The sequence below is a fragment of the Tyto alba genome, unplaced genomic scaffold (assembly GCF_018691265.1).
Source record: "Tyto alba isolate M040663 unplaced genomic scaffold, T.alba_DEE_v4.0 Super-Scaffold_13, whole genome shotgun sequence".
NCBI lineage: Eukaryota > Metazoa > Chordata > Aves > Strigiformes > Tytonidae > Tyto > Tyto alba.
In genome coordinates, this window is record NW_024881275.1 from 28,386,195 (window position 1) to 28,458,283 (window position 72,089).

The following is a 72,089-nucleotide window of genomic DNA, read 5'->3' on the forward strand; positions in this document are numbered from 1 at the left end:
CCTCCCAAATCTAACAATCGTGTGATTTTGTCACCTATTTTTGAAACTTTAACTATACAGACTGCACAGCTTTAATACTGAATGGAATTCTTTTGCAGTGGTGTCTCTAACATACTAGCAAGTTTCCTTCTGTATAGATTTTTTTCAGGGATTTTTTAAAAGCCCAAATGGAGAGACTTGATATATTCTCTTTCTAGATGAACATTCACAGCAGTGTTCGCTGTCAAGAGGCAAAGTCAGTAGCAACTAAAACTGTGACACAAGAGAATTATATAATCCCAACCCCAAAAAGGCACTTTTTTTATGCTGCTGAAACTTTTTTTTTTTTTTGGTGACAGATCACAGAACCACAGAGTGGTCAAGGTTGACAGGGACCTCTGGAAGTCCTCTGGTCTAACTGTGTGCTCAAGCACCATCTACAGCCAAGTGCCCCAGATCATATCCAGGTGGCTTTTGAATATATACAAGGATGGAGACTCCACAACCTCTCTGGGCAACCTGCCCCAGTGTTTGGTCACCCTCACAGTGAAAGTGTTTCCTGACGTTCTGACAGAACCTCCTGTGTTTCAGTTTGTGTCTATTACCTCTGGTCCTGTCACTGGGTACCACTAAAAAAAGCCCAGCCCTGTCTTCTCTGCATCCTTCCTTCAGGTATTTATAGATATCAGTGAGATCCCCCTACCCCTGAGCCTGCTCTTCTCCAGGCTCAACAGTCCCAGCTCTCTCAGCCTGTCTTCGTAGGAGTGATGTTCTGTCCCCTCACTACTGTAGTGACCCTTTGCTGGATTCTCCTTTTCTCTCTTGTTCTGGGAAGAACTGGACACAGTACTCCAGGTGTGATCTCACCAGTGCTGAGTAGAAGTGATCTGAGGATGAAGACAGTGAAGCAGAATGAGGGGTGTGCCTTTTCATCTGCCACATGAATGTTATAAATAGATTAAATTCACTGCTAAAAAAAGGGGACATCATGGTTAGCATATCATTTAAGAGAGAAATTTTGCAGATTTACCTGTTCCTGCTCTGTATATGCAGAATCTGCTTTACTTCATAAATCATTACTAACTGCCTGCCAGTAGAGGTTATGTATTTGACGATGGAACAAATGTTTTTGTTCAAACTGGGAACCGAGCAGAAAGACAACAGAAGAGACTTCCCAGTTCTAGAAAACACTGAAACTAGTGTTTCTGAAAAGAAATTAAGTAATTAGTTTTTCTCTATTCATCTACTCATTAGTTCCAAGGGTAGAAAACAATCTGTGGAACTTACTATGTGAAAAATGAATGACTGTGGCAAGGGATTTGTCACATTAGCTATGAATATGTTTACAGCCCAAAAAACATGAAGTTGGCACTCAAAACAGGTAAAGTTTAGTTAGAAGTAAGAGATTATGGCATTGAGATAAAAACATGAGATGCCTTGAGTTTTCACATTGGGGCATATTCATTAGTCAGTTTAACAAATGTTGGGAATAACTGTAGGAATTTATTGTAGGATACCAGTTTAACCCCTTTGCAATCACTAACCAAGTAAAGAAACCTGCGCACATTTAAATGTATTTCACAGCAGAGTAAATGACTTCCCAGTGATGAAAATGGTACAGAAGTAAAGATAGAAGATCCATTACTAATGTCTTAATAAAGGTAATCATTCAAGAAAATGTCTCCCTCACCATATATTCAAAACATGGAAAAAGTTAATGTTGTTTATTTGGGCCTATACTGGTGGTAGAATTAGACGCAGGGCAGATTAAGAGCTACATTACCTTAATTAACACAAATACAAGACTCTTAAACAAGCAGAGATGTTAATGCTGTGTTGGAAAAAGCACATGATTGCCCTGAGGCAAAATGTAGTTTAGAGATACCTTGAGCTAGTTCAGATCATACAGCAGAGGAGTACATACCTGTAGGTTTGCTTTGTTCATTTTCAAAAGAATAAAGGTGTTCAAAATGAAACAAGATCAGATCATGTTTGCATAAATAACTAGAAAACTACATGCAGACAATCAAAATGCTGATTTTACATTGTTTCCAAAACAAACATATCATCAGGACTTAAATGGAGTTATGATTTTACTAGAAATATGAAACAATGAAGATAGTAAAGAGAAAAGATAACTAATTAAATTCCCAGTCCTGCAAGCCAAGCAGGCAGGCTAATTTCTACTTTATTATGACTCTCTCTAAGATATCCTAATCCACATGTCTCGTCAAAACTGGAAAATATATTTGGTAGAGGTGTTAATTGCATCTAAATATCATAAAGTAGATAAAAATTCAAGACCCAAGGCTTTTCCTCACTGGAAAAAAATAGCAGACAAAGGAAAATTCTCTATTTTACAAATTCCTTTAAGTGAATTCTGACCTAGGCCAAATAACAGAAAATGACATGGGGAGAGCTACCACAGTAGAGATAAAATAATCCACAGAGGAGAAGGATTTTATTCAGAGTGCCAAAGTACCAGAAATAAAGTTGTGGAAGAATTTGGCATCTAAAACATTCAGCAAACACTGAAAAGCTGCCTGGAAAATGTGTTGTAAGGATCGCAGGTACTTTGCATTTTACTTTATAGCTGGTAGAGTCAATGGAAGCGTTGTACTGACAAAATGTTGTGCCATGTTATAGGGAGATAATCCTTTTACAAGGTGAGAGTGGGTCTGTGCACCACATGGCCTTTAAATGAGAGGGGATGTATTTGAGATACCTGAAAATAAAATGTTTTAAATATGCATTTTTTGCCTTATCTGACGGGAAAAACTTATTCACTTTTGCAATTCACAGAATGGCTGTTCTCAGACTTTTAAAAATGCAACTCTATTTCTTAAACACACACGTCTTATGGTGGGTTTATGTCTGATCAAAAATGTGACACACTATGATACCATGCAACAGAACTCCTAGGACTTGTGAGACTGCTGAAGCTGTAGCTGATAAAATACAATACCAGGAAGTTAGAAGAAAGCTATATTTAATAATTCTTTCACAAATTTAGCAATATTTTCTTTAAAATACTTGTCTCTCTGCAAGGTATTCCAATAAGAATTTTATTATTTTCTTCTGAGTTAACCATCAATTTTTGCCTAGAACATGGTTTCCCATGCCCACCTCACAGGAACTTTGGATCAGAAAAAGACTTCCTAGTTAATCAGTTCTCATGTCCTTATCCTAGTCCTAATTTGATCAAGCTCCATCTAAAGTTTTATAATTCACGAAATCCATTAGAAGTTTTTTCCAAACCTATCCTCTACTGAAGATTAAAAGCCTTCTAACTTTAAGAGAAAATGAGTCAGTCTGCTCATGTTTTAAAATTTTCTGTTGCATTTTGTCCTTCTTACAGTTGCTTATTTTTTCATGGAGCACTCTGTTAGAAAGAACAAGACTGTTCTTTTCAATTCTCTGCTGGACAGTAAACTTCCCTAGTAATCTTTCTGTACATTTTCTCCTTTAAAAGTAATTTCTGGGAATTTGAGGATCCAAGCAGTACACAGTATTGTGTATAACAGCTTGTAGGACAACTTTAGCAGTTCTCTATTAGCTCTGGTAGCAATACACACATAAATTGTAGGTCATCTTTGCCTTTTCCATAAGCAACCTTCATATAGTTCAACAGATTATTCGCCTCACAGTCTATTACCATTTTTGTCTGAGGACTCTAGGTACTTTCCTGGAAACCAGTTGCATTTTGACATTTTCAGGTAGATTGTGTATCCAGTATTGAATGTCAGGAATTTAAACTTCTTTAATAGCTTTAAGTAATGTCTTATATTAATGTAGTTTATAAAACCTGGTTGGATCTACTGCATTTCTCTGTAAATTGCTTGTTGAGGAACAACAGTATCACTCAGGCAACATAACCAGTGCAAAAATACATTGTATTTTATTCCCTCTCTTTCTCCTCATCCCTATGGCTTTCTCCTAAAATCTGTATTTTACTAGCATGGAATAAATTCTTGAGAGTTCACTCCTATTTAATTCCCTGGATTATTCAATTCCCTATTTAATTCCCAGACTAGGCCTAAACTGGACACCACAATGCTATGCTCCCCTATTTTCTTAAAAATGTTGTCTTCAGCTGAACACACTATTTTTCATAGCAAGCTCCAGTCACTTCTCTTTTTCCCTTCCCTTCTGTCACCCTCCTGTGATGATAAAATCAAAACCATCAGTTGGGAGGGTGACAACTAGACGAAGATAACAACAAACCTAGCTGACCTAGCAGATCAAGGGAGGGTTTTATCTCTCATTAGTGTAAAATAATTTAGCGATTTTGTGGATTTTTCTTACCAGCCTAGCATGTAGGCACTCTAGCGAAGATCTGGATATTGTTTCAAATTACATGTTCTATTTTTATTTTAATTAGGGGGAAGAAAAAATAAATAATTGCAGTGCAAACACAGGAAAAGAAGACTTCACTAATATGCTATTCCTGAAACAGGTTAGTGTGCCAGCTGGTTTAGGCACATACTTAGACCTCTCAAAAGGCTGTTAACTGGAATGTATCTTCATAACCAGTTGAGAAAAAGCCATTCCAGACTATAGCCTGAAATGATAATAAGCTAATTTCAGGGTTTGGGGGCTGTCAGTGACCAGAAGAGGAACACTACACCAGGAAGCAGCTATTTGAGCTCCTGGGGGCTTGGTAAGGTCACTGCTGGCTATGAGGCTGAGGCAGCACCTGGGAGGGACCCTGAGGTGGCCGAGGTGGGGTGTAGGGAAGGCCCAACTGCCAGGGAAGCCCATGGCCCTCTAGCTCCAGCCACCTCCCACTGAAGGAGCAGTCAATTTCTCATTTGCAATGTATCTATACAAATATATAGAAACATATTCTCTAACCTACTGCTTTTCTTTTTGCAGGAGGTCATCTCCATGTAGTTTCTGTGCTGCTAATGAATACCTGAAAATCCATGCTTCTATTTGAAGACCTGTGACATCAGGGAAAGAGAGGATGGTTGGGAATTCAGGAGGATGCCCTGCCTTTCACTGTTAAATTAAAACCACTGCTGATATCTCCAGTTTCAGTCTTATTTCACCTGCCTCTATAACATTTGAGGTCTTGACAGGAGAAGGGCTCTTTAGGACAAACCTGTACTTCCCCAAGATAAACACCAGTGGTGACAGTTAACTGATCCCTGGACTCCTACTCAGTTGTTCTTGTGCAGATGAGTAAAATAATTCCCACTATATGCAAACAAACTTGGTACTTCCTTGTACACGTCACAAATTCTAATGGTTGATGTCTGCAACCGAATTAACTTGTTAAATGACTGGAAGCTGCTGCAGGTGGAAAAATTCTGTGGTACTGTAGGGGAATAATATTTCCAGCTGATGACATTTGGAAATGTCCAGGGTTTTTTTGTTGGAGATGGGTTTCCACACTCAAGCAGGTCATGTGCCAGCTCACTTGCCCAAAGTGGGAAAGTAGCATATCTGGAAAAAACCTTCCTTTCACTTTTTCCAACACTTAAAGAGAACATTTTGAATTTTTTTGTTTCTTGGAAGAAGGATTAATGAGGACTTTTTTTCAGGTGCTTTTTTATTCTTGCAGAGGTTATCTTGCTAGGAAAAAAAAAAAAAAAAAAATCAGCTTGCCAGTTTTGCTGCTGCTGGGTATGTGCCCTTCGTACCTCCTGATCTCCACCGCGTTACCTCCCCACGCCTGCCGTGGGTGCTTCTGCCTCTGGGGCCGCGGGCGCCACACCACGGTCCCACCAGCCGCTAACTGGAAGTTTAAAGCTGAACTCGCTCTGGACGCATGAAGGTGAAACAAAACACAGCGCTGCCTTCACGGCACCCCGGGCTAGTCCGCCCGGCGTTAATGATAAGCGCTGCTATGAATGCTACGTTGCTGCTGGTGCGGGGGGGATTTTCCTTCAGGAAGAGCGAGGCGCCAATGCGGACGGCCCCTGCTGTCGCAGAGACCCAGGGCCGCAGCCCACCGAGGCTGGAGGCCGTTTCACCGAGCGGCAGGTGCGGCGGGTGGGCGGCGAGGCCCCGACCGCGGCCACTGCAACCCCTTCCGCGGCGGGGGCTCCGAGGAGGCACCACCAACGCCGGGGTCTCTGCCGGCGCCGGGAACCGCGGGCCACCGCCCACCGCTGACCGGGCGGGGCCGGGCCGCCTTTCTCGGAAGGAGGGGAAAAGCGCCGCCACCTGCCCCCGTCGGGGGCCGGCCCCGCACTCGGGGTATTTAGAGGAGCGTTGCGCCCGGGCGTAGGCTGCAGCCGGTGTCGGGTAGCGGCCTGTTACCGACATGAACGGTGGCGGTATCGAGAATCCAGTGTTTGAGCCACCCAGCCCCGACCTTGGCCGCCAGCGCCAGGCGAACGCCGCTGGGACAGATGTCGGCGTCCCTGCGGTGGCGGCTGAGGCTGAGGAGGGGCCCTGCGGGTGGGGCCCCTGCGCCCCTAAGGCTCTGCAGCTGTGCAACAACCCAGAGGGCTACCTGGCTGCCTACAGCCTTCTGGCTATATTCCAAGGTAACCCGTCCCAGGCACCTTGTTCAGAGCCGCAGGCCTGCTCCCCTCCTCTCCCCTTCCCCTGTGGGAGCTGGCCCCTTCAGGCCTTCTGCTGCCCTGGGCCTATTTTGCTTCCCCATCCTGAAGCTGTGGGGCAAGCCATGTGGGAGCCTGGGCTGGGGAAGGCCTGGGAAGAGTGGCGGTGATTTGGTTGGTGGGTACGGGGAGGCAGGGTTCCTCCAGCTGCTTGACTCTGGTGCTGTTGATGAAAATTGACAGCAGTGGCTTCACTGGGGGAAGAATGTACCCTAGTGCCCTGGGTAGGGAAGTTACTCATACAGTGGTGCTGTCTGTACTTTGCTCTGTGCCTCCTTTTCTTTTTTCTCATCTACCTTTTTTCTGACCACTGCTGAGTCCATGGCTCCGTAGCTCTGTGATTCATGCTCTTGTCTGTACTGCGGGCCCGTTGCTCACAGGGAAATAGGGCTCCATGTATGCCTCACAGGTTGAGATGTGAGCCACGGAACAGAACATATGATATAAATCAATAGACAAAACAGTAGTCCCTTAGCATGTATTTTGTTACCTGCCCACCAGTTAAAAAGGTACCTTGGTGAAGTTGGGTGGGACTTTAGGTAATTAAGATGTCTTTAAAAAAAATCTGGTTTTATTACGTGGATCCCAGTGCAGCCATCTTTCTAACAACTAATGGCCAAATTTAACCCTGGGGGGAACCTGAAGTTTAGTTCACTCTTAATTTCTGTTGTTGAGCTTCAAATATTCTTGTCCACATTTTTGGTTTTCTGTAATAAGATTTATTAGGACCCTGGCAAGCCTTAGGCTTAGAAAGTAGTACTAATGATTGAGAGGCAGGGGAAGCGTTAGTGCACCAAATGCACAAACTTGAGGTTTGTAAACTTAGATATATGTCCTTCAAATGGAGCTATTGGATTAATGTTCAGAAACCTTCAACTTTATTGGACTAGCTAGAAAAGAAAACTCTGTTTCCTGAAAAATTATGAGGCTTTAAAGCTCATCTTTGTTGCTCATAAAGAATGAGACTGCCGTAGAGCAGTGGGGGGAAGATGTGGAAGAAGAGGTTCAGTGCTAGAAGACCAGGCAGCCTATGCTGAAGACACACAGGGTATGGATGGCTGTGTTTCAGCCTGGAACCACATTGAGGAAACTGGGATGGTCTGAGGAGAACTGAACAGGAGGTTCTGCTTAAAACCTAGAAGGATCTGACTGCTACTTGTGTTGCTTGGAAAATCCTTAGAAGAACCACTGTCTCTCAGTATGTGTTTCTGTGAACTCTTTCAGATTTCAACCTGTTTAGAATCTGATCTTTTCTTAGCATTACACGTGTTGTGTTATCAGGTAAGTATCTAGAGAGTTTTGGCCGCAGCCTGTGGTTCATTGCTTGTTTCTGAAGGGCCATGCTACAGCTGGATAGGCCAGGAGGTGATAACCGTTGCAGCTGTCCTTCTGTTAGCTCAAATTTATTTTCTCTAACATAGTAAAAAGAAATGAATGGGGGATGGAAGAACTTCTTACCTGGCAGATTTCAATGGCAGGTGAATAGTAGAAGACTTCTAGATCATGCATGTATATTTTCGTGTTAAGAATATGAGTAGACAACCAAAAATGCCCCGAGTGTGATACCGAAAGGTTTCAGATTATACTACCCTAGACAAAGTGTCTTGAGTATTTCCAACACTTATAAATTTGCTATAGCAATCTTTCTTAAAATCCAGTTTGCTGTGCTGATCTGACTGTCTGCTCAGATGAATAATAAATTCTGTATCATTTAAATTTTATCTCTTATTAGTAGAGTGGATAGGTTCCCAGTCATAAAAAGGTCTTGTGTCATAAGAATTTCTGTCCCCTTAGGATGCTGTGGGTGTTGGTTATGCCACTTACCCAGTTTTGGCCCTGTTATCTATCAGTAGATGTATGCTGGACTTCAGAGAGGTACCTATCTAATCTAGTTCAGATTTAGGGCCTTAATATAAGGAAACTTCTGATGCTTGTTTTGAAAGCTGCTGTAGGCATGGCTATTATAGACCTTGTGGCATTCTTAATGATGTGTTACCTGGATTTTTGGAACAAGCACCTTTCCTTTGGCTAGATTGTAGAAAGGAAATTGGCCACTGAGGACTGAAGTTGCAACTCTTTTTGAGAAGCAGAAAAAACAAGAATCCCTTTCAGTCAAGAAATTCACAGCTGCTGCATGTAAAACTTTATGGAAAATATTCAGGTCTTCCAGCTTCAGAGTTTAGATAAAAGCACACAGCACAACTGGAATTTTGAAGTTATGTGAGCTCCTACTGTACTCTAGCTTTAGGTCTAATCATTTAATTTACTCTCCAAATTACAGAAACCATCACTGATGAAAATAAAATATATCTATAAAAAATTCGAGTGTACCTCTAGGAGGGTTAATTTTCTAATGTGCTGAAGAATAATGAAGTAATCCTTGACACACTTTTGATGTATGTAAGTTTTTTTTCACACGATGACTGAACTGAGTAAGTAGTTATTTGCAGTGACCTGGTACATGTGTGTCGATTTTTGTATGTGTGTGTTTAACTGAAGGCATGTATTTATTAATTTATTATCTAGCTGTCCTAGAAAAGAGGTTATTGTTATCATTAGGACCTGAGATGCTGTATTTCAGCTTCTCAGAAGATTCCAGGTGAAACTTAACTCTTCATTTCTGTCTGTTTCTGTTTCAAGTACACGTGAAACCTGTATTTCCAGAATAGAAAACATATCTTTGTGTAGAACTTGTTTACATGACTAATACCTACTTTCTCTATGACACTGAGAGTTGCATAAATATATGATTTTATTTTGTAATAAATAACCGGATATGCTGCACTTCATAGCTGTAGTAGCAAACAAAGTAGAAGTTATCTCACTATTTTGAGTATGAGAAGGGCTGTTTATTCCTTGTGTCAGTAATAATATTATTAAACAAAACAACAGAACCATTGTTTGAGACTGATCTAGTCTAATGTGTCTGAAAATTTTGACTAGCACTGGTATTTTATATCCTGATAAGTTTTGTTACTTGAATAACTTTTTCATTATTCTTTTTTCTTTGTTAATTGGGTGTCTGCAAACCACTGCTTTAAAGCCACCATACTTATAACTGCAGAGAGTGTATTTTGTTAAATGGATGAAGAAAAAATACTCTTGTTTTTCATTAGAGCAAATAAAGTTGGTTTATGATTAATCTGGATTTTGTGGGTCAGTACACACTGTACCTAAACTTCTGACAGATGTGGCAGGACAATAACGTTTTGGATGAGAATAGTTAAAAAATAATTTATTTACTACTGTTTAAGTGTTGAGATGTCCTTGTAGGATTTATTTTTCAGATCAAGTTAGTATCAGCCAGGTTCCATCTTTCCTGAGGAAGCTTTAGTGATTGAACACTAGATGATAGCATTGGAGAAATTATGCTGCCATTTACCACATCTACATTTTCACTGATGAAATCTAATTTTCCAGTAAGATTAACTGCAAGGTTTTATCTACTCTAGGATGCAAATAAAAGGTGGCAACTTAAACTACAGGTACTGTCTTCTAGTTCTGTAATCAACTTGCTATATGTAGCACACCTACTTCATGTGAAAATCTAAGGCTTTAGTAAATGTTTGAAGTTCTGGCAAATGAGAAACTTGTTTGTTCATTCCTTCATGCTAATATTGTTCTTTGGTCAACGTTCCTTAAGAAGAAAAGAAGAAAGCTGCCAAATATAAAATAATGGCAGTTTAGGAACACCTGAATACTACTTTTAATCCCATATGAATTTAAGTGTGGTAGTCAGACTGACAGGTGAAATTGCCATCCTTTATAAAGAGGCTCTAGCAGGGTATTAGGAAATTCAGATTGCACCAAGAGCTGCCTCTTTATAGAAAGCTGAAGTGTTTAGTTATGGTGGGGATTGCACTGATAAGAAAACAGTGGGTTGGTCACTTATTTGGAGTAATTTTTTTTCTGGTATGTAGGGCATTCTAGGGAGATCAGTTGAAGTTCAGCCTGTGTAGTTGCACTTCTGGATGGTGCAACTCTTACTAAAAACTAACTTAAATCTTGGGGTGACAGAGAATCATGTTTGAATTTTGGAAAGAAGGATACATGTGGAGCATGTGTCATGGGAGATGCTCATTAGTAATCTGTGCGGTTACAGAACTCTTAATCTCACTTGTAAATGTGACTCTAAGAGTTCTTAACTTTTTTGCAGGGTATATATTTTACTACAGGCAGTTTAACTATCATAAAGTTATCTGACACTGTTATGAAATACAGCTATTCATCCCACTGCTAACAGTCCCAAAATAGGATTCTGTTACAAGTAAACTCCTGTAAATTTAACCATTTGGTGTTTTACATACAGACAGAATGTGAAGCAGGATGGGACATTCACATTAGTATCTACAAACAACACTTTTGTAAAAAATGGACAATGTGTATAAGTATGCACTGGCGATTGCATCTTACTTGCTTCTCCTTTTTGGATCAGTTTTTTTAGAGTTTGTCTGTGCCTAAGTAAAGCAGCTTGTGCAAGGCCTTTTCTCCAGGTTGCCTGATACTTCTACTTCAGGGAACCTCAAGATTCAGAGGGCAAACTTTTTTCTCAGTTAAACACCTTAGTTGTTCTGAAACAGTTGCAAAGTACTTTTAGATGGCTTTACACTCCTTTATTATAGGGAAAGGATGTCTGTTCAAAAGCCTTCTTGTATTTTGCCTTCATGATGGCAGGGAAGAAATTATACTTGTGGGACAATCATTTGAAAGCTATGTCCTGAGGTTTCAGTTGTAGCTTGTATACTAATGCAAGTCATAACCTTGACTAGTTTCCTTCTAATTTGTACAGTATCTTATGACACTGTAATGCGTTCTAGTTTAAATCTATCTGTGATTCAGACTGAATTTGGAACCTTAATACATGAACAGAGTTTGAGTCATAGATTTCACTGGTGTAATACTTGAGTGTTGAATTCTTAATCCCCATAGGAGAGAACAAAATTGAATAGGTCCTGTGCATTTGACTGGTTTAAATTGGCACTGTATCAATCCACTATGTACCTGGATTTTAAAGCTAATGAATACCTTAAAATGTAGCTTTGTAAATATATTCATTTTAACACTTCCATAGCTCAATGGTAAGTTTAAACAACTGTCTCAAATTAAAGCATCTTTAACTAATTATCTCATTTTTTTTTTTTAGGTATTGTGGTAAATGGCCTGATTAACATTAGTATTTCAACAATTGAGAAGCGTTATCTGTTGAACAGTTCCCTCACTGGATTAATCTCTGCAAGCTATGATATTGCTTTTTGTATATTGTCACCATTTATATCTTTCTTCGGAGAAAGAGGGCACAAACCACGATGGCTTGCTTTCTCAGCATTTATGCTAGGATTAGGCTCACTTGTGTTTTCCTTACCACACTTCAGTAGTGGAAAATACCACTTTGGAGCTAAAGTTGAAGGTAAGTTTGTCCTTATTTTTTTTAATCATTTTCAAAACATATAAATCTCTGTGGCAACTTAATGCAACTGTTAATTTGGTACAACATAGTTAATTTCTGTCAAAGTCCTAAAAACAGGGTATTATTTCTAACACTGAAAATAAAATCATTCTGTGAAATCTGTAAGTTCAAGAGCTGTCTCTCTGTGCAGTGAACATTCTTTTCAGAAGATCTGAGTGTTAATATCAGTTCTTGCTCATAAGCAACATTTGAGTAAAATGCTTCTTTGACTTGTAGTGATGAATGGAATTAAAGTTTACTTTGAGTAAAAATTTATCTGATATGCCTTTGAATAGGAATGCAAATTAAGTCAGCAATGTAGAATAAATGTTAAAGGAAAGCTGTTACACTGTCATCTTGTTGAAAGGTGACTGTATGTTGCAGTTTTTTGGGGTTTTGAACTATTAAAAGCATATAGAGTAATTCGTTAACAAGTTTCACTAAGTTCTTCTAAAATGTTGATTTAAAACTTGTGGGTTTCTTTGAAATAAAGAGGAAACAAACAGTTCTGAAATCCTGAGAGTAGTCAGCTCTCAGATCTTGCACATCTGTTCTCATAAAACAAGACTTTAAGTGCAGTGTGCTTAATGCCAACTATTTGCGTGTTGATTTAGTGGCACACCTGTAACTAATGAAACATTCAGATATGTTCAAAGCAGGATGACTTAATCTTTCAGGATTGTTTTAATTGTTATTGCAGTGTTTAATCAGATTTATGCATTCAATGACTAAGCATGTTAGAGTGCTCACTAAAAAAAATCACTAACTGTTAAGCAATCTGATGGAAGGTTCTCAGTCTTCTGGTTGTTGATTTGCAAATTAATTTTAAGTGTTAATCCCATCATGCACTTCCATGAGCTGTCCAAACATTGACCATTAGTTAAATAACTTTGGTAATCTATTGTTCCCCATCTAATAAATGAGGATCTGAGGCTGAAGTTGACTGAACTTTTAACTGAACAAGGCCAAAAGAAAAAAACCCTGCAGTATTTGGAGGCTATGATCAGATAGTTACTTGTTACCCCTTAGCAGAGGGGCAACAGCTTACTTGCTCCTGGCTCGATTAGTCTTATTTTTCTAGTTTCAGTATTCCCCTCTGTACTTGACTACTATGGAAGGAAAGCTGAATTTAGTAATAAGAGTTTTAAAAAAAGTTCCAACCTGACTATAGCTGTTTTAACTTGAAACAAGATACTGACAGGGTGGGAGTGTGAAGGGAGATGGCCAACTATTGCAATTGATCTCTCCCCCTCCTACCAGTTTGGGTTGAAATATCAAAGAATCTGTTACTGTTTCATCAAACATCTGCCACTAAAGATGCTGTAGGTGTTGGTATCTTGTTAGAGATGTGGTCTACATGGACTTTAGAAATCTAAAAGCTGTAGCAACAATTTTAAATGGAACGTGTGCTTTCTTCCCCCTGGCACTGTAAGCTGACTGAATTCATCCTGTTTTGACTGCTATAATATCTAAATATCTAATATATAAATATCTATGCTGGAACTGTGGTGAGCAGATTTAAGGACTTAAACAAAACACTGTCATAGATAAATGACTACAGAGTGCAGGGCGTATCTGCACCATGACAGACTTGATGTAAATCTGCATGTGCTTTGCAACGGCATCCTTTAACAGTTAAGTAAACCACAGTACATGATTTTATAGGATGTCTGGTTTAGCTAGTTCTGAGGTTGATGAAGCATCTTAACTATACATTTAATTTCAGAATTTTAAACCACACCCCAGAATCTTTTCTTGTTGCTTATTTGTTTGGATCAATAGTTTACAGAGATTGTAGTGTGTTGGGAATAAACTCTTTTATTTGATGCTTCATATTAAAATCTACTACCTAATTTATTTTTGAACTGTTCCTAGTTGGTTACTTGATTCTTTATGTTCATCTGTTATATGTAAGTACAGTGAGTTTCACTTGCAGGGCAACTTCAAAGTATAGTTCAGGGCAATATTTAATATGGCTGCCAGGATAATAAATAGATCTAGTCAGGAATACAAAATACATCTAGCCTTCAGTAGAAAGCTTACAGACTTCCTAGAACTTAGTTATACATTGAGATATTAATTAACTTTTATTCTAAGTACATATCCTACTCTACAAAACTATTCAGTAGGTAATACTTATCATAGTAATTAATGATCTTTATAAATAGTTTAATCCATTTCATATTGAAAGAGTAGATAACCAATGGCCTATCTATTTACAAAAAGTTTTAGCCACAGAAAACATGCCTTATCTAATCTTCAGAAAGGCTTCAGTCTCAAATTTCTAACCTGGATGTGACCAGCTATTTGTTCTGGTAATTTGTTTAGGTTATGTAGGGTTGTCAAGTGTCACAGCTGGCTCTAATAGTTAGGAGCTCCATCTAGTGGTTTGTCTGTAATAAAACCATTCTGTATTTGTTATCCGTAGACAGTACAAAAGACTGTAAAAATTGCAGATGTTATAAGCAATGTACTTCTAAACTTCTGTCTCAGATCTTATTGAAACAAGCTTGAATTTTTAAAAGATGTCCGTCATAGCAGATGTGAAATGTAGATCCCCTGACACAAGGAAGGTAACTGTTGTGAAGACAGTCAAGCACTGGAACAGATTACCCAGAAAGACTGCATTCTGTATCTCTGGGGAGTTTCAAGACTCTGAGTGAAGTCCTGAGTAACATGGTCTGCATTCAGTTCTGACATTGTTTGGATTAGGAGGTTGGACTACATGACTCCCTGATGGCCTCTGCCAACCTGAATTAATCCATGAGTTTCTTCAGTAATAGGAGGTGACTGATACCCTTGGAAAAAAGAAATAGCTTTGTTAATAACAAGTTTTAGCCATTTGAGTTGAAATGTGTGTGTAATTTGAGAAGTGGGAGAATGACTTAAACACCTTTCTTCAGTTTTTTGTTCTACTGGAAAGTCGGGTGGTATATAAGGCATTTAGGGTCTGAGAGTTAGTAGATCTTTTCAGAAGGACATTAATTGATCTTTCTTCCTAGAACATGCCAAGGACAATTAATGAACAAGAGTGTGGCATTTGGGTACTAATGGTGACAGAATATGTGTGATGCCAAACTCTAATTTGTCTGTTCTGTCTTGCTACATAAGTATTTCTGTGGGGTTTTTATTTGTTGGTTTTGGTTTCTGAAGAGACTATCTGATTAGTTCAAATAATGGATAGTGCTGCTGTTCTCTTAACTGCTTGGTCTATATACCACTTAGATGATCTGTAACATGGTAACACCTGCCTTTAGAAACTAGAGAACTTAAAGATTCAATGAACATGCTGAATGAAGACTGACTTTCCCATTCAAGACTTAGTGAGACACATTTTTAAGTTTAAAAAAAAAAAAATAGAAACCAAGCTGATCTTTATTTCTCACTGTTCACAACTCTCTTTTAAACTATTCCCTATCCCCCAAAAGACAAAAACACCCTACACCTACTGGCTGCAGTTTAAGATGTGAGTAAAACTACTTGACCTGTATTCTAATTAATGTAATTGCTGAAGCATCTCATGGTTGGTTCTGCCTTCTTGACAAGTATGTTGCATTAGATATTTGGGAATATTTTGGCCTTTACATAACTTGTATTCAGGTAGACTTATCAGATTAAAGCATGCAAGAGGGTTTACAGTTACTAACTGTTGGATGGTGTTGCCTTTAATGCAGTTCTTCTCTTTAAAATGCAAGTCTAATCCACTGACTTTTACAAGGGAAAACAACTTCAGTGAAAGAAAGTAGTTAAAAATGGTCAGCCACCTATTTTAAACTTCTCCCAGAGCTTGGTTTATTACAGGTTAGACTTTCCTGATCACCTAAAAGACAGTGCCTTTTCTTTCCACCATTCTTATGACAGCAGCAAACAGGCTTGTGGATCTAATCCAGGTTAGATTTAACCCGTGTCACTTTACCAATCAGTTTAAATCTTGCACTGGTAAAAGATGGGGATGACATGAATGGCTGAGGTAGAGAGAATAGACTGTTGTTTGATGGCAGTTTTGACTTGTGCTGGTTTAAACTAATACCACAGTTTTGTGGTAAATCATTTTTGCTTTTAAAATATTTCTTGGAAACATGGAATATGGTCCATCACTTCACTCAGCAAGTATACATGTACTTGCTGACTTTATCAGACATCTTTCTTTTCTTTAATAAAATTTTAAAAGTATTATAATTATATTAAAGTGTGTATTGATGGTTCTCTTGATTTTGTAGTTAGACACGATTACATGGTTCTGAAAAAAAAAACTAATATGATAAGCTTTGGTCATCTCAATGTCAGGATAAATTTCCTAGGGCATATAAATTGAAGAGCTAGAAAACTGAAGAAGAGAAACTAATCAGTTAGTTACACAATGGTACAGGCTTTTAGACTAACATGAACTGAGACATTGGGATGGGGATTCATGAAGAGCCACAGTCTGTCAGAGTTTGACTGCCATTACCATATGCAACATGCTTATTTCATTAAGCTATTTATGCATCTCAAATTAGGCTGCACTTTTGCCATTTAACATAATTCATGGCATTTTCTTTCTCCGCATTACTTATTTCCTGATGTGTGTATTTTAATAAGATACTATTATTTGTGTGCTGCAATAGAATAACTAGCTAAATGCTGTTTTAGGCTTGCCCAATGGGTATGAGAGGCTAACTTCTAACTGCAGATATATTCTGTGTAGGTGCTGTACATGAATATGTGTATATTAACAAAATACTGTAAGACATGCCATCCTTCTATAGTCAGTTTTAGATGCTGTCCATGTAAATAGTACAAAGTTAACCTTATTTAAGACTTTGTTTCCTGCAGAAGACTATTGCTAAAGATTGACAATAAATGGAAAATATACACTGAAAACTTTAATTTTCAGCGTAGTGATTCATAATAAAATGTTCCCCATGTGGCTGCAGTATAGCATTAAACTGAGGATTGTTCCTAAGTGTAAAGGAGGGAAAATATTAATGATTCCTCTTGAAGTGAGGTATTTCCAATCACTCTACACTGATCAATTTCTGTGCAACAGCACTGAATCACCTGTTGTCTGCTACATGATTCCACCACCACTGTGGTGCTGTTCCTTCTGGGGAAAGGCATGATAAAGCCCATGGATGCATTTATAACATCAGTGTAGACATTTCTCTTTAAACATCTGCTGTGTGGCAAGTGCTTCCCTGTGTTCTATGTCCTGTGCACCCAAAGTGAGGACAAACTTGCCCTTTGTTTACTTAAGTAAAAATGGTTCTCAAATATAAAAGGACCTGAGAAAAATGATGTAATAATTTTGTAGCAAAGTATTGAGAATTAATCCATCTACTCATCTGATCTAAAGGATGTTTTCATATATTTGCCCAGTATGGCTTGTTTCCACCAAACTGATGTGTTTATCCTCTTCCTTTGGTTTGTATCTTCTGTGGAAAAACCTAGAAAGAACCATGTTCCTCTCTTTGATCTTGTCACTTGGGACTGTCTGCTACTAAAAATGCAATGATAACAAGAGGAAGGAGAAGAGAAAACATACTCCCTGTCTTCACTTCCTCTTTTTTCTCTTCTTCTCACAGTGCCAAACATTACAGGAGCAGGGGCAACTTTAGGCTGTTCTACCTCTGCTTTGCTTTGTGTGTGGACAAGTACAGAGGTTTTTACATTGAATTATCATTCTTAAGATATGGCAGTGTGTGCCTATGAGAGATAGTGGTGTGGATTTTTGATTATTTTTTTTTAGGGAAACACTTCTCAAAACACTGTATGAGAAGTGAGGTTTATCTTTGCTTGTGACTGGCAGCTGCAGTTTCCTCTCCAGCAGTCTAACTTTCCCTAGGTTGTTCAGGCTGCTCCATCACTTAAGAGTGGAAATTTTTGTTAGTGCTACTAGAATCATTATAAGGTACAAGAATAAAATGAAGTTTCTGTTACCTAAGAGTATCCACTAACCTGTTGAATGACCATTTGACAGCGGTTTTTTTTTTTTTTTTTTTTTGCATACATCTGGTCAATAATGCTTTCAAAAAGCCAGAATATTTTAATAAAGCTATTTCATCCGTCGTTCCTGGTAAGGAAACAAAAACCAAGTCATGATAGTGTTTATTCTGGGGGGTATGACATCATAGAAGGTAAGGGCACTGTCATATAGGAATATATTAGTAAGCCTGAAAATTTAAATGGGACCCTGTCAGTAACAGTACTTTCTGTGTAGTTTAGCTTTCAGTACAGGTTTTTTTTTCAGTTGGACTGTGTTAAGCTGGGTAACAGAATTGTAAAGTCTTGCTGTCTCTGTCTTTCAGACACATGTCAAATTCCAGGAACAAGCTCTGCTAACTTCACTTGCAGTGCCAGCACAAAGTCTTCACTTCCCAACTATCTGTATGTGTTCATCCTGGGACAGCTGCTGCTGGGAGTTGGAGGAACTCCACTATATACTTTGGGGACAGCTTTTATTGATGATAGTGTCCCAAAACACAAGTCTTCTCTTTATATAGGTAACTTTTAAAACTGTTTATAACACGTTGTCTGGATAGATCATAGATTACAATGCCTCCCAAATGCTTTTGTGAATTCCTCTAATTAAATCAATCTTGTAATTTTTGACTTACATGCATAAGGTGTTTCTATATCAATTACTGAGCAAATTGGGTATTAGTCTGCTATAAGTATCAAGTCTTTTCAACAGTTATTTTTCAGAGCGTGGTGGGGCTACTTTGTGCACATCTGCTGTTTTTCAAGTCAGTAACTGAAAGTGATTAAGTGATTAATGTAGCCTGCCTGTTAACAACAGAATAAACTGTAGCAAAAACCTGCTTTTTAGTGTCACAGGTGTTGAAAACTGCTGTATATCAGGTCAGTAGCCAGACCTTACTGTATGCTATAACAGTTTTATTTGTTTACCTTCTAACAGAAGACTGTCCCCTCAGTGCAGGGACACTCCTGTGCATTGTATAATCAATGCAGTTCTCTAGCCACATACAAATGTGGCAGTTGAGGAGGAAATACTTGAAAGTATCTTTCTTTAATTGAAAGTAAAGGGATTGCCTAGAAATACGGAGAATGTGTTTGTTTTACTGTGGGGCTGTTTGAGAGCTAAGGAATAGTAATTCTTAGCTGTGGTTTATAATCTTTACAGTCAGTATTCTCTGGGTAATGTGCATTTTCACTGCCAAGTTCATTGTAATCTCAGTGTTTTCTATGAAGATTTTTACTACTTTCCCCATTTTAGGTGTAAGCTGCTAAAAGCATGTTAGCTGTACTGGTAACTTTCAGGAGGAATTCAAAGCATCTTTGATTCCCAGACTTTGTCCAGACTAAATCAATATTTTAGGGGACAAAATTGAAATCCTCATTTACTTGCATACAATTCTTGCTTAATTTTTCCAGGCAAGCCACTTCATTTGATGCCAACAAATAGAATAGTTGCATGTGTTAAAACTTGAATAACAAAGACAGCTTTTATTTTTGCTGTTTCTTTATATTGGGAGAGAAGATTTCGTGCTTATAACAGACCAATGCAATAAATTAATGCTTGTGCAATCTTCAGACAACTGCTGAGTTCGGAACAACAATGTGTTCTGCCTAGTATAACAAGACTAGAATGCAAGACAGGTAACTACATTAAGCCTTAGTTATTTTTCTTGGGTTTATTCAATGTATTGAGGATTTAAAATATATTGTGTTGCTTTGCCTAATGCAAGAAGGCTTGTGGAAGGCAGCAAAAAAACTCCTAAAACTTCCTGCTCATGTTTATACACAGCTGCTAGCATCTCAGAATATAAGCTTGTAACTCATGAGTTGGTAGTTTCTTTCTCTGTTGAAACTGGGTGCATTTTCATGAGGACTGTTCTCTTGCTGAACTGAGGCATCCACATCTAAAGTCAATTAAAAATTAAGCAATTCCAAATGGTAATTTAAACTGAATGGTCTGTTGGAGGAAATAGGCACCTTCTAAGCTAGGTTTGAGGTTCTGCAGGATGAATGTTGACTTAACTCAGAGTTTCTATGAGCATGTCATTATTTCCAAAATACAGGAAAACCAGGAATATGTCAACTCAATATTTATTTTGATGTACTGATACTTGTGTCCCCTTCTGCATACCTTCTACGTCTTGCACCGTTCCCAACTCCCACCTCTCCTATCATTCTTGCTGTCTAACGAGAGTGAAATCATACTAGATACTCAGCATCCAGGGGCTTTGGAAACAAATGTGAAATCCATATTTTTCAACCTGAGGAAAAGCATTGAATATCAGTAGTAAGGATGCATGTCTTACCAATTATTTAGACAAATTTAGTTACTATTAGTTGCAAGCTTTTATCTGCAGAGACAGTGGTCCTACCAGCAGTGGTAAAGTGCCACAGAACTCTGGCTGCTAGGCCAGAGAAACTATTATGACATCAAGAAAATTTTGTCCTAAGGCCAAAAAAGTGGATAGACCTAAGAGTGCTGTTTAGTAGGATATGGTTACACTTGCAACTTAATTTTGTTTGGTCTTGTATTTTTGGAACTGTCAGGAGCTGTTAAGAGCCCTCGTTTTGTATTTTAAGGCTCATCAATAAATTGAAGTGAATATGATTGAGTTCGCAGTGAACTTAAGTGGCAGATATTACTCCACTCAAAAGTTTTAATAGAACCCTGGCTTCTGGTCTTGGCATATCTGATGGCCAACTTAAGACTCAAAATAAAAAAATAAATAGGTTCTTAAACATTGTGGGCATGTACTGTTAACAACTGATGGTTGTGACAACCTCACTTAAACTTTTTCACAAGCTAGCTTGTGATTGTAGGCATGAGATGTACAAAAGGCAATTTAATAATACATAAAGATGCTGTCAGTGAACAGTTTGCTGAACTTCTGAGTTGCAGCTTTTAATGAGAATGCAAATTTTTTTGTTGAGGGACAATTATGAATTTTGTCATTTTCATACTGTAGTTGAAGTAATGACAGTGAAATAACAGGCTGAATTACAGATACCATTTGACCTGAAGTTGATTTAGGAATTTTTTAAAAAGAAATCTTTAAAAATATATGGTGAACTTGATATATTTTCTCTTCTAGGAATTGGCTATGCCATGTCACTGCTGGGTCCTGCTATTGGCTATGTCTTAGGAGGGCAGCTACTTAATGTTTATATTGATATCCAGATTCCAGAAAGGCAAGATACGACTTAGTCTTTTACTTTCTATTTTCTTTTTCTAATAATTCTCATTAAAATCTCCAGCTTTTCTCCATATAAGGAGGAGAAAGAGTTTTTGTTTGGAAAATACTGCATTTTCAAGAGCTTCTTAATTCAGTTAACAATTGCATTCGCAAGGGCTTCTAGCAAGGTAGTTATTTTCCACAGTCAGTAGTCACTCCACTGTGTGTGGAAGTTTCTCTGTAGTATAAATACTGAGTTCTAGCTTTTTGAGATATTAGCTACTTTAAAGCTGATTAACAAGAAATGATTTGTATTTTGATTAGTTCATTTAGGGTTAAATTGCAACTACTGATTTCTTGTGCAGAAAGCTTCCCTGAGCTGGGATATAAGGAGTAGGATACTGCTACTTATGTTCTGGGGAAGAGCAAAAAATACTGTTATAAATTGTACTACTGTCCAAACCAACAACTTCATTTACACTTCTATTTCTTGTGTTTTAGCGACTTTGGATCAAGGCAATGGCATTCTGAACTTCTATATCAGCTTTCACAGAACTTATTGATTATGAAGATTATAAAACCAGCTTTTTCAGTGTCTTAATATTACAGGATTTTGAAATCAAAGCCAAATAGTGACCTTTAAATCAGAATGAATTTGACTAATGAGTTGAAAGCTATATTTGGTAGAATGCAATATTATAGTAATAGAGATGATGAATGTGCTTTAAACAAGCAAACCAATTTAATACATGTAGAAAACAAGAAAATGATGATATGGATTTGACAGAAAGCCTTTGAATATTAAAAAACAAACAAACAAACCCAACCAACCAACCCAGCTCACTGACCTCTGAAATTGCCAATTTGAGTTTATGAATAGTAAACCTGCTTTTTCCAAATTATTTTTCTAGTACAAAGATGGATCACGATGACCCACGTTGGCTCGGGGCATGGTGGATAGCATTTCTTGCATGTTTTTTTTCAATTTGGCTTCTTATAATACCTTTTTCATGCTTTCCGAAACACCTACCAGGTAAATGTTTAATAATAATGGACAACTTTTGAAGAGAGAGATGTTTATACTTGTGGTTTATAGACTGCTGGACTGAGTTACTGATTCCTCTGATTTTGTTTCTCAGTTAAATGTCTTTGGCTAAAACCTGAGATTAAATACCTTGTTTCTAATATGCAACCTTTGAAACAAGGCAGATGGGCTAAAGGGAGGATCTTGTGTACATAACGATGTATGCTGGGACAGGAAACAGGTAGAGCATAGAAACTGACAGTTTTGGAAGATGCTTTCAGCTAAGCACCCAGGACTGTATTTAAAGTTGCTGTGTTACTGACCAAGAATCATAAGGAAATTCTATTGACTTAACTCATCATTTTTGGCTTTGACTCTATTGCCTTATTGTTTTGGGGAAGATAATAATGCATGAATCAAAGTGTCCCAGAGCAGTCTTCTAAAAATAATAATTTTAATATAATTTCTGGTAAGGTGAATATTATCTAGGAGTCATCTGAAAGAGCATCTAAAGGAACTTACATATCTAGAAAGAGAAATGATGAAGGAAAAGAAACAATGAAGTGGGGAGCTAGGGAGAATGTGAAGATGATTTAAAAAAAATATTTACAAACTGAATGGGCTTCAGGATAGTCTGAAATTCTTAAGATGTCCCTGATAACTTCTTACAGCCAAGGCCTTCCAATGGAAGCATGCTGCTTTCAGCCAAATACTTTCTGCAGCGATACATTATTGATTTTGTTTTATGGATCTGTACCAATAAAATATTCAAGATGACTTACAATGTCTGAGCTAGTTTTCCCAAGGAAAGGAAACACCTATTTCAATGCTTTTTCTGGATTTAACAACGTAGGTATTCAGTGTTTCCACTGTCAATAAATATGCCCATTTATAGGAACAGCAAAAATACAGGCTGAAAAAATCTCTGAAACTCATAATGATGGAAGTGAGATGCTTGTTGAGACCAAGAATATTGGAAAAAGTTTTAAAGACTTTCCCGTGGCTCTCCTGGTAAGGAAATCTTGAATTTATTCTTGATATAGTCTGAGAAATGAAATTATTTTTCAGCTGCTATATAAGTGTTTATAAAGATAATTGCTTCTTTGTGTTGTGATAGGGGAGTCTCCAGTGCTACTGATAATTTAATGCATATTTATTTTGTTGATGCTTAAGACTGTTAAAGCAAGAAAAGCATATTACTGAAGTTCCACATGAGAGTATCTGCTTTAAAATATAGTGACCTCTAGTTTACATGGTACTACAATGAAATACTTTCCTCAGTGTTATGCTAATTCCCCCCCATAGATACTGTTGAAGAACCCTGTGCTTATGAGTCTAATAATAGCCAGTTCTTCAGAAGCTTTAGTTGCCACTGGCTTTGCCACATTTCTCCCAAAGTTTATAGAAAATCAGTTTGGAAAGTCATCAAGTTTTTCAGCAACTCTTGGAGGTAATGTGGCTTTTCATTTTTGTACCTTAAATATGTTGTGTTGAATACCTCATTAACATTACAGGTGGAAGCTTATATAAGCATCTTGTTTGTCTGAGATATTTGTGAATAAACTTATATGAAATGCAGTTTTCACAGCAGAAACAGTATTTTTATATTCTTGCCTGCCCTATGAAAACCCTGGTATCTAATTCATCAAGGGTTCAAATGTACTTATTGTCTGTAGGTTCAAAGAACTTGAAACTCATATTCAAAGTAGAATGAGAATTTTCTGTGCCGCTGAAACTGCAATTTAATTCTTTCTTATTCTTGGTGAAAACCACTTAGTTTTCCTCATTTAAAGTCAGGTGAAGGAGCATTAAGCTTTAGTTCCTACTACAGGAAGCAAGATGAAGGGCAGCTGGAAAAAGAGCAGTGCTTACTGCAAGTAAGGGCTTGGCTTGGCCTTTCCCTTCAATTCCACCATAATGTCACAGTGAGATAGCTTGCAATAAAATGATTGATCAGGATATATTATAAAAATATTGTGTAACTGCTTCTATAATTGACTTACTGTCACTTATTCCTGTTATCTGATATGCAAACATAATGGATAGAACAGGGGAAGGCTAGGAAAAGTTGTATATTGGAGACATAAATAGAAAAATCTGATGGAAGAGCTGCACTAGGTAGGGTCGCATGATTAACTCTGACACAATTACTTCTGAAGAACAGCAACCAGATCAAGGTAGATAGGCCAACGGATGCTTGCAGTAAGGCAGACTTAATATTTCTGGAACATGTCTTGCTAGATTACTTCAGCAGTATCATGCTGCATTTATAAGCATGTGCTAGCTGAATTGCTCTTTCTCCAACAGAAATATTTTTGGGACAGACTTTGAATGACTTACTCTCATGGATAATACTAGATAGTACTACATTCAGACATCATTGCTTTAAAACAAAGTATCTGCAAGCTTTATATAGAAATATATTGGGATACATGCTCAATTGTTAAACAGTAATCAGCAGTGAAGTGCAAAACTGCATGTTCCTTTTTTGTCTGTAGACCTTGTCTGAATTTCTTTTAATTTGCATTGAAAATATTGACAGTGTTAATCAAATGTACAGCCTTAAAGAAATGACTAAACTCATGTTGAAAGCCAGCTGTACCAGAACTAATATTGAGCTAGCTAGTCTTAAGTGTTAACAATGACTATGTTAACTATTGCCCTTTGACTATGGTCATCTGCGGCCTATGCAGTTCTGCCATAGTACCTGAACTCTCTTTAAAATTGTCTCAGGTCAGTGCAAGTTACCGTGAGTTTTGTGTTGTATTATAGATTAGCTTTATAAAAATGCTTAGTTATGTATCTGGAGTCCTATTAGTGCAAAGAGGGTAAATCATTATGGACTATATGAACTATGACAGCAAAAATCAATTGATCTAGAATTTTTAAAATCTTTCTGTAGATGCCTTGTATCTTGTGCTGTCTCTTGTATAATAGTGATTATGCTCATATTAAAAAGTTCATAACACTAATGTGTAACAAAGAACATGGACATATGAAAAAAACAGTGAAGCAATGAAAGGGCATTTTCTATTTTCATGAAATGGACTAGTGGTGGTCAGATATTCCTGACCAGTATGTAGTATATTAAGTAATCTAGTTTTGATGTGTTGAACTTGGATTTTGGACAAAGCTAAATTATGCTGTCAAGTTGAACTTCTGGAAAGGCTAAAGATAAAGTAAGGGTAGAATTACTCATGCTGACAGATTCTGGTAGGACAGTTTGAAAATTACATTACATGAACTGCATCTTGAGATACAAGTAACTTGTGATGCTTTTTCTTAACATAAAATTGTACTCTATAAATTGCTTCACTAACTATATCTTGCATTTTAATGTAATTGCTGGTGTCTTGTTTTCCTCTAGGGCTTGTATTAATTCCAGCAGCAGCACTAGGCCAAATCATAAGTGGCATCTTGGCTTCCAAGTGCAAAATGGATTGCAAAAGCATAATCAAGTTCATGATAGGCACTTGTTCAGTGGCCCTACTATTAAACACAGTGTTTTTATTTGCTAAATGTGGGAATGAACCTTTCGCAGGTGTCTCTGAAACATATAATGGGTAAATATACTTTAATGCACTCTTTGGTTTGGTGTTCGTGTTTAAAATAAATAAGCTACATCACAGAATACAAAACCCTTAAGAATGTCGTATTTTACCTTGATGTATGAAACTGAAATGTTTTATGGAACTCTAAAACCTTGTTCTTGGAATCTTTATGTAATTGATGATTAAGAAAATGTAATGATACATTGCCTGCAAAATGTTCTGAGCAGACTGGTTGTGCTCAACAAAAAGAATCCCAGCTTCTGTAACCATCCTAGGCATAGTAGCCATAGTATTGACTACAGCTAATTTTGTATCTCTGTAGAAGTAGCATGTATTTTGTATCATGTTTTATCAACCAGCTCTTAACAATCCGGGCAGTTTGTTCCAGGGAGTCTTTCATGTGCAACATTTTCAGGAAAGCGCGCACTGAGGTGCACTGCAACTTAAACTGACTGAAAATTTTTTCCTAGAAAAATTAAGACGTTATTGTAGCATCAGGTTCTAACACATCTAGTCTCTGTTTACAAAGAAAGCTTTATTTTTTCCTGCTAAAATGGCTGATAGAGGTAGAAATTTAGTGCAAAGAGAGCATAGCTCAGTGACTCAAGTTGAAGAATAAAATGGATGGAGTACCAAGGTTAACTGAAATGTAACTCAAAATATTTTTGGCTAACTTGTATAGGAAATACTTCTCTAAACAATATGTACTTTTCTTTCCCTTAAACAGCACAGTTCTCATCCCTAAAGAGAATGCAATCTATCACTCATTTTTAGATATTTATAGTAACTAATAAAAAATCTTGGATGAATGTTGTTTCTGTTGCTGTGAACAAAGCATACTCTGGAAACAGTATGGCAGTGGGGAAAAAGTCAGAAAAGTGAAAGTCAAAATGAAGCAAGAATAAAAAAAAAATCTGTAAGGATAAGCATTCTTTAGAGAATGGATTTAAAACTTTGACAACCTTGAGTAATGTCATTAAATCACAACAATAAGCACTATATTGTATAAAAAGCCCAATCATCTCTTATTAAGGAATTAACTGTAAGATTATAATGTTTCAATTCTCGTAGTTTAAATAGTACACATTTCTGTAGTATGAACAGTGTTCAGAAGCAGGAGGAAGGCAGCTAGCAGTGTCAAGACAGTGCTTTCAAGTGGTTGGTTTCTCTGTCATGAATTGACAGAGCCAGAGGCAACTCTAGCTCTTTGAGGGTCTGCCGAAGAGCCAGATGCTGCTGTGCAAAATAACAGTAGTAGTCTGGTAGCTAGGGACTGCTAGCTGCCATCTGAAAAAATTGTAAGCATGAGCAGCGTGCTGTGCAACTGGGTGAATAACTTACCAATACTTTTTTTATTGTTTTATCCAAATAGCCCATTTTAGAAGTGGGATAGGTACCACTATTTTGTACAAAAGCAGAACCTGTAAGTTATACTCCAATGTATAAAAAGGCATTTGAACCTAAATAGGATGAGAAGGAGGATGTTTGCACTTTAACACAATAGCATGAAGTGCACCATGAAAATACAGAAGATTGGTTGGGGTGGAGATTGGTTTTGCAGCCCTTAATGCACATGCAAGCTGGTAATACTTCTAGGTAAAAATTATAAATATCTAATTAACAGTTAGGCTTATGGTTTCTTCAGTTGATATTTATCATGCTTTTTGACCTACTTAAAATGAACATATAACAAATAGAAGAACACGGGAAAATATTATCTTACTCATGGAGGCAACTGAGTGCATAAATATTACAGAATATGAAGGCTACCACTTTTCTTAGGTCCTTTATGGGAATCATAATGCAGAGTGACATGAAAGACTAACCAGATATTTTTTAGGTCTCTAATTTAGGTAAATGTGAAAAACAGTAAAACAGATAACCTTAGGTTAACAGGACAGAAATTCAGAGAGCTTGGGGCCAGTAGTGATTGAAGGCAGTCAGGCTTCCAGTTCTCTAACAGAGTAGAAATTTAATGCCATGATACCTTAACCATTCACTTGTATTTCCTTTTCCAGAAGGCATACAAAATGAATAAACCAAATTTCATACACTGGTGATTGGGGAAAAAGAATAAAATCCTTAAACTCCAAGTTAATACTCTTTCTGATTCCATCTTTACGACTTGATGTATCAACTGGCAGCATATTCAAAGGCCAATGTTGACATTTGACACTTAAAACATGGCTCTGCTCTAGTGTCTGAAAAAATGCTAGCTGTAAGATAACTGCGGACACTTCAAAACTGTGAGAACTACAATATAAGACTTGGGTTATAGAAAGTTTATAGTTAAGTATTGAGCAAAAGAATCTGAATGTAGCAGTTGAATACTGAAGAATTTGCATGGAAAATAGCATAAGAAACTATCCATATTTCTATACCAGGTCCTATGATAATCAGCAGCTGACAAAAGGTACAACTGAATTGATTTTCATCCTAAGTTAAATACCATTAACTTATTCAATAGTTTAATATATAGTTTATATTAGTATATATATACTAATTAGTATACTATATACTAATTAGTATACTATATATAGTATATATATAGTTTAATAGTTATATAGTTTAACTGTTGCTGAAGACCTTTTGTCTACAGTAATTTGGAGTTAACCAATCCCGAAATAACTCTCTTCACTCAGTATCCATTATAAAAAAATGGGTTGGTTTTGTCTAATTCACTGTTACATGTTGGGCTATAGTTTGTTGGACATGTGACCTGCATCCGCATAGTTAGTGGCACTAAGTACCAGTTCTGAAACTGCTTTCCATGAAGGAAGAAGCAACTAAAGTATGTAGTAGTAGCTTTAACAAATTTATAAGTGTGGAAGAATAGCTAAGTGTCTGACTTCTGCTTATGCTATTGAACAAATGCTTCTGAAAGAATAAATTATGAGAATGCTCAGAGAGTTGACTTGGAAATTGATGCAGATACGTTTTTGTAGAGACCTAGAAGAAATCTCTCCTGATGAGCATTCTCTTGCTATTAAAAAATAGCCTGGAAGTGAGGGGTGGGGGGAGGCTTTTGTAAGTTTATTGCCAGAACCACATGAGTACAGGATCGCTTTTGAGTTCATATGTTAATGAACAAAGTGTATTGTTTGTAGTAACTCTGCTTATTACTAAATTAGGGTATAAGCAGAACTAATGTGGTTTACTTTGTCTAGTAAACGCTTCGAAGAACTGTTTTTGCCAAATTCTTTTGCCTAATATTTCCTTGAAAACCTGAAGGAACAGAAATACAGTTATTATTTCTGTAGTTCTGTTTATTCCTGCAAGTCTTTGAGACTCTTTGTTTTGTTTTGCTGTGAAAAAATACCCAACCTATAGAGCTTTCAAAGATCTCATCTGCTATGATTCTTTAGAAAAGTGGTATTAGAACAAGAAATTCCATGTCGTAAGAACCTAGGTACACTAAACTGTATTTTTTCTGTATTATAATATTTTTTTTCTGACAATGCATAACTAAAGGTTCAGTCCGTCTTTGTAGGTCAGGGAAGAGAGAGACATTGTCTGCACATGTAAACAGGACAGATTTTGTTGCTGGGTTGGTTAAATACCTCTAGCCTTGGCATGCCTTAGGATAAAAAGGCACTGTATGAACAAACATGTGATTAGTGAATTTGCTTATGGTGCACTGTAGTGCTTTAAGCCATAGCAAGCTAACTTGGATTCTTTTATGTATGAACTAATGTAACAGTAGGGTTCAACTGTACTACAACCAAATGTATATAGGTAGTTATGATGTCCCTAATATTCCTTGTGCAGTTTGATTTCTATGTAAGTAATCAGCCTAATTACTAAATAAATTATTTCTCCTCTTAGTATTTGTGACCATCTTAAATTATCCTGAAGAAATCATTCTTTTGGGTAATGAATCTGGAACTTTCAGTTTGCGTTATGATATTTAAACTGATATTTAAACTACTAGCAGTGTCAGTACCCTGGTTTCAGATGACTGAACTCAACCTGTGAAGTTTTTTTTTTACTTTACTAATGCACTACTATTAGAAAATCAAAGGCTGTTTCCTGTTCTCTGAAGTCATATCTTAAGAAGGTCCCCCCACATCCAAACTGATTTTTCTTACTAATAATATAATAGGACTACTTCAGATACAACCGTGCCAAGGTCTATACTGGATGTAAATGCCTAAATTGAGAGTAGCTATTGTAATCAGGAGTCAAATTAAACTCTGTTCTTTCAGTTATTCCATAAACAGACAGAGAATATCTTTAAGGTCTTTTAGGGTGTGATAAAGCTTTATATGTTATGGCACTTTGCATTTAGCATGTGTGGTCATCTTTGTGCTGGAACAATCTAGATGTCTACATAGCAGTGTTAAAAATAGTAAAAATGCGGTGGGCTTGCAACTGTACTTGAATCCAAAACAGGAAAAAAACCTTGGAATATGATCAGTAGAATAAACACCACCAAATACTGCTTTTAATCTTGTTGCATTTTTTCTTAAAACTGTAAATTGAACAAATTCAAATGTATGAGTGTGTGGAAGGGAGGAGATGATCTAAGATAAGAATTGGATTGAGACACAGAATTTCATTATCTGTTTTGTGTATGGAAATTGGAGGAGTAATATGTGGAAGGAATAATAGCACAAAAATAACTGCGTATAGAATAAATGGGAATACCTTCTAGAGTTGTAACTACTAAGAACATGAGAATTTTAAACAATTAAGTGCATAGATCACCTGAATTGAATATTTTGAGATTTATTATCCTATAAATACTGCATTATTTATTTACGTATCTGCTGTTTTTAAATTACTTTATGAATTTTATTAACTTTTACCTATTAACTTTTACCTTTCAGAACAGGCACACTATATAACTTAACAGCTCCATGCAATGCTAACTGTAGGTGTTCACACTCTATGTACTACCCGGTTTGTGGCAGAGATGAAGTCCAGTACTTTTCTCCTTGTTTCGCAGGATGTACATCACAGCTTTTTAACATGGAAAAGGTACTGTATGCTACGAAGATAGCTGACATAGTCTGTTCTGGTTTCCTGCAAAATGCGTTCTGTATCAAGAGCATTCTTTCCTTAGTATGACAGGAAATCATGGTACTTCTGAATCTAAGTGGTAGTTACTACAAGAAAAACCGGTGTGGATTGGAAACACATGACTACACAGGGTGAATGTTGGCATGTGTTGAGTCCAATACTCTCTGACCAGGTGCTTTTAGATATTCCATTTGTGAAGGGTGTAATGTTTAATATCAAATTTACTTACCTGATGACAGTTGATGTTACACAGGATTTCTGATTTAGCAGAGTGATACAAAATATACTGAAAAAACAATACAAATGTAAGTCACACTTAGCAAGATACATCATTTGCAATACACAGTTCAGTCACAATACCAGTGTGACTCCCATTACTGGTCTCTATGACATGCTGGGCCTCCCTAGTTGTTGGAAAGACATAAATGGGTTGAAGGGAGCTGGAGCCCGTTGGTTTCCTTGAAATTCTGCTAGTTGTCTGGCTTTTTATACTCTGTGTTGGGCTGAGCCACGTTCCCTCCATTCTGGTCTCGTTAACTTAGGGATTCTTTCATATTCTCTTATTAGACTGAAAAAGAAACATTTACACCACCAGTTGATCCGTTCAACTGACACAGCTGCTTATTTTCTGCATAGCTTTATTTGCAATGGCATTGGTCACTTGCAGCCTGCCTTATTCTGTGAGTTTCATGGGCACATCAATTTCCAATCTCTGAGCCTTCTTCCATTGCAGGGGTTTGTTGGTCACTTGTGCAGTGTCGTATTGCAAATGTTACTTCTGCTGAACTTTCTAATGCTGAAAATATATTAAACTTGAACATACTTTAAATAGAATTGACAGTCAGAAAAGTAGAAATCAAAAACTGCCTTGACATTAAACTGCAGTTCTTGTCTAGATCTTTAAGTATAATGTAATGTTTATTGTATGCATGGCAAGCTGCTTCTGTGAGTTTCCAAACCTTGAATGTCAGTTGCCCCTGATGCAGGAATGGTAAGCCATGAAAGTAGTTGGCTACTGTCAAGCCTTCCCAGAACTGAGAGACTTTCTATGCTTGTCTCTACTCGTACAACAAACTCTTGAGCAGGGATGTGGGAGGAGTAACGGAAGATCCTAAAGGTAGCTAAGCTGAACCAGGGAGTGCCTCTGGGGACTTTTTATATTGGAAAAGGACAACGGTAAATGAGAGGAGGTATTATCTAGAAGAAGATGTAAGAGACAGACTACTTCTTGCTGTGAAAACTTAATTGATACATTTTTGTTTTTTTCCTTTGGAAACAAACTTTGGTGGATTTAAATGAAGAGCATAAAACTATTCCATTAATTCACCTGCTTACAAAAGCAGTTCAGCAATGCTTCTGTTCTTTCCTGCTAAAGTCTTAAGAGTAGAGCTCACCCCTCTTCCTGTCAAGTACAGCCCAATGTGAAAACCAGCCTGTTTATAGCCAAGGCTGTCAAGCTAGGTGATCTGGGGCTTGCCACCATCCCTGAAGAATGTGAGCAGTTGTGGTTTCCAGTTTGTTCTGCTACTGTTGTAACTGGATATGTATTACCTAAGCTTAAAGAATAAAGCTTAAGGAAATAGTACCACAAGTACCCAATTCAAGTAACAAGTTTTAGTGGTCAAGACAGTTAAAGTTCTTTGGAGTATAACTTTTGAATTGTACAGAAATAATCAGCAGTTTTGTTTAATAAACTAAGTAACAGTTAACATTAGCTTATTTCAGTATTGGAAAAATTACTTTTGACAAACATGTAAGATATCCTCTGCTGTAAGGGAACTGCAGCTTTTGGGTACCCTTTGTTCAGAAGTTACACTTTGTAGATGAAACCAATCTCGTATGGGGAAAGAGAAAAGAGACAGTTCCTCCATTCCTCCAACCCTTGACACCCTCCATGGTGCTTGTAAAGTTCTCAAAGAGGTGATTTATTTGAAAAACACATATTTTCAAAATATTTTATATTTATAATAAAAAAAAATATCTTGTTTTGAACTCTGTAGGTTTCCCTTTCTTAACTGTATACAATAGCTGGTGTTATCTTCACTGATTTATAATGAGATTAGAGTGCAAAAGTTAGCATTTCAAGGCTTACTCTGGTGTTTTTGTATATTATGTATTGCATATGGTCATGTCTCTAACTCTAAAATCTTCTTTAGTTCTAAGTTTTTTATGCTAGTACCTAAAAACTTGCTCCACACAAAATGGAGACTATCACTGTCTTTTAGGTCACAAAACCAAAAATAACTTCTGCTCAGGTGAGCTGGGTCATGTTCTGCTGAACCAGTTTTAAAAATGAGGGTTACAATGTCATATGATCATCAGCAAATGGACTGTTTCCCATACTGTAAATTCAAGGTTTATTGTTATGTTTAGTGTGATGCAGACCCAATGAACATCTACCATATTAGTGTCACTTTGTGTCATTCTAGAGCTAAATTTTGTTTTATAAATTATTTGTAGATGTACCACAACTGTTCCTGTATTAGGAAACCAAAAAGAGAAAATGGTTCAGAAGACTTTCACTATGAAGCTGTTCGTGGGAAGTGTCCAACACAGTGCAAATTTTTGCCTTTATTCCTGACCTTCTTCTTTTTTGCTGTTGTTTTTACATTTATGGCTGTTACTCCAACAACTGTGGCCATTCTCAGGTATGATTTTTGGGCTGACAAGTAAATAGCATTCTTGTGAAAACTCAGATCAGTGAGATACTCTAATTTGTTCTGCTTTGGAATGTGGATTTAAACCAATGTGCAAGGGATTTTCTGTTGCAATACTTTGTGTAGTAAACAGGCAGTACCTGAAGCAGAGGACAGTCATACCACTGTTTGCTATCTCTGTAATTACATTTGATTAGTAGATAAGGTTTGAATCTATTAAAAAAATCTTTCCTACTTGTAGCAAAATCCATCTTTTATGGGAGCACTCCTGAGTGTTTTAGTCAAAGCAAGAAGGAATAAATGTGCCATGTGTTTGGATGAAGAAAATATTCAACTAGTGTTTTATATTGTGTCTGTGTATTGGTAGTGTCAGGATTTCAAACTGTATCGAGAAAATAACAGAATAGCTATCAGTCTTATATTCTAAACCTTTGATTCCTGTCTCAGTTCAGAGTTCTGACTTGCAAAATTGTAGTCTATCAAGAATTGTAGACTGCCTTTGATATATTTGTGTTATATGTGTGGTAGTCATTAATATAAAACATGACAGCATGTGTGAGGCTGTTAACCAGTGGTCTGACTGTCTTTCAGATAGCTGAAACTCATATGCGTGAAAGCTAGATACACTTTTTTGTTTGAATACATGGTTCTCATTCTGAAAGTAGACCTGTTTATATAAAAATCTGACTTGTACCTCTAATACTTCTATGGAGAAAATGTTCATGATGCATAGGCACATATGCACTACATACATGATGCTTTGGGAAAGTGTTACATGCTCCTTTTCCAACTTTCTAGGCAGGGGTTGTGAAGGGGAATGATACTCTGCAACACTGCCTTGTAGTAGCCTCCTGTTCAGGGTTGGTGTAAATCTGGAATTAACAGCTTGTCATACTAGTGTGGGGGCAGAATAATGTGAAGTGTTGCATTATCTTCAAAACTGAGTTGACATAATTTATTTAGATAATTCTAAGCAATAACATTTGAAATTTTGAACCCTTGTACACTTCAACTGAATTGGTGAAACAGTTTTTATGGAAGAGAGGACTGTAGACCAGTTTAAATGTTCAAAAATTAATATAAATAGATAAATATGAGGTAAGTTACTACAATATATTGTGTTTTCAGTGGGCCTGTTTTGTGCAACTTAAAGCGTTAACCTGCATGTTCCTGACAGTGTTCTAGTGCTAGAAATAACCATCCATGCTATACAAAATTCGTTCTCCTTCTACTTGCCATTATGGGTGGGGGAATCCTAACAGTGACTGCTCATAACTGCTCATCTTGGATGTTTTTCTATGGCTAATCATCATACATGCTCCAGAATGAGGAAATAACTCCTGAATATTTAAATACTGTCTTTTTTTAGCACTGATAGTGCTTCAGTGATACAGTTTATTAAAGAAAACAGTGCTGACACTAAATTGTATAAATTAGATTAAGTACAGTCTTTATGGTAATATCTTTAAGACACTGTCAGGATAAAATGTGTTTTGCTGGAGAAATATCTGAAAGAAATGGGTAGGAGGTAAGGAGGCAAATTCTGCTTGAATCACTATACCAATTTGTGTAGCACAGCCCAGAACCGATTAGTTGTAAGGTCAGGTGACTCTATGTAAAGGTTATGGGAAATACAACACTTTGTGCTGTGCTAAAGCCTAGTTTCAATTCATGTATTGCTGCTCTAGGAATAGTAGCTCAGAATTGCATCCTAGCAGAGTCCTTAAATCCTTGTTTGTTCTGTGGAAAAAAATGTTCAATAGTATATCAGGGTGCTGCTGGTAAGCTCGCTTTTTATTTATACGGTTTGGTAAACTAGTTCAAATTCCTTTGAGCTATTGGAGTTGCTTCTATCTTTTGTCAAAACACTTTTTGAAGTTGTTTAGTTACTTGTTCTGCATGCTGGATTTCTAAAATCCTCTGCAATTAACAGATTAAAGAGAGTGTATTATGACAAAACATATTACTGAGGGACAAAGCAGAGAAATGGAACAGTTAATACTTGTTTACTGAGTCTTAAACTGCAAATATTGTCCACAGGTGTGTGCCAGATAAACAGCGCTCATTTGCTCTTGGAGTACAGTCAGTGTTTCTACGACTACTGGGTATGACTTTCTTGTTGAAACACTTGCCTCTGAATAATCGACTTATTTGACATTTTTTTAGTCTTAAAAATAATGCATTAAGAAGCTTTCAGAGGAGCTTGAAGTAGCCTGTCATTGACTTATAGAATACACTTGTTATAAGGTAGATGCCATCCGGATTCAAATTCCTCTTTAAATAGGGCATGTATGCTCATTTTAGCTTACCTTGTTCTTATTGACATGAACAAAATGCAGGTAACTAATTCTTTCAGCAAAAGGCACCTGCTGTCACTTCCCCCAGAAGGAGGCTTAACCAGAAATTTGAGATAAGGAAAGGTGATGTAATAGAAAACAGCTTAATGTAGTTACATCTCAAGTTCCTGAAGTTAAAAGAAAGTGACACTGTCACATACAGTGGTATCGTTATGGGCCATGCCAGTATGTTTTAAAGTAGATAGGTTGAGTCTTCCCTATTCTCCATTCCTTTTCAATTCCTTTGACTAATTTTAGTCCTTATTGGCATTGTAGACACTTGCAAATAAATACTTGCTGAGTTTTTATGTGGGAAATCTACTACTTTAAGTCATAAATCTAAGCATCTCCAGGATCTCGGGCAGGTAAATCACCTTAAATAAAACATAAAGCTAAATGTAGGTGTCTGAACCACTCATTTGATTTTTTTTCAGGCATATTTTAACACCTCTTTTAGTGTTAGACACTTCTAAAATGGCATACGTAATTCAAGACGGGGTCAATGCTCAGTTACTGATTAGACTTTTGTGTCAATATTTAATACTGCAGCCGTTCCCTGCCATTTTAAGTCAATCATATAGTAATGTGAATTCTGCCTTGCTGTACCTATTGAAAGTCTAACCTAATTAATCTAAGTCATTCTACCAATAAAACTGTAACAAGAGTAAGCATCCTTAGGTGTAGAAATTATCTGGGAGGTAGTGTTAAGTGCTGTATGACGACTTCTCTGTTTCATTTTACACAACATTAAGGTATCTATGGCATAGTCTTAAGTCTTGACTTCACTACTGAGCAGAGGATAGGAGAACTTTTTGCACTGCCTTTACTGACTGTGGTTGAAGAAGGCAGCAACTAACAGCATTAGTACCAACAAGATATTTATACTGTAGACTTGAATCATGGTTCCTAGGCAGAAGAGCTGTAGTGAGGATATGGCTTCTTATTAGCTCAAGAACAGTTTAGAGCTTGAGTAGGTTAGGTAGACATGCAGTGTTGTACCTGGAGTGTTTATTATAGAATTGGCTATACCTGGATGCAAAACACTGATGCTTTATAAAGCACTGTTGTAACAAAAATCACACAAATCTAATAAATTATATGAAGGAATAATTTTAAACACTACTAATTTTTTGTCAAAATTTTCTTAGAAGCTTGACTACATCTGAGGGATGGAAAAAAAAATATGTAATTGCATATATTAACATAGTAATATTTTAGTTCTCTGCATTTGGAACAAGTTAGTATATATGATCTAAGGAAAGGGACTTCTTTTAGTTCAGTTAAAATCATGATTCCTTGATTAGCTGTTTTTCCCCCAAATTTTAATCACATTTTCTTTTCCAATGAAAACTGAGGAAATTATGAGAAGCTCATGTCTTTGAACAAACTTCTTGCTTGATAAAGTGAGAGCTCTGTAACAAATTAACTGATACTCTATTTGTCCTACCTATTAATTGAGAGCAATGAAAGAGGCATACTTGCTATGTAATGAGCCCTATGACTTTTAATAAAACTTCGTTTAGTGTGTGGCTCTCCTATTTTATCTTCCCAACCATCTTGGCATTTCACTGCATTCATTAAGACCAGGTAAGTCTATTCCAAGTAACTCAAACGTTCTAACATGTTACTCTGGTTTTTAGGTACTATTCCTGGACCAATTTTGTTTGGTGTTGCTATAGACAACAGTTGTACTCTGTGGGATATTAATGAATGTAAAACTGAAGGAGCCTGTTTGGTTTATGACAATGAAAGAATGGCTTATCTGCTGATGGGCATAAGTATGTGACTTCTTCATACTAAGTACATGTAAAGGGTAATAGATATACTGACCTTGACTATTAGATGGCAATTACTTTCAAATAGACCCTTAAACTTTTCTTTTTTTAGGAGCAGTGGGTTTTTTTTTAATATTTTTTGCATAAATAGTAAAAAGCAAAATATCATGGAGGGAGCAGGACTACATTAAGTGGCTCTTAAAAATGACATGGAAAACTTTTTAAAATAAGTAATACACAACAGTTTTGCTTTTCAGTCTTACTTCGTTGTCACACTTCATTTACTGAATTTTAAGGAATTGGAACACATTTCAGTCTTACCTGGCTGGGTCTGGCAGCTTAGGGTCTGAGGATCTTTCTTCCTCTTGTCATGTTTCAGTTTTTCCCCTAAATTAATATAATGATCTTGAAAATATCTCTGAACACTAATCAAAAATCTTCCCAACTTGTTTAACAATCTCTTCCCTTCAAGTGTGAGATATATATGTCTGAGGAGGGAAGGCAGGCTAAGCTTGCATCTGTGGTAACTACTGGTGTCCTGTCTTCTAGCAGCTGTCATACTTAAAGCGCATAAACTGAACTGCTAACATCTAACCTTGAAACTAAAAATGCAAGAGCACAACTTCAGGATTCAGTATCTTGTGGGCACAGTTGTGATTAAAATACAATCCCTCCTCTTTTCCCCCTCTCCTTGCCCCTGCAAGTTGCACGAAAACCACTATGTACCAGTGATGGGTAAATGGAACAACCTTTTAAGGTAGCTGAGGAGAGAATACTTAACAGGTTTGTATGTGAGGAGTTCTAGAGAGAGGCAAAGAATACTAATGCAATGAAGAACAGTACTGAAACAAGAAATAAGGAAGACTTGCACTTCTGGCTAGAATGGGATGAAGAAATACAGAACTGAAGTAATGACAATAGCTGCTGCAAGCAAGAGCTATCGAGCAGATGAGGGGTCTGAAGTCAGTTGGAAGACTGTCTTTATCTGCCTTTTGCAGTTCATATAAAAAACATTTAAATTCATAACATCCATTTAAAAGTCTTACAGTGTAACTCACCATATGAAACTTTATTGAATTACTCTTGTCTGCTATTGTAGGTGACTGCAACAAGGACTTTTCTATTCTTTGCATTCAGGTGCTGCTTGCAAAATCATCACGATCATCTTTGTCGTCATGGCAGTATGTTTGTATAAGCCTCCACCAGCAAGTGCAGCCCTGTCACGAAAGGATTCAGAAGTGGTATCTCCTATGCACACATAAGTGGTGAGCCAGTCAGGGGCTTTTGAAAGGAGCCAAAAAGAATAAGCACTGTTACAGCACTTGTACCAAAGTTCTTGTACACCATTACCTAAATATAAAAGATCATATTCAGTTCTTAAACAACTTAAAATATATGGGAATTTGTGTAGTGTTCTCTAACTTGCTAAACATACTTTTTAGTATTCCATTGTGTATATCCAAAAAAGTGACATTTAAATTTTCAGTCTAATTTTAAATGTCTGATTTATAACTTAAGTGAAACACGGTGGAATTCTCCAATCAAAAACAAGAAAAATGAGCTGAACTGGGCTGTGTGCCCCATTTCCCTCTGCTAATAAAATAATGCCTAAGTGAGACTGTAGAGGGAGAAAACAAGTGACAATATATTAAAGACAACTGTGGATTTTTAAAATGGACTTACTTTAATGTGCACATAATCTAGGCTAGGCTAGTGCCTTAGTTGGGGATTTTGACTGTAGATATACTTGGGAATGTGCAAGTATGGATGTGTTTTAAAAATATTTTGGCATAAATTCAGTTTTCAGTATTTGTAGAAAAATGTAAATAGGTATTATAGGATAGCTGGGTTTGTAACAGCAAAATATTTGTTAATTTAAGTGCCTGAGTTTCTATCTGGGATATATACATGAAGTTGCTGTCCAGCTGTTTTCTTTAAGCATTGTTAACATTTTTTTCTATAAAATTTGAAAATAAAACCTGTTTTCTTGCTACTCTGTGTGTGCCATGTAACTTCTAAGTGACTGAGTTCTAGGCTTCTCAATTCAAATAAACAATGCTGAAAGCCAGCAAAAAATATGCATGGAAACATCAAAAGTAGGAAAATACAGCTTTAGTTCCTTTTGACTTATACACTGCATGTTATTAAAACTATTTGTAGAGCACAACAGATATGCTATGCAAATTAGCCACTCTTAACCAGATATTAAACTATATTGCCTGCTACTGAAATATCATTTAATATTGCCTGGAAATTTTTAATGAGCAAGATATGTTAATGTAAACTTCCTTTCTGTTGCACTGGCTATGCATGTCACTTACGTAGCCACGTGTTGTGCTCTTTTCATCTGATTACATAGACTCATTGACTACTAAGATTTTTAAACAAGTGGTAAAGGATTATTGCATATGGGTCGTGTTTCAACTAATTCTTTAAGCGCAGCTGTTAAACTAGGTAGAGGTTAAGTATACAACTCGGGAGAGGATCCTCTATAGCTATTTAGAAAGAACTGTTCAGGAAATAAACCAAAATAGACTACACCTCTTGAAAGCGCAAGACTTCATGGCTTTTGAGGCAGAGGAGGAAAGGGGCAGAATACAACTGAATCTATGCTTGTTCTATTTAGCTAAATGTCTCCTGATAGCATATTTTCCTGATAAATGGGTTTGTAGCAAGATGGGTAACTTTCCTTGAAAGAATTAAATACTGCTCTTCCATGGAGTCTGGGAATATGGCTTAAAACTCTGAATTCAGTTTTCCTCTCTGATGTCATTTGTGTGGGTATAGCAAATCACTTAATCACAGTGAAGACATGCAGTATGGCAACTAAACTGGTAAACTTACTGCTTGTTCTGTCTCAGGCTGTGAGGTCATAGGTTACAGTTTCTGCTGCTTAACATGGTTGTGCAGGTAACAAAACTTGTGGGACAGAGCAAGGGGAGCTTCCTCTTCTGAAGATGTTATCAACACTCTTAGTTGCACTGGAGTGGTTATTTGGGTGGAAAAGGAAGGAAGTATTGCCATGGTGTAAAACTACAGTTAATGCTAAAGGCAGCTGCAATTTGTAGTGTAGCTTATGACTTGTTAAAGGTTACCCTTGCTAGTTTAGAATGGTGTCATGTGGTTTAACCCCAGCTGGCAACTAAGCAGCACACAGCTGCTCACTCAGTCCCCCCACAGCAGGATAGGGGAGAGAATCAGAAGAGTAACTGAGAAAACTGGTGGGTTGAGATAAAGATAGTTTAGTAGTTAAAGCAGAAGCTGCATGCACAAGCAAAGCAACGAATTCATTCATCACTTCCCATTGGGTGGCAGGGGTCCCATTCCACTCTGTAGGCTATGGTGAGGTTGTTTGAATTCTCTGTGCAGTACAAGGAGTGACAACACCCCAAAGGTTTTGCCAAATAGCAAGTTTACTTGAAACTTGGAAGTGGCACAACAGATAGTGTAACAGCTAGGCAAAACTCAAATGATGAACAAAATTTGCAAGTACATTGAAAACAGTGGCTGAGGCAAAACTTACAGCATATAATGACAAACCATAAGTACACCAGCAAACTGTACATATAACACACCAAGCATTCAATCTTATAGCATGTACAAACAAGTCATATATGTGGAAACTGGAGAATGAGAGGGGAGAAAGAGGAAAAGAGAGTGAGAAAGAGAGCAAGAAAAAAAAAACTCAAGAGTAAAGGAGAAAGATTTCATCAGTGCTGGTTGCAGTGTTGGTCCAGGCAGCCTAGAGGTCCTGTTCCAGAGGGGTGCCATGCGGGGCTTCGATTCATGTCCTTTTAGAATCTCTTGTTCCTCCTCCAGGTGGGAACTTGTATTCATTAGGCTAATTAGGTGTCGTGTGTAGTTCACGCTTCCCTCCTTGCAGGCCTGACTGCTGTCTGACCCTTCCTCTCGGCACACACATGAAAATGGCCTCTCCATTAGCTTGTCATAGAGTTACTCAAGACAGGGAAGTCCAGCCTCAGAAAGGTGCAATCTCACCTCTGTGGGCCTACCCCCATCGTCTTGCTGCATCTCTGTCTTTATCTGCACGACTGTGGTGTTTCCATACAAAGTGTCTCCTTTGCCAAAGTTCCCCACTGGATGTTTGAGGCATTAACTATGATTTTGGTTGGACTGTCACAGCAGGTGCTCAGACATCTCTAGGAAAGCAGGTCACCATCATGTGTAATGGTTACTTGGGAAGACAAAATGCCATCACTCTGAACGTCTCCCCTTCCTCCTTCTTCCCCAGCTTTATATGCTGAGTATGATGTCATATGGTATGAAATATCCCTTTAGTCAGTTGGGGTTAGCTTGCCTTGTGTTATACTGATGTTAAATTAATAGATATAGCAATAGATAGCGGAGGGCAGTATGTGTTGTGTCAAAGGTTCTACTACATAAAGGTAAACATCACAGACAAGCTGAAGAAGTGTGTGTTAGGTATTTGGATTGGGAGGGTGAATTAAAAACTGCCCAAATGACTGTGCCCAGCATGTCAAAGCACAAAGTCCAGTTCTAGTCAAGTAACTACTACTGTACTCCACAGACCAATACTGGGGCTAGTCCAATTCAACCTCTTCATTAATGAACTGAATGATGGGATAGATTGTGTTCTGAAGGAGTGGCTCATAGACCAGATGGCTGTGCTGCCATCCAGAGGGACTTTGACAAAATAGAGAAATGGGCAAACAAGAACCTCATGAAATTCAACAAGGGGAAGTGCAAAGACCTGCACCCAGGGACAAATAACCCCATGCACCAGGAACATGCAGGGGGCCACCTAGCTGGAAAGCAGCTCTTCAGAGAGGCCCTTGGTGGACAAGCTGACCACAAGGCAGCAATGCACCCTTTCTAAAAAAAAATGCCTGTATCATCCTGGGCTGCATTAGGCAAAGCACTGCCAGCCGGTTGAGGAAGGTGATCCTTCCCCTGTACTCAGCACTGGTGAGAACAACCCTGCAGTGCTGTGTCCAGTTCTGGGCTCTCCAGAACAGGAGTGCTACAGACTTACTGGAGCGGGTGTGGTGCAGGGCTACAAAGGACGATTAAGAGTCTGCAGTATCTTTCATACTGAGAGAACTGGGGCAGCTATCTTCATCCAGGAGAAGAGAAGGCTTAGGGGATCTGAGCCTTGAAGATGGGGGGAGCCAGTTGGACAAGTGCCCAACTGTCTGGACAAGAGGCAGTGATCACAAACCAAAAGATATGAAGTTCCCTCTGAACACAATAATTTTTTTATTTTTTTTTTTTTTAACCGTGAAGGTGGTCAAACATTGCAATGGATTGCGTGAGAAGTTATGGTGTCACCATTCTTGGAGATGTTTAAAACCTGGCTGGACATGATCCTGAATAATCTATTCTGGCTGAACTTCCTTGAGCAGTGGGTTGGACTAGATGATCTCAAGCAGTCCCTTCCAACCTAAATGGTTTTGTTTTTCTGTGAGATGTCCTCAGTGTGGCCTTTGTCCTATTCACCATATGATGTGTATTTTCTGTACAAATTCTTGCAAGGGAAGACCTGCCTGTTCTTGTGCAGTGTCTTTTGGCTTCTTTTGTTGTTGTTTTGTTTTGTTTTGCTTTTTTAGTAACAGCTTGTATCTCATATTAAACAACATTTAGTAGCTGATACTGTATGTTTCACAGTGAGATATAACACTGATAACAGTGCTGAAAAGTCAGAGGTTCTCAGCACTTTCTTCTCAGTCGTTACCAGCACTGTTGGGCCTCAGGTCTTGGGAACACAAACCCAGGTTAATGCAAACACAGGCCCATCATCAGTGAAGGAAGAGTCAATATGTGAACCATCACAGGAGATTGACACCTACCAATCAATGGGCCCTGACATTATCCACCCAAGGGTGTTGAGAGAGCTAGCTGATGTCATTGAGAGGCTGCTCTTCATAATCTTTGAGAAGTCTTGGAGATCAGGGGACATCCTAGAATACTGGAAGAAGGCTAATGTCACCCCCACCTACAAGAAGGGATTTAAAGGAGGATCCATGAAATTATAGGCCCATCAGTCTTCAAACCCTGGGAAAGTTATGGAATGAATCCTCCTGGGAGCTATCACAAGTCAAATGAAGCACGTGATTGGGAAAAGCCAGCACGGATTCACTGAGAGCAAATTGTGCTTGACAAACCTAATTGCTTTCCACAGCAACGTAACCTGCTCGGTTGATGTGGGGCAAGCGGTGGACATTGTCCACCTGTATTTTTCAAGGCTTTTGATATGTTTCCCCACAGTATCCTCCTAGACAAACTGATACATTGCCAGAGGGTGGTGGTAAACAGCTCTTTTTCAAACTGGCAACCTGTCACAAGTGGGAACCCCCAGGGATTGATATTGATCCCAGTGCTGTTTAATATCTTCATAAGTGATCTGGATGATGGGATTGAATGTACTGTGATGAAGTTTGTTGACATACCAAACTGAGTGGGGAAGTGGACACGTCAAAAGGAAGAACCACCCTTCAGGAAGACATAGATAGGCTGGAAGAGTGGGTTGACAAGAACCTTGGGAAATTCAACAAGGACCAGTGTAAGGTCTGGCGCCTGGGAAAATATAATCCCGGAGTGCAGCACCGACTGGGATTTACCTGGCTGGAGAGCAGCTCTGCGGAAAGGAACCTGGGGTTCCCGGTGGACAAGAAGCTCAATATGAGCGAACAGTGTGCTGCAGTGGCAAAGTAAGCCAACAGGATACTGCGTTGTGTCAACAGAAGCATCTCCAGTGGAGATAAAGAAGTCATTATCCCACTCTACTCAGCACTTGTTAGGCCACACCCGGAATATTGAGTTCAGTTTTGGTCCCTGCTATACAAAAAAGATGTGGATAGGCTGGAGAGGGTCCAGAAGAGGGCCACAACCATGATGAAAGCCTGCCAGATGAGGAAAGGCTGAGAGAATTGGGTTTGTTCAGCCTTGAGAAGAGAAGGCTTAGAGGAGACCTTACCACCATGTTCCAGTACTTAAAGAGTGGCTACAAAGAAGATGAAGACTCCCTTTTTACAAAGAGTCACATGGAAAAGATGAGGGGAAATGGGTATAAGTTACTTCTGGGAGATTCTGACTTGACACAAGAGGAAAATTTTTCACAATGGGAAAAATCAGCCACTGCAATAATCTCTGCAGGGAATTGGTGTATTGCCCAACATTGGACACTTCTAAGATTCAGCTGGACAGGGTGCTGGGCCGTCATTTCTAGACTGTGATTTTGCCAAGAAAGATTGGACCAGATGGTCCTCAAGATCTCTTTCAGCTTTCTGTTCTATGATTCTACAATTCTTTTGCCAAAAAGGTTGGAGTTTATAGTGTTTAGAGTTGTCATGGTTTGAGCCTGGTCTGCAGCGAAACAGGAAGGGTGACTCACAGGTTGAGATAGAAACAGCTTAATAATGGTAATAAAATAAAATGGTGACAGTAATAGAAAGTATAAACGGGTAATGTACAATGCAATTGCTCACCACCTGCTGACCAACACCCAGCCCATTCCTGGCTAGCGATCCTGAAATACCAAGACCCCGCAGCTGCAATCTGTGAGAGGTGAGAGAGCACCCCTTCCTGCCCACCCCTCCTCTATAGTGAGCATAACGTCCTATGACACGGAATATCCCATTGGCCAATCCAGGCCCGGTGCTCCAGCCATGTTCCCTCCCTGCTTCTTGTGCGCCTGTGCACATGGGGAGTTGGAGAGTCCTTGAAATCTCAGTGTGCTATCAGCATTTTTCTCATGCCAGACCCCATACTGAATCCAAACCACAGCATTATTCTAGCTACCAAAAAGAAACGTTAACTCTATTCCAGCCTGAACCAGAACAAGGGTGCTTGGACTGCTAAATTCGTGGACTTGTATCTCTGAGGTTGTATTAACTACCACAGATTTGGGATTTAAGAAGAATTTCATGTCTTGTTCATAATAAAGATAATTTAAAGCTTTTTGAAAGTTGCATGTTCTAACTAGTATTAAATCCTAATGCAAATGAGTCTGTCCAACTAAACACTGTGGTTGAACAAAAATTCTAATTAATCTGTGAGCCAGAAGTAAGCTTCTAAACCTAAACATATTGCCCTGCATGGCTAGCACAAACAAAGTCTATAAAAATTTATTGGAGCCTCTGCTCACCAGATCTGTGGGATTCCAGGAGTCTTACAAGGGAGTGACAGTAATTAGTTGTTACAGTTGAAATTAAACCTCTGATCTAAACTTTGTTGTTGTGTGTTCTTTTATCTCAATCAGGACTTCATTTCTCTCTGTTCTTCAGAAGAAGGATGATGATAAGGTAATCTCAAACTCTGTTTCGAGAGTGGAAGCTGGAGCCCCTATTAAAATAAGCTATTTGTTTGTATGTGAGGACTTCTCCAAAGTCAATAGTTTAACACCAAAATTCACTGCAATGGCAAGAGAATATTCTTCCTGGCTTCATGAATACTGAGAAAGAGGAAAATCTGAATTTCATTTTAAATGTGACTACCATACATATAATTATTTTAAAATGTAATATATTTTGTATACTTACCTAACTTGCAGAGTCTCTTTGCTCTTGATTAGATGTATATGAACAAAATGACCTGAAATGGTTTGGTTGTAAATGGAGTAGACCAAAGTATGTCTACTGATACATTAGGGACAGAAACATGGGAATGCTGCAGCTTGCTAGCTGTTTTGACATGTTTGAAGTTCAGCTGCTGACAATTCCTGAGGTGGTGACAGTGGTCTTGCATTGCTTCCTGAGCTAAAAGATGTTAGAGGTAGATCATGTGAAAACAAGTGTAAGAAAATTACTGAAAAAGCATCTTTCAGATCTGAAAGTCTTCAAAAGGGTTGTTGTTGCGTCGTGTTTCAGTTTGGGATTGAATGAGTGTGATTACTTCTGTAATCTTTGACTACAGTAGCAGAACATAGAGTTGTGATTTATGACTGGGGTTGAGTTGGTGGGGGTTTTTGTGGTTTTTGTTTTCTTTCTGTTTGCTTTTTTTTGTTGCTTGTTTTTTTTTTTGTTTGTTTGTTTTTGTTTTTCACAATAAATGGCTCTGTTTCTGCTAACAAAAGTCAGATTTTTTTTTTTGTTGGAACATTACAGGTCTTTAGAGTGCAGAGCAGAAAAAATGCAGCTTTTGAAAAAATATTATGTTAACAGAAATGTGATTGGTGGCTTTTGTCTGTTTCATTTCTGTTTTTTCAGTGACAGTGACTTTCTGGTAAATACATTAATATGCCTGTTTACGATTTCCTTTTATGATGTTTGTGCAGCACTCTATGCAACTCTATTTTTGTATGGGTTCCTGTGTTTCTTTTTCCCCAAAGACAGAAATCCCTAAGCAACAAAGGTCAATGATAAATTAGAGAAGATTTACAAAAATATGGAGGGAGACAATCATATCTCAGTCATAAATCATGCAAAAAAGCAGGAAGACATTATTTGTGTGCTGCTTCCATGGAAAATATACCCAGAAGAGTGAGTCTGCTGTACAAAGGTGTCTTATGAATTTGGGCTGCCTACTCCTGTGTATGCATTTCAAAATCTGTATAATGTGAGTGATGGTCATTGGTTATAAAACACCCAGTCCTCTCCAGTCTACAGAATACCTTAGTAAATGTACAAAATAGAAGTCCCAGGGGCACATATAAAGTTTTTTCAAATAATTATTAATCTTTAAGCTGAATATGTACTGAATATGTGATTTTTTAGGGTGAATTGGAGATCTTGAGCAGAGGTGAAATATAAACCAGGAAAATAAAATCCAAGCTGAGTATGGACATAGTCATTCCCTCTAAATTATTTAGGAACTTCTAATAATGGCTGTGCTAACTTGAGCCCTGTTTTACCTGTAGTATTTTGCTCTGAGATTGCCTTTAAAGGAACAAAGTGAGGAGATATTTAACTTGTTTGGAAATAAAACCAAAATCATAAAGTAGGATCAGCTGGTCTGAAGACAATGAAGGTTTTGCTATTTATTTAAAGGGAATCAGGGTGCTTTGAGAAATTACAAGACAGTTGTTTAATAATCGATGTATTTACCATATATCCAGCTGGAGGAAGTTGGTGTCACAAAATTTAAAGGATTTGGTAATCTATAAGCTTTGTAAGAAATAACTGACCTATGACATAAATGCAAGCTGAAGAGAGAAAATTAGTGCTTTTCAGAAGATTTTTCTGCCTAGTCATCTTTTAAAAATGTCTCAGTTGTCATGTTTTAATTGGCTAGATGTAGATGTTGGTTTCATAGATTAATGCAAACCTACAATTCCAAATTTGCGCTTTGCTTTTCTCAGGCATCTGTTGTTATTCCTTTGAATGGCAAAATGTCAGACTACATATAACGGAGGCTCCAAAACACTGAAGTAATTACCTGCAATAAGTGAACTAAAGCAGGTCCAGCAAGATATTGACAAATAAACATTCTAAAAGATCTGTAACAGGAGACATGAAATTAAACAAAAGAAATGAGGGCTGAGAAGGTGATACATGGAAGCAAATTCATACAGGAGATGAAGAAGATTACATTGCTACTGTATTTAATTCTAGTAAAAGTGAATGAGCTTCATGTGAAATGCTTTGTAAATCAGTTATATGTGCCTGTGGGAACACAAGAACATACAGTGGTTGATGGCATAGGGACATAACATCTTGGAAACAGTAAATAAATCTGGTACTGTGTGCTTATTACAATATGGTGTAGGATAGAAAGAAGAAAAAAGATACATTATATGCAATTTATAGAAGTTTAACTTTCTGATGCTGTAAAAATAACTTACCCTATTGTAAGGCTGTTGTTTTCATATGCATATGCTAGTCTAATTTTGTGATTGTTGCTTACCAGATATATACCAATGCTTCCTTTCCAGCTAGCTGGGTTTGATTTTTAACAACATTCTCTTGAGGGTGGCTTTGCTATTCTTTGGGTGCCCCATCATTTGAAACAGCATTGCAGTGAGGAATTTCTTTAACCTGACCTCCCAAAAAAACAAGACAAATGTTACTTATTCTTGTCAGCTCCCCTCTTGCTTAAAATTTCCTCCATGACTTCCCTGAGAATTTTTTGACTGTGAGCGAATCTGTACCAAATTTGACAGACAGAAGACACAAATATGTGAAACTTTCAGAAAACTTCATCAATCTTTATCAGAATGGATAGCTGGGTGACATCCACTACAGAAAGTTACAACTCATCCATCTGCCTTTTTTTTACAGCTAGAGGTCAGCCAGAAAATTGCATGTAGATCTGAAGGAGTAACTGCTGCTCATAGATGTCCAGTGAGACAGCACTGGGAAGGCTGGAAGCTGTGCTGAGGATGTAGGACAAGTCCACAGGAAAACAGGCTTAATTGACCCAAGCTCATGCATCAGCTTCTTTTTAGTTGTAAACAAACCCCTTTGCTTTCCTTTCACTTAGTTTTCGTTTACTTTCTTGTGTGACCATACACCTCTCAGCTCTTGTCTTACTCTTCAAAAATATTCCTTAAGAAGTGGATAACAAAATTACATTTTCTGGTTCAAACCTGCAGTAAATGATACTGAGAGAAATGTAATTATTTCAGATTCAATTAGCTTTAATTTTAATTCAGGGCTCTGACTTCATACTGGTACCATTTTTACCATTACTTAGCACTTGCTACTGCAAAACTGTCTCTCACACACCCTGTTCACTGGAATATGTGGAAAATGTCTCGCCTAGTGTTTTGATCCTACCACCCTTTCTGCAAATACTTAACTTCAATCGTGTGGGCAGTTTTCTCAAATTATGCATAGATTTCAGGCTGAGCAGATGTATAAGTGTAAGGAAAGGGATATACGGAACCCTGAGCTACCGAGGCAGTGGTTTTTACCATGAAATGGTTTTCTCATCATGTTCACTCCTTCGGAGAAACCTATGCTTTCATTTAAAGCATGAAGCCCATAGGAAAGACAAAGATACTAAAAACAATTGCAAAAACAATTAGTTGTTATTAATTCAGTTCCTGTATAAATAAGTCTTTTCTACTTTATAAATCTTCCTGCATTTGTCAGTGGGACTTACTCCAACCTTTTGGGGCATTTCTTTTTTCCCAAATATTTGAGCTGTTAAGTCAAAGTCAGAGCCTTTTGCAGTTAGATTTTTTTTTTTTAATTGGTATATTACAAAAAAACATTCATTGTTTTTCTTGCCTCCTTTGATAATAAACTGAAGTATATCGGACATTTTTTGAATACTGAAGCTATAGACCAGGGAATAGTTAAATAGATTTTTTTTTTAGCATTTTCTTTAATTTTCAAAAATTTGAGGCTATGTATGTGAAGAGAACTAACAAGTGCCTCAGATTTACTAAGTTTAAAATTTACCTAAGTGAAATGAAATTTTCCTCCTGTTTAATAGTGAATCAGGTGTTAAGGCATTGAAGACAACTGAATGTCTTAACCCAGTCAGTCTAAGAAGCTACTTGAGTTTTTTGTGTGTTGTTACTTGGTCTCCCATGCAAAATTTGAAGTGCTTTACAGAGTTGCCAGTGAGCAATCCTCAAACAAAGTGGAGGGATATTGACTAATGAAATGGAAGTTTTCCTGGGTCATGTATCAGTCTATAGTTTGTTTTTGGTTTTGTTTGTTTGTTTGTTTTGTTGTTTATTTTTTAATTTGATGTTGTTGGTTTTTGTTTTGTTTGTTTGTTTGTTTGTTTCAAGGTATGCAAACAAAAAAAAGTTGAGATTATGTGTGAAAAGCGAACAATACACGTTTTCTGGGGTTTCCTGTATTAAACTCAAACAAGTCAGTTTTAAGAGGTGTACTGGAGAAAAAAATGCTATCCAAACATGCTGTGTAAAAACGTCAGAGTGCAACTGTCAAGTGCCAGAAGATTATGCAGGTAAGGTGGGCAAGAATTCAGCCAGTCAGTAGATGCTAAATGTTTAGATTTTATTTATTTTTTTTTAACTTTGAATTTGTACAGTGTGCATGCTGTACTAAAGATGTACTTCATTTAAAGTAACTTTAAAGCTTTTGTAAGTCAATTTAGAATCATGCTGTTCTAAAGGAATTGTTATAAAGGATGCATCTGAGATGATACAGATGTGTGGAACGCACAGTGTTGTTAAATAACAGTTCCACTTACTAACCTGATTGAGATTCACCTTCCTTTGTATTCTTTGGTATGCACAGTTCTGGTTTGGGTTTTTTGGGTGTTTGTTTTTGGTTTGATTTTGTTGGTTTGTTTTGTTATTTTGTACAATACTGCTTGTAGCAGGTAATATGGTTATCACTGGAGGTTTCATGCATTAATTGGGAAAAAACTGCTTTTTTTCCCCTCCCCCTTTTAATTAAAATAACAAACATAAAACTGCTTGGGACAACATGGGGTCTTCTAACTAAAATTTCTGTAAAACTCAAAATCCATAATGAGCAGATGCTGTGATCACTGCTTGAAATATTTATGAAGATATCACTGCTGGTCCAGAAGATGTATCATGTAATGGGATGGTTTGATGTGCATGTTGAAGCCCTTAAGCTACAAAGAAACAGTTGGTAGACAATAAAATGTGATGGAAATCAATGTGGACAGGACAGAAATTGATCCAGTAGAAGATCTGTCCCGAATGCTAGAAGCAAGACATATTTGTGTTAGATATATACAAAAGCTACATCAATAATGGAGAGTTGAAAATTCATAGGTAAGTTTTAGGATGTTATTACTTAATCCATGAAGATAAAAGTTGTTCAAGAATAGAATATGAACCAATCAAGATGTATATTCCCAGGTTAATATAACTGAATAAACAGTGAAAAAGATCTATACACATTTCAGTTAGGTGTTTTTATATTCAACTAGCTTTGTGCTAGTGCAGTTTCCTACTCAGCTAGAATATATTATTATATGCTATTTGTTAATGAAGATTATTGTATCATGAAGTCAATTTCAGGAATAGCCTTAGAAAGAAGAGATGGAATTGCTGGAAATCTGGAAAAAACTTGTGCAATAGTTTGAGTGGACTTTCTATGTAGTACCTTGCATATATATAATTGCCGGGCTGTGCGAGCCGGGGACGCAGGCCAAGGAGGAAGAACGTAGCTGACTCAGTATGAGTGATAAAGCGTGCTTCAGTTTATTGATTTTCATTACAGCCTTTTATAATCCTTCTACTAATTACGCCTACTAGTCACCAGCTGATTGGCTTAAGCTCTAAGGGTCGTATTCACACGGTCCACCTACTTGCAGTTAGCTTACAGCACAAGTTTCTCATAACACTAAGTTTCTCATGCTACTATTTCTAATTCCTCTTGACTTGTTTGCGATACACAACAGTACCATAACACAATGTTTCTCAGACCACCGTTATCATAACACTGGGTTTCTCAGACCACTATTCCTAATTCCTCTCAACCTGTTTTCGACACATCACGGTACACAAGGCCGAAGCGTCCTTGACATTCCTCAGGTATCAGCAGCTGTGAGCAGCTGCAGGCAAACCCTAGTGAGACCCAGCATCAGCAGCTAGAGCAGGCTCTGATCATACAATTGCTCAGTGGGCTCAGGACCCTTGTCTCTGAGCCATTCTCCAACATATAATTCCATGTTAATGTGCCTTTTGGAACTCATTCTTCAGTTTCAGTGTTTAAGGGAGCTTTGCATTTCATTCATTGTCTTATGGTGTCAGCAAGCACAATTCAACATGATATCCCTTGTGCACATAATCCTCAATATTAAAGTTGATGTAGGCACAATGGTTAAATTTGCCTTTTCCTGAAGAATTAATAAACTAAACTAGGCTGACAGCAGTGGTCTAGTTAATTCTTTCATTTGTTGGTTTGTGTAGTTTATTTATATATGGACAGTGTCTGCAAATACTGTGGTTTTTAAATCGTCAGCAGAACCAGCTGATCCAGTCTCAGTAGAGCTCAATGTTGTCACTATGTGCTCTGTGGAAAATCTGTGAAATCTTTTTATATGCACAGTGAAGGGGCTACAGTATCTCATTCATAAGACTATATTCTTTGCATAGATTCAGACCTATTTCAAATGGTGTTTCATTTGCCTGTGAACTCTGTAGTGGTTTGCATGAATTGCTTGGTGTATTCATTATATATTTTGTTGTCCTTCACTCTCATATTGAAATGAATAAAGCAGAAAGTAATGATTACTTGCTTTATCTTGTAACTTTTTCACATTATTTACTGCAGACAAAATAACTTCCTTTCATTTCAATTTTAAAATTTGATTCACGAAGTAGCAATATCTCTCATGTTCTATGTGGAATCAGAAATGGGGAGCACTAATTATTTTTTGATATAAAGAATCAAAACCATTAGAAAAATGTGCAGATTAGTTTTATTAGTATTTTCCTGAACATTAATATCCTTTTAGCACACTACATAACATCAGTTGTAGGTGGTAAGAGAACATAATTAGGAGGCCAGCATATTACATATTTTAACATAAGCATTGCTAGAAGTAGCCGTGTTCATTGTGGAGACTCTTCAGAGTATCTAGGGGAAGCTCTGCTGAAAGATTTGTGTCTTTAGAAATCTGAAAAATAAGGCCACTTAATCAGATACCCGAAGCGACTATCTATATGTCCAACTGTAGTAAAATGCAGAGGTACCTGAGCTCCATTTTAAATACTGATGGTAGAAGCTCCTCATGAACTAATTTATGCCACATTTGAGCTTTTACACTTGTTCAGGCAACTTTAGCTGAATAGAGACCTTCAATATAGACATCTTCAGGGGATCCTAAACTTCAACTTGCATTAGAAAGCAAAGCATTCTGTGATTCTTCTGTCATTTTAAGTATGTATTTGTTGTTGTCACAGGGAGCCATGTCTAGTTGACCTTAAGTGAGTAATTTATTTTCAGAAAGGCTATTAGGAGAGTAAGAGTAATTCAGATAGATGAAATAAGGCACTAAGGCCCTCTTCTTCCCCTCCCTCTATATGCCTTTAGATTAATGTATTAACTACACTGTAGTGACTACATGACTTAACAATATAAGCTTAAGGAGTTGCTGCTCTCTTAAAATTATGAACCTAATGGGAGTTTATTTCTTCAAGTTGCAAATTCATTTGATGAGATCAGTATATTGGTAGCAGAAAATTAAGATCAAACTAAAATTGTAACTGTCAGCATCTTATACAGAGAAATCCACCAGTAACCATTAATAATTATTGTTCTCTCTGCAGAGGGAAAGGGATGGTGATTGTGACTTTTTTTAACACTTCCAATTCAACCCTGTTGCAGAGCCTGTTTTTTAAAGAATTATGTGCCCGCACAAAATATTCTTTCCCTTCTACCATCCAGATTTTCGGATTTAAATTTTCCTGATAATTCTCAAAGAGTATAAATCTTCTTACAAGATTAGGTTTATTCTTTTCACAGACTAAAATGGAGACAAATCTGAAACGTGCCATGTCAGCTGCGGCATGTGAGAAAGGTTTCCTGCCTTCTTTTCCTTGACAAATTAAAATGTTATTGCAATGGTGCACAGTTCAGCAATGACCCAGTGCCAAAAACCTTGATGTATGTTTCATACAGTACTTGTATCCATACACACAGAACAAAGGTGAGTCTCTGTTGGGCACAGTGCATGTGTGTAGGTCCAAATTGCTCTTGAGAAGTTTTGGAAGGCATCACACACTGATATTGCATGCTTGGCAGGGATTCAAAAGATTTGGTTTTCTGCATGAGCAGTGGACACTGGGAGGTTGAATTTTTCAAGGGTCCATCAGTATAGAAATCTAATGAGCACAAGTCCTATTTTTACTTTTTACTACTGTATTTTTTTACATAATATTGAAGTTAATTTTAGAGAAAACAACGAATCTCCCAGAATGCCAAGTAACTAGTTAGCCTGTTTCAAGTCTTAGAACAACAGCTATGTGTTGGGTTTGTGTGAGTGGTGGGGTAGGTCTGTGTGGTAGCAAGGGAGGTGGCTACATCAGTGGCCCCTGTGAGAGGCTCCCCTGGCTCCAAGTTGGACTCACCTCTGCACCAAGGCTGAGCCAATTAGCTGTGCCTCTGTGATAACGTATTTAAGAAGGGAAATGTTGGAGCAGGAGTTGGAGTTGTGAGAAGGAGCTGCAACATCTATGTGAACACCGAGGTCAGTGGAAGAACAGAGGAGGAAGCGGGGGCAGTGGGAGGGTGTGCTGGTGCAGAGCCACCTGTGGTGAGATAGCAGGTGCCACCCCTGCCCCATCCCCCATGGAGGTCTATGGTGGAGCAGAGGCTGATCTGCAGCCTGTGGAGGACCCCACATCAGAGCAGGTGATTGCACCCCAAGAAGGCAGGGACTCTGTGGGGAGCAGAAGCCCCTGCTGTTGTACTTTGGTGTGGGAGGATTGCAACACACAGGGGTGACCCAAGCTGATGCATCATGGGAAATGCTGTAAGGCATGGGAGGGACTCATCCATCATCCAGTATTGAAGGACATATAGAGCAGTGTTGTCCCAAAGTTGGGGGTTTGTCACCAGGTGTGCAGATGCCCAATTCACACACAGGATGGAGGTATTTTCCTTTATTACATGAATGCACATGCACAGATGCCTGTCCCAAGACAGCACACCATGGTCCCAAAAACTATGATTATTTAGACACACAGTTTTTACATATTCAATACACTGATACATATTTACTTAAATGATTGGTCATAATCTCCATGCTTACCATATACATTATCACACATGTCTAGTTTGCCTTCTCCACTTTCTTCTTTTGAGTCTGGGGTGTAATTAGAGTCAGTGGTCCATGAGTCAGTGGTCACACTGTATCCATGCCTGAATTAACTTTCACTTGATTTCCTCATAATTTGGCAGACATAGACAGGTTGTCGCAGCTCACTGTCTCTACTTCCCACTAATTCTGTCTAGGCTCCTGATTCTTGTCATGTGTGTAAAATAGTGGATTGTTTCAGGTTAATAATTTGTTTGTACCATTATCCGCACAGCTAGTCATTTGGTTCTACAGTGTTCCTAACAAAGCTGACCTCTGACCTTTTAACATTTCTTTGAATAATGCAACATATATTCCCCCCTTTGAGATTTATCAATTTCTTCTTTTTCAATAATTCTCAATTCCATTCTGCATCACTATCATTTGTGGTCTAATCATCTGTTTAGTAATTATACTTCTAAGGCATCCAAACATTCTATCAACCACCAGTACTATAATTAACAGTATTATTAGAGTTTGTATCAGACTTTGCAACCGTTCTGTCACGGAGAATCTAAACCCATGCAAAATCATATTTAACCATCCCATTTCCATCCCTTCTCTTAGATTTCAACTAGGTTTTGCCTTTTATTTCATAGTATTCAATTGTTTTTCCAAATCCTTTGTCACATTTTGGATATGTACACAACAATTCTAGTTATTTAATTTTAAATACCCACAGACACCATGCTCATGTAAGAGCAATAAATCTAAGGGTAGGAGATTTTGAAGGATCATTCATGAAGTAGTTTGCAGCTCTACATTCAGTCCTGAAGACCAATTCTTGCTGCATTTGCTAGCGCTTCAATTCATCCTGTTAAATTGTACAGCCAAATATAATTTTGATATGATGCTACAGGGGTACTAAAAATTGATTCTAACAACCATACTACCTTGGTTTCTGTTAAAGGATGTTGCCATGAATCTGAGTTTAATCTCTTAATTCTTCCCAATAATTCTGCTGCTAGGGTTCTTTTTCTCCACAATGGACATAAAGTTAACAGCCTTAGAGTAATTTGCTTTCTAGACCCTCTCAAGGAGGGGTCCTACTATAGGGTTTTTTTCTATTTGGGGTTATTGGCACAACATGTTGGACATTTCTTCAACACTATGTCTGCAATACTCTGCATTCTTGGCCCTAAAACATACTTCTTAGTTGCAAGGACAAATATATTTGAATTCATATCTGTTGCCTGGTGTAATTTCTTTAATATGAATTCCATTGCCCTTTCAGGAAGGAGGAGCTGTTGCAGGGGTGTTTTCTGCTGTTTTTGTTCAGTTTTGGTACAGTCCAGTTTCCTAGCTAACTGGCTTTCTTTTTCTGAAGTACTGCGCTGGAGTCAAATCTTAGTGATATTGAGGAGTTAAAGCTCCTTCCATGTACAGGCTTTTTGAGCTGCTGATTTCTCACCTATATTTGCTCTCTGGTTCCCTCTGATCACTTCACTGTTTCCCTTCTGATGTGCTCTGCAGTGAATTCCTGCAACTTTCTATGGTTGTAATACAGCTTGCAGCAATTTCATAATGCCAGGTCCTTATTAAACAGGAGATCCTTGTGAGTTTAAAAGTCCCCTTCCTTTCCAATTTACCCCATGATCATGAACAAAAGCAAATTTTGAATCAGTATAAATATTAACTTTTTGTCCAATTCTTATTTCCAAACCTTGGATCAAAGCAATTAATGCCACCTTCTAGGCTGATGTATTGTGAGGAAAAGGTTTGCTTCCAAAACACAGTGTCTGGTCACAATTGCACATCCAGCATGCCGCTTTCCTTTGGACATGAAGCTACTTCTATCAGTGTGTAATTCTGAATTAAAATCCAAAAGAGGAGCACCCTGTACTTCAGGTTGGCTAGAATAAACCTTTTCAATGGTTGTCAGGCAATCATGTTGCAATTCACTATGTTCTGAGACTGGTAGCAGAGTTGATGGATTTAAGGTAGTAGATATTGAACGGATGGCATCATCTTGCTCCATCAGCACAGCTTGATATTTAGCCAGCCTGTTGGAAAAAATCCAATGGTGTCCCTTGTTCTCTAGGAGAGTTATCACTGCATGGGGCACAAATACCATTATATGTTGTCCCAAAATCAGTTTCCTGGCCTCTTCAATCAAAGTCACTGCTACAGCAACAGCTCTCAAACAAGCAGGCCATCCTTTACTGATTTCATCCCACTGTTCAGAGAAATACCCCACCAGTCTCTTCTAGCTTCCCAATATTTGAGTTAAAACTCCTAGAGCTACTTGCTGTCTCTCATGCACATATAACTGAAAGGGTTTTTCTAAATTTGGACACCATAATGCAGGATCTTCCATGAGTCTTTTCTTGATTTCATCAAAATCCTTCCAGCACTCTGCAGTCCACGCCAAAAGTCCTTCCAGACCCTTGGCGACAGCATACAGTGGTTTCGCAATCAATCCAAAATTGGGAAACTACAATCAACACCATCTGGCTATAGCCGAAAATCCTCTTAACTGCTTTTTTTGATGTAGGAACAGAGTCTTTTCATTCTGCACTTAGCTCCCTTTGTCCTTTCATGATCTCAAATCCCAGGTAATGGACTTGATCCTTGGCTATCTGGGTTTTTTCCTTGGAGGCACGATGCTCTGCAAGTCCCAAAATATTCAACAGACTAATGGTGGCCTAAAGTCACTCATTGTAATTGCTTGAACTTATCAATAAGTCATGAACTTATTGTAGCAATGTTACAAGATCATTATCAGTTGGACACTTTTTTGAATCTAAAACAGTAAAATAGACATTATTTTCAGGAATAGAAGCAAGAAATGTATACAGATTAGGCACCACTGGGTGGATGTTGCCATTTTGAACGTTTATTTCTCGTAGGTCTTAGACTACAATATATTCTCGAGAATGAGGTATTTGGACTGGTAAAATGGGAGTCTTAAATTCTGACTGTCATTCCCTCAAGGTTCCATATTCCAAAAAAGAATCTACAAGTGGTTCCAGTGCTTTCCTCACTTCTAATTTGATAGGATGTTGATTTTTTCCTTACTGGTTGCACCCCAGTCTTCAATTAAATTTTAATTGGAGAAATCTTTGCATGTCCCAGTCTTCCTGATGCCCAGACCAGTGGTATTACTGCATCGGATACTTCTGAAATGTCAGTATGCTCTTTCTCCTTCTGGATTAACAAACGCATCTGGGATTTCCAAGAATTTTCTGCAGGAATATGCAACTGCACCAAGCTTTCAGAAAAAGTTATCTGAGCATTTAGTTTACACAGGAGATCTCGACCTAATAAGGGAAGGGGACAATCTGGTACCTAAAGAAAAGAGTGAGTTACTGTATTTCTGCCAATAGTGCATTCCATTTGCTGTAAAAATGGCTTTAATGTTCTTTTCCTGGTGGCACCAATTACACTGGTTTTAATTTTACTTAAAGGACCTTTACAATTTGTAAGCACTGAATAAGTAGCTCCACTATCAATTAAAAAATCTATAATTTCCTTCCCCAGTTTAACTGGAACCAGTGGATCATCTGGGGAAGCTTTAATAGATGATTCCTCTGGTCCCCTTCAGTCTGATTCCATTTCTGCAAAAGCTCTATATTCTTTCCCTACCTCTCCCTGTTTTTACTTCTGAGGGCATTCCCTTTCCCAATGTCTCTTTTCCTTGTAATAAATCACCTTGTCTTTTCCCTATCCGAACATGGCCCCAGGGATTCCCGGATTTCCATGGCCTGTTCTCCTATTTATGTATCCTGCCCTAAGGTTTCCTCATTCCTCAGCTAAGGCTGCAAACAGGGAATCTGGTAGCCTCAGCTTCCTCTGTTTTTCCCCTTTTTCCATCTCATTGCAGTTATTAAAAATTTTACATGTAAATATTGAGGAGTGTAGAAATAGGCAATCCTCCTGCACCACCTACATTTCTGTAATTTGCTCCTAATATCCATTGCTGAGTGTCTGATAAACAACATATTGAACAATTTCCAGTTGCTCATGTCTTCAGGATTCAAGTCAGTCCATTTTTCAGTGGTTTCACACAGTCTTTCATAAAAGGTAGATGCAGATTCACCCACTTTCTGCCTAACCTCATATAAATTAGACAAATTCTTTGGTTTCTGTATCCCATATTCTGAATTCCATATAAAATGTATTTCTGATGCTCTTTGATTTCCTGCAGTTTCTGCCCGCACCCCCCGCACCCCCCACCCCCTCTATATTTGGATTCCAGCCAGGATCCTCTCGGGTTAGATAAATATTTGTATCAGGCACTCCTCCATGTTTTTGGATTACTCCTTCCTTAGTCTCTCCCACAACCATTCTCCTCTCCTCTATTGTAAGCAAATATTCTGAAAGGACTTTGCACATCACTCCAATTTGGGTTCTGAGTCATCATCACAGTCTTAACAGTGCTATACATTCCCTCTGCATTTTCTTGATACTAACTCACTGCTTGTTTCCAACTCAATAAATCGTATCTTGTAAATGGAACATGTACCTACACTGGATTTCCTTCAGATCCTACAGCTTACTTAAGGGAGCTTGTATAGCAGTGTTTTGATCTCTTGTTCTTCCAGCCACTGGACTACTGGGTTTATCCTTGTCTGAGCTCTCAGAAGCAACCTTTGGGGATGTTAGTGACAATTGTACATCCTCATCATAACCCGTTGTCTTGCACCCCACACAAAACTCTTCCATTTTCTCAGTCAGATAGATATCATGCTGGTACTTTGAATTAACCAAACCACATTATTTTCCAAATCGTTTCTCAAAGGAAAAAAAAAAAAATCCCCATAGGGGACTTCATCCCATTTATCTGTTCTCCAGCAAAACAACACTAATTACAATATAGTATTCTATTTAATAGACCCATTTTCAGGCCATTTCTCCCCATCTTCCAATTGATATTGTGGCCACCATTGATTACTGTATTGTTTTAATTTATGTTTTGTCCCCACCCAATTTATTCCAATTTTTCATGATGCATCCCAAGGGGGAACAAGGGGTAATTTGTTGAGAAGTAGCACTGCCCATTTTGGTACCAAATAAGCCAAGTAAATGGGGGAGATCTCTGCTGTTACTGATGCATATCTTTTTCAATGCAACTTATGCAGATTTTTCAAAAAGTCTGTAGTGTATTCCTTCTTACACAACCACAAAACAGGACCCGGAAGTTCTCCAGATGCCTGTTACTTCCCACCAAATCTTCTCTCCTCATCCTTTTCCTTTAAGTTTCTGCTTAGAAGAATACCTCTTTTTCCAACAGCATTGCATCATTGATTTTTTTACGGCCCAGCTAATAGGAGAAGGGCCAATGGAGTCCCCGATCAACAGGTTGGTGCATGCTGGAGTCCACACAAGCTGCTACTCCCCATCAGGTATGGCAAAAGAATCTGGGCAAGGTTGCTCAAAATGGTCCCATCTGGGTCACTAAACACTGTTGTCTCAAAATGGGGAGTTCATCACCCAGTGTGCAGATGCCCAATTCACACACAGGGTGGAGGTATTTTCCTTTATTACACGAATGTGCATGCATGGGTGTCTGTCCCAAGACAGCACACCATGGTCCCAAAAACTATGATTATTTAGACACGCAATGTATGCATATTCAGTATACTGGTACTTATCTATTAAGGGACTGGTCATAATCTCTATGCTTAGCACGTAAATTAGCACACATGCCTAGTTTGCCTTCTCCATCTTCTTCTTCTGTGTCTGGGGTGTAATTAGAGCTGGTAGTCCATGAGTTGTTTGGTATCATGTACACTTGCCTAAATTAACTTTCACCTAGTTTCTTCATAATTTGGCATTCATAGGCAAGTTGTCTCAGCTCACTGTCTCTACTTCCCATTAATCCTATCTAGGCTCCTGCTTCTTGTCTTGTATATACAATAGTGGATTGTTTCAAGGTATCTATTAATAATTTGTACCATCATCCCAACAGCTAGTCATTTGGTTCTACAGTGTTCCTAACAAATCTGACCTCTAACCTTTCAACATTTAATAATTCAACATCAGCAGAGCTGCAGTTTTGCAGTTACCTCAAGCTGCAATTGTCACATTCCCCAAAAGTTTATTGGTCTCTCAGATTAATAGTTTTATCCCGGTCACAACTCTGAATTGATTTCCTGACCAAAATGTTATGCTGTCAAAAATAAGTGGTTGTGGCAGGAACAAAGAAAGGTGGTGAGGTGGTGGGGTGAGTGTTGATGGATGAAGGGATGACCTTCTGATGGTATTTGAAGGAGTTAGTGAAATCTCATTACACATCAGTGGAATGATACCCAGCCTGCCATGGAGGGTGGGAAGTCTGGTGAGCATTATTTCTGTATCTGAGTCAAGATGTAAACTTGTTCACTTAACATTGCTTAATCTTAGTTAGCTTTTGACTGTTCATTTATGTTTAAAAGACTTCCTATTGAAACAGGAATAAAAGTGTATGAAAGTGGGTTTTCTGTTTTTGTTCTATAAGGGGGGCAACTGAAATGCACATTCTTGGGAATAAAAAAGGCTGTATAACGAGAGGACGCAATGACTCTGAACAGGTAGTCAGGAAAGACTGTGGAAACTGAAAGGTTTTAAAAATTTGATTGGACATAGACCTGAGAAAATTGGTCTAGTTTTTGAACTAGAGCTTGGAATAGGAAGTTGGACCAGGTGACCACCAAAAATCCTTTCAAGCCTATGATCCTATGATAATACTGTAAGTGACCTCTCCAAGATTATTTATTAAGGTTGTGGAAAAATTTGGCATTTTTTTTCCCCCTAATGTCCTAGAGAAAAAGTCTTGTAATTCAGTGGGAGGTAGTTTCTATGTAGTCTATCCACTTTTCTTTACTAAATGGTCTGAACCTAACCATTAGAATTTTTTTTTTTTCCCCCTTTTAATCCTTTTCAATAGTTTCTGGTTGGATATTTTAGAGCAGGTGTATATGCCTTGGATAAATCAGGCAGGAAGTTCATTTTGGTGAGCTGCAAATGTTGACAGGTTAATGGTAATGATTTTTTGTGGTTGGTGATTCTATTTTCTTGAAACTTCAATTGAAGAAACAGAAGAGCTAAATTTCTTGTTTTAATGCTTGGGTGTGAAGAAGGTGGCTTAGTATCCAAGGAGCTAAATGAATGATTCTTAATTACAGTTGCATTCTTGTTCTTTTGTCAGTTAATGACCAGTTGGGAGGAATTAATGTTCCTCATCTGCATCCTGGACCATTAACCACTGAGGAGATTATTTCTTTGTAAATGCCTGCTGTTAAGAATTTTACTATTACAAGCCAAATGTATTTTAATGTCTTCTGGATTGCATCTGTTTTTTTTCTCTGAACTTGTTTTGAATATGTGATGTCCTTGCCCAGCCTTAACTATTTGATACCATGTAAACTTTCAACAAAGAAAGCACCAAAATGAAAACTCCTTCCAGTTTAAAAATTGAAGTCAATATTCAAAACTATTTTTTGTTATTGGAATCAAAATCCATTCTTTTTAATCAATTTAAGCAAGGAAGAAACATTGCATAAAACCTAGTCTATTTTTGTCCTTCATAGTGTGCTTGGGAGATAACATGAGGACAAGGCTGGTGATTACATGTAATCATAAATTGCACAGTGGATAATTTGCATAATTTGTTGAATATTGGGATTGTGCAGCATCTATGATAATTCTTTAGGATATGCACACTGCACATAAATTTGCTATAGTTTTTTTCTTTACATTCATCTTTTATTATTTATTTGCAACCCTTGTACAAATAAGTTTGAGATGAATGATCATGAAATCTTTGTAGTCTCAAATCAACTGATGTACCCAATGTCAGAAAAGATGGAGTGGAGGAAAAGTCTTAGATTTATTAGTGAGTTTATTCTGGAAAATTTCCACATCAGCAAGTGTCTTTAATATAATTAATATTTCTACCTACTGGCACTAGAAATTACAAAAGTTCTATAAATTACCCATGTTTCTTCTTTATTTTTTTTTTCCATATTTCAATTTTAAAAACTTAGACCCTTCTCCTTTTTTCAGTATAAGAGGTAGTATTTCTATACCATAATATAGCAGTATGTCTACTCATAGCAGAATTCATAATGAAACAACTTCCATATTTCAGATTTCCCATATCAATTTTGAAAATGATATGGCAAAATGTAGTCCATGACATTCTTCTCATTGATTTAGTCTTCATAGGGGACTCAAACAAATCATGTTTTTTGACAAACAAAATACAGTAAAAGACTACTTTGTAGTAGAACTTTGTCCTGGTTCGGTCTGGACTAGAGTTCCTGTTCATTTTAGTAGCTGGAGGAGTGCTGCAGCACCCTGAGACCCCAGGGGCTCCCCAGGTCCCGGTGCCCTCACCTGTGTGCGGGGGCGGGGGGAGCACAGCTGGAGGGCTGGGCCCGGATTGGCCGATATTCCAGGTCATGTGACATTACACTCATTATATAAAGGCAGGAGTGGGCTGGGAGGGGCTCTCACTTCTGGGAGTGTGGCTGTGGGGCCTTTGTGTTTGGGATTGCTGGCCAGGAGCAGGCGTGTGTCGGTCGGGTGTGTGGTGAGCAGCTGTATTGTACATTACCTGCTGATACTGCTGTCAGTGTATTGTTCTGTCACTGTTATTAAACTGTTTTTATCTCAACCCGCGAGTCTCCCTTTGCCCCTCTGATTCCCTCCCCATTCCCCAGTGGGGGGAGGGTGGGTGAGCAACTATGTGGCATTTAGCTGCTGAGTAGGCTCAAATGATGCCAGTCCTTTTTTGGCGCCCAACATGGGGCAGGAAGGGTTGAGATAACAGATTTGATCTGTGTGTCCTATTAAGTTTGTTATAATGCTGACTGCCCATCCTGTTATAATGTCATTTGCTTGGCTCCTAAAATCATGTTTTTTGTTGCTGCGGTTGTGTTATACATCATATTACTTACTGTATGTAGTCCCCATGCTGCTGCTTATTATCAATGGGAATTGGATTAAGATTTTTGCCTTGCTGTGTTATGTAACACTAATCTATGGCATGATAAAATCGTTGGTCCTGAGAGTTGTGGGGCATTTGTACTCAGCATGGTCATCGTCTGTGTACACAGGGGGGCACCTACTGGAATGGGTTAGTAACTACACCCTCCACCTTTTCTCCTCGGAGAGCCCTCCCAAGGGGGAGATATTTTCTTCCATCTTCCCCTTCTCCAGGCTACTTGAAAGTATGCTTGAGAATGCTGAGAACTCTGAATATCCATGGAATGCTCATATTAACGTTGTCTTGTTGCTGGAAGCTGTAGTGGTCCTGAATGTGGTTCAGGTTCTGTTTTGGGTTAAGCAACTGTTTCTGAATACTACCCAGTGGTCTACCCCAGGGTTGGAGAGTTATGAGTGGCTGGGAGTGTGGGGTAGCACGGGTAAGTACCTAGGACAGTGGGGACCTCCAATGTTTTGGAGCTTCACCCCTGAACAAGTGCGGGATCCTGAGAAACTAGTAAAATATTTAGAAAAGGTGTGCTGTCATCCTGACACCTCAAGAGAGACGCAGATCATAGCAATGTGCTGGGGCCTGGCCCATGCCTACCGAACCCTGCTTGCCACTCTGCAGTGTCCTCAAAAGGAAGACATCTCTGCGACATCTCTGCATTTGAGAGCAAAACAACCGGCACTACAACCACTCTGACACCCCCACCAGACATTGCCACCACTCCAACTTGGGCAACAGACACTGCAGCCAATCCAACCCCTACGATAAGTAGTGAGGGTGAACTGGAGAATCAATCCATGACAATGTCTGTTGCTCCCATACAGAAGAAGAAATACACTAAAAAATGCCCTCGCATTGTAAAAGATGATGGTGAACCAGGGCCCTCACAAGAACAGGAGGAGGAGGCAGAGCCAGTGGTAATCACCCGATCCCTATCCCTGAGTGAACTATCAGACATGAGAAAAGATTTCAGCCGCCATCCAGGTGAACACCTCCTTACCTGGCTGCTCCGATGCTGGGATAGCGGGGCCAACAGTGTGGAATTAGAAGGTAGAGAGGCCAGGCAACTGGGATCCCTGTCCAGGGACACAGTCATTGACAAGATCATTGGAAGAACGACACAAATGCTCAGCCTTTGGAGATGACTACTGTCAGGTGTGAGGGACAGATATCCCTTCAAGGAAGATCTTATGTGTCATCTAAGTAAGTGGACCGCCATGGAGAGAAGTATCCAATACCTGAGGGAACTGGCTGTGCGGGAGATGGTTTATTATGATCCAGATGATGCGCGGCTACCCACAGACCCAGATGAAGTCCAATGCACCCAGCCCATGTGACGGAAGTTTATATGGAGTGCTCCATCATCACATTCGAATGCACTAGCAGTATTTGACTGGAGAGACGAAGAGGGACTAACTATGGATGACTTGGCTTGCCGACTCCGGCACTACGAAGAAAGTCTCTTTTCTTCCATCATCAGAGCTCTGGAGAAATTATCACAAGAAGTCCGACAACTCAAAGAGGACATGTCCTACTCTCCACCTCCACAGACTGAGGTCTCAGCTATCAGGAGCAAATGACTCCTTACCCAAGCAAGATGGTATACACCATGGGGGAACCTATGGTATTACCTGCGTGACCATGGAGAAGACATGAAGAAATGGGATGAGAAACCCACCTATCTTCTAAGAGAGCAGGTTCGAGAGTTGGAAGGAAGAACGGCTACAAATCAAGGTTCTTCTAGGAGAAGTCCCGCTCCAGTGTCTGCTAATCAGTTACCCAAACCAAGTAGGAGAGCTGACTTTGCCCCTGATCCTATGAGGAGAACTTCTGAGTCGTACTTACAAGTGAGTAACCAGGATGAGACCGAGGTTCGCACAGACTGCACTAACCCCTTCGTCAACAATGGATACTATGAGCAGCATTAGAGGGGTCCTGCCTCCAGCCAGGTGGAGGAGAGGGATAACCGTGTTTAGTGGACTGTGTGGATTTGATGGCCTGGCACATCAGATCCCCAGCAGTATAAGGCTCCGGTGTTCACTGGTGCCCAATGCACACTGCCATCGAATTTCCAAGGAACAGAGCCTATTTGTATTTCAGGAGTGACAGTGGGGTCTCAGCAGCTGACTGTGTTGGAGGCTGAGGTGAGCCTAACCGGAAATGAGTGGCAAAAGCGCCCTGTTGTAACTGGCCCGGAAGGCCCCTGTATTCTTGGAATAGATTATCTCTGGAGGGAGTATTTTAAGGACCCAAAAGGGTACTGGTGGGCTTTTGGTATAGCTGCCTTGGAGATAGAAGAAATCAAAGAGCTGTCCACTCTTCCAGGGCTCTCAGAGGATCCTTCTGCTGTGGGACTACTGAAGGTTGAAGAACAACAGGTGCCAATTGCTACTACAACTGTGCACTGATGGTAATATCGCAGCAAAAGAGACTCTGTAGTTCCCATCCACCAACTGATTTGTCAACTTGAGAGCCAAGGGGTGATCAGCAAAACTCGCTCACCCTTTAACAGCCCTGTATGGCCAGTGCAGAAGTCTAATGGAGAGTGGAGACTGACAATGTCACACCACCGCTAAGTGCTGCTGTGCCAGACATGCTGCAGCTTCAGTATGAATTGGAGTCAAAGGCAGCCAAGTGGTACGCCACAATTGATATCACCAATGCCTTTTTCTCCATCCCTCTGGCAACAGAGTGCAGGCCACAGTTTGCTTTCTCCTGGAGGGGTGTCCAATACACCTGGAACCGACTGCCCCAGGGGTGGAAACACAGTCCCATTCTTTGCCATGGACTGATCCATACTGCACTGGAACAGGGTGAAGCTCCAGAACATTTACAATACATTGATGACATCATTGTATGGGGGAATACAGCAGAAGAAGTTTTTGAGAAGGGAGAGAAAATAGTTAAAATTCTTTTGAGAGCTGGCTTCACCATAAAACGGGGTAAAGTCAGGGGCCCTGCACAGGAGATTCAGTTTTTAGGAATCAAATGGCAAGATGGATGTCGTCAGATTCCAGTGGATGTGATTAATAAAATAACGGTGATGTCTCCACCAACCAGCAGAAAGGAAGCACAAGCTTTCTTAGGTGTGATAGGCTTCTGGAGAATGCATATTCCAAATTACAGTCAGATCATAAGCCCTCTTTATCAAGTGACCTGGAAGAAAAATGACTTTTTATGGGACCCTGAGCAAAAGCAGGCTTTTGAACAAATTAAACAAGAAATTGTTCATGCTGTAGCCCTTGGGCCAGTTCAGGCAGGACATGATGTTAAAAATGTGCTCTACACTGCAGCTAGGGAGAATGGCCCTACCTGGAGTCTTTGGCAGAGAGCACCAGGGGAGACCCGGGGTCGATCCCTGGGATTCTGGAGTCGAGGATATAGAGGATCTGAAGCCCATTATACTCCAACTGAAAAAGAGATACTGGCAGCATATGAAGGGGTCTGAGCTGCTTCAGAAGTGATTGGTACAGAAGCACAGCTCCTCTTGGCACCCTGACTGCCTGTACTGGGCTGGATGTTCAAAGGGAGGGTCCCCTCAACACATCATGCAACTGATGCTACGTGGAGTAAGTGGGTCACGCTCATCACACAGCGGGCTCGAATAGGAAATGCCTAGAATACTAGAAGTAATTACAAATTGGCCAGAGAACAAAGACTTTGGAATGTCACCAGAGGAAGAGGTGATCTGAGCTGAAGAGGCACTGCCATATAATGAACTACCAGATAATGAGAAGTGATATGCCTTATTTACCGATGGGTCCTGTTGCATTGTAGGGAAACATCGGAAGTGGAAGGCAGCTGTGTGGAGCCCCACACGACGGGTCGCAGAAGCTGCTGAAGAAGGTGAATCCAGTCAATTTGCAGAGGTGAAAGCCATCCAGCTGGCCTTAAGTATCACCGAGCAAGAAAAAAATGGCCAGTCCTTTATCTCTACACTGATTCATGGATGGTGGCAAATGCCCTGTGGGGGTGGTTGTGGCAGTGGAAACAGAGTGGCTGGCAGTGTAGAGGCAAACCCATCTGGGCTGCTGATTTGTGGCAAGATATTGTTGTTCAAATAGAGAACTTGGTTGTGAAAGTATGCCATGTAGATGCTCATATACCCAAAAATCGAGCAACGGAAGAACATCAAAACAACCACCAGGTGGACCAAGCTGCAAAGATTAAGGTGGCCCAAGTAGATCTGAACTGGCAGCATAAGGGCAAAAAATTTATGTCTCGCTGAACCCATGACTCCCCGGGCCATCAAGGAAGAGACGCAACATATAGATGGGCTCGTGACTGAGGGGTGGACCTAACTATGGACATTATATCACAGGTTATCCATGAATGTGAAACATGTGCTGTAATCAGGCAGGCCAAGTGGTTAAAACCTCTTTGGTATGGAGGGAGATGGTTAAAGTATAGATATGGGGAGGCCTGGCAGGTTGACTACATTAAGCTCCCACAAACTTGGCATGGTAAACGTTATGTGCTCACAATGGTAGAAGCAACTACTGGATGGCTGGAAACATATGCTGTGCCCCATGCCACTGCTCGGAACACTATTCTGGGCCTTGAAAAACAAGTCCTGTGGCGGCATGGCACCCCAGATAGAATTGAGTCAGATAATGGTACTCATTTTCAAAATAATCTTATATTTTTTGAAATAATTTTGTAAACACCTGGGCAAAAGAGCATGGCATTGAGTGGATATATCATATCCCCTATCGTGCCCCAGCCTCTGGAAAAGTTGAGCAGTATAATGGGCTGCTAAAGACCATGCTGAGAGCAATGGGAGGTGGAAATTTTAAGCACTGGGACACACATTTAGCAAAGGCCACCTGGTTAGTCAATACTAGAGGATCTGCCAACCAGGCTTGCCCTGCCCAGTCAAACATTCTACATACTGTAGATGGAGGCAGAGTCCTGGTAGTGCACCCTAAAAACATGCTGGGGAAGACCGTCTGGGTTGTTTGTACTTCAGGTAAAGGTAAGCCCATACATGGAATTACCTTTGCCCAAGGACCCCGGTGCACTTGGTGGGTAATACAGAAGGACGGGGAAGTCTGATGTGTGCCTCAAAGGGACTTAATGTTAGGTGAAAAGAGCCAATAAACTGTATTAGATTAATTACCACACCACCCTATCTTTTTTTATGCTTTGTTATGGCAAATATGAACTTGGATAAAGTTAGGACTGGTTTCAGCAACTGCTGCCCAGCGACTGCTGCAGACTGTGAATACAGACAGCATCAGATGCATCAGCCACCAGCTCCAACTGCAACAGAGACTGTATGCCATCCTCCTGCCAGCTCCGAGGACACCTCTGCCCTACTGACTGAGTATTGCTCCTCCTGCCTGAAGGGACTATTTAGGACAGATAGAACCTGAAGATATGGACCAAAGGAACTCATGCTACATTCTGCAGTGATGGCCCATGGACTGAGGGAATGATATCTACGTGATAGTAATTAATTAGAATGTATTAAAAATACAGAACATGAGCATAACGTAAATGATATGGAATAAGGGGTGGATACTGTCCTGGTTGGGGCTGGAATAGAGTTCCCGTTGGTTTGGCAGCGGGAGGAGTGCTGCAGCACCCTGAGACCCCAGGGGCTCCCCAGGTCCCAGTGCCCTCCACCTGTGTGTGGGGGTGGGGGGAGCACAGCTGGAGGGCTGGGCCCGGATTGGCTGATAGTCCATGTCATGTGACATTGTGCTCACTATATAAAGTCAAGAGTGGGCTGGGAGAGGCTGCCACTTCTGGGGGTGTGGCTGTGGGGCCTTTGTGTTCGGGATCACCAGCCGGGAGCAGGTGGGTGTTGGTCGGTGTGTGGTGAGCAGCTGTATTGTACATTACCTGCTGATACTGCTGTCAGTGCATTATTCTGTCACTGTTATTAAACTGTTTTTATCTCAACCCGCGAGTCTCCCTTTGCCCCTCTGATTCCCTCCCCATTCCCAAGTGGAGGGAGGGTGGGTGAGCGACTGCGGGGCATTTAGCTCTGACCAGGCTCAAACGATGACAAACTTCTATGCTGAGCTTGATGTGTAAAGATGTAAAAGGTGTAAAGATGTTTTTAAACACTTACGTCCTGGCTGGGAGAGAGGTATAGTGAAAGTAATTGCTTTTGTTTTGCTATAACATCTAACAAACTCTGAACAACAGAACTGCTCCAAATAAGAGAGGGCCTGTTCAGCCTGGTCTGCTTTTGCTTTATAGTTGATCTGCAAACATTAAGTTTATGAAAAAAGACCTTGTTATTTGGGGGTGAAGCTGAACACAATATGCCTGGGCTATTCAGTGTTCAAGTAGTAAAGCAAAATCTAGAAAGAAGGAAATGTGAACTGGTCTTTTCTTCTGGAAGGTCACAATTGGTTGGGCTACGAAGCAAAATATTGATGAAGGAAGGTACATCCTTGCTGAAGGACAGCACTGGAAGAATAAAGTAAGTCAGTGCACTTTTCTGCTGCCATAGATATAAAAGTAGAAATTCAGACAGTCACCAGAGTCTTGTGGACTTGTATTAAGTAGAAAGCATTCAGAGGAAAAGAAGACAGAAATGTCACAAAATGTACCTGACAGGTTGGAATGGGACACCTAGGAGCTGACCAGAATGCTGTTGTATCCTGGACTGCACTTGATCTTAGTTCATTCCATTGTGTCATAATGTATCAAACTGTGCTGTTTGAATGAAAGAGTAAAGAATTTATCAAGAAAACATAGTTGGTATTACAATGTAGGGCTTGCAGCTTTTTTCAAAGACATTTCTTTCACTGCTGTGGTCATGTCATATCATTGGTACTTTATTTGCATCTGACAGACAACTAAAATGCTCTGTAAGACAGCCCTGTTGGGTCCAGCTGTGTTCCCTCTGCTCTCTTCTATTATGGTCCAAGAGAGGACCATAGAGAGGAGCAACAGAAATAGAAAAAGACAGTACAGCAAACAGTAATCCTTCCTATGGACTATTCCAGGATCTGGCAGTTTTCTGACTTAGGGATTTTGTGAGTTGTTTCTGTATCTGCACTCTGAGTTCATCAGTAGATGGGGTTTCCATGAACTTGTCCATTCTTTCACTAACTTCTAGAAAGCTTTTGCATCCACCACATCCAGTGTTAAAATAGCTTATGGGAGTGTGTCTTGCAGGAAAAAGGACAAATTATGTGTGAGTGGGCTTAAAGATGATCAAAACTAAAAACTTCTGATTTTGTTTAAAATGAAGTAGTTCCACTGTGTCTGTGTATAAATTCTCACATAGCAAGAGTGTAGCTTTTCAAATTTCTTTGGATTCACAAGTTCTATGGAAGAGTAGACAACACCACCTTCTCTTACAGTCCAAAAAAAGATGAGAAAAGAAAGAGCACAATATACTTGGTGAACCTTATTTTGCATTTACTTTGGTATCTTATCTTTGATAGTGTTATCAAAGTGATAGTGGACATGCTTGAGTATTCAGAGCACACCACATTGATCCTACCCATTGCCCAGATGCCTTCCAACTCCTGCATCTGCCTGCTGCTCCTCTTGTCAGCTTGCATCTCTAATCCCTTGACCTTTGAAACTAGCCCTAGCATCACCACGGCTGTACTTTCAGAGAAATTGCATTAGGATCTCTGTAACATGTAATTATGAAAACAACCAAGTTGGAACTGCTTCTGAAACTTTGACATTCCTAACGTTTGATTCTACAGCAAATGAGTTTATAGACTGTTTTTTATCTTCTCTAAGGTAATAGAGTTGTTCTTGTTAACTATATCAGTACCTAGTTTATTTTTAATCTCACTAAGCTGGTTCTGCTGTTATGTTGTTGCAATGACTTCTCAAGTTATCAGTTTCAGAGAATGTTGCTTTCTTCTCATGTTATGCCAGATCCAACTGTATGCTTCAGCTTATTTTCTCATTTTTTAAAAATTCATGATTTCACATATATCTCTAAATACCTTTTTCTTTAATCTAGTTGTGACGTTTCATCTCTCCACAAGGAAATTTTTTTATGTCTGTTGTTA

The 72,089-nt window shown here is 38.7% G+C and overlaps 1 protein-coding gene across 3 annotated transcripts; it reads left to right on the forward strand.

Annotated features, from left to right (window-relative positions):
• The first annotated feature begins 6,177 nt into the window (after positions 1-6,177).
• On the forward strand, positions 6,178-39,469 carry SLCO4C1 (solute carrier organic anion transporter family member 4C1). Of its 3 annotated transcripts, none has more exons than XM_033006504.1 (13): positions 6,178-6,476; positions 11,695-11,958; positions 18,285-18,479; positions 21,048-21,144; positions 22,040-22,161; positions 23,048-23,163; positions 23,458-23,602; positions 25,520-25,715; positions 30,533-30,683; positions 33,186-33,373; positions 35,423-35,487; positions 37,359-37,496; positions 38,593-39,469. In XM_033006504.1, the coding sequence occupies exons 1-13, from the start codon at positions 6,251-6,253 to the stop codon at positions 38,760-38,762; spliced, it is 2,073 nt and encodes a 690-aa protein (XP_032862395.1). In that variant the 5' UTR covers positions 6,178-6,250; the 3' UTR covers positions 38,763-39,469. The 3 variants fall into 3 exon arrangements, with proteins under 3 accessions (XP_032862395.1, XP_032862396.1, XP_032862397.1); XM_033006505.1 differs by having other exon boundaries at positions 38,631-39,469; XM_033006506.1 differs by lacking the exon at positions 37,359-37,496 and having other exon boundaries at positions 38,631-39,469.
• The last annotated feature ends 32,620 nt before the right edge of the window (positions 39,470-72,089 follow it).

What these genes read in the sequence shown, in the direction of transcription:
- SLCO4C1 (XM_033006504.1), top strand. Translation starts at nt 6,251, where the DNA reads ATGAACGGTGGCGGTATCGAGAATCCAGTGTTTGAGCCACCCAGCCCC. An exon ending in CTTTGGAGCTAAAGTTGAAG is followed by an intron (nt 11,959 to 18,284) that starts GTAAGTTTGTCC and finishes TCTGTCTTTCAG; the next exon opens with ACACATGTCAAATTCCAGGA. An exon ending in GTCTCTGAAACATATAATGG is followed by an intron (nt 25,716 to 30,532) that starts GTAAATATACTT and finishes TTTACCTTTCAG; the next exon opens with AACAGGCACACTATATAACT.